This window comes from Melitaea cinxia, chromosome 22 (assembly GCF_905220565.1).
Source record: "Melitaea cinxia chromosome 22, ilMelCinx1.1, whole genome shotgun sequence".
Taxonomy (NCBI): Eukaryota; Metazoa; Arthropoda; class Insecta; order Lepidoptera; family Nymphalidae; genus Melitaea; species Melitaea cinxia.
This window is the reverse complement of record NC_059415.1, coordinates 5,128,811-5,200,899: the sequence shown is the minus strand read 5'-3', so window position 1 is coordinate 5,200,899 and position 72,089 is coordinate 5,128,811.

The following is a 72,089-nucleotide window of genomic DNA, read 5'->3' as shown; positions in this document are numbered from 1 at the left end:
TCAACCTACTGATCACTGGGACACGTTAATTATACATTTGGTTTCATCTAAACTCGATACGCAAACACTTGTTAAATGGGAAGAGCAACGCAACAGTTTAGGTGAAATTCCAAATTTAACTGAATTCAATAAATTTTTGATTGATAGGGCTTATGTTCTTGAATGTACACGTCACAATAAGAATGATCAAGGTTCTAGTTTTCATAATAACATTTCAACAAATAATAATAGCAAAATGCAACATTCAAGGCCTGTCAATTATCATTATAATCATCATATTAAGCGTGATCGACCAATTTCAAATTCATTTATTGCTACAAATCAAAACGACAATAGCATTTCGTCTAGGTGTGTTGTCTGCAATCAAAATCATAGGATTTATGATTGCCAAATATTTATATCTAAATCCAGAGAGGATAAATTAAACGATATTTCCAAGCACAAATTATGTATTAATTGTTTAAGGCAGGGTCACTCTTTAGTCGAATGTCGATTAGGGCCATGCAAGATATGCAAGAAACAACATAATACTTTATTACATCCACTTGACACGCCAAAGGTCAACAGTGCCTCTAGTGAGGTCTCTGAAACTATAACAAATTTTGCAAACAAAAATTCAAATAAAGTTTTATTGACTACTGCCCAAGTATACATTTCGAATCCAATCACTAAAGAGCCTCTTAAGGTACGGGCCTTGTTGGATTCAGGCAGTCAGTCATCCTTCATTTCAAAATCTCTTCAACAGAAACTTGCAATTCATTCAAATCCAATTTCTACTAATGTTATTGGTATCGGTCACTCAGATAACCAAACAAAGGAAAGCTGTGTGATCCAATTAAAATCCATTCACAATAATTATAAGACTAAATTAAATTGTCTTGTGCTTGATAGGCTGATTGGGAATCTGCCTAAGGCACCTATAAATATACAACAATTAAACATACCATCGCACTTGCATTTAGCTGACCCCGATTTCAATCAGCCAGCTCCTATTGATATACTAATAGGAGCCGATCTTTTCTGGCAACTCTTAAAAAACGAACGTATTTCTTTAGGTGCAAACAAGCCTACATTACAATATTCCAGTTTCGGTTGGTTGATTGGTGGTCCTATTTCATATCAAGCTAAACAAGTAATTTGCAATCATTCACTTATCAATGATAACCTCCCAAAGAAAAACAAAATTAACAATTTAATAACAAAATTTAGGAAGCTAGAAAAGCTTCACCATAAAACAATTCAAAGCGAAAAGGAATTAGCCTGTGAGAACCACTTTCGGTCTCACACTTCACGGCTTCCTTCTGGCAGGTCTAGTGTCAGACTTCCATTACGCAATTCACCTGATTGTCTAGGTGAAACATATAACTTAGCAAAAAGGCGATTATTCAATTTAGAAAAACGTTTCAAAAAATATATTTCATTAAAATCTCAATACATACAGTTCATGAGAGAATATCAAAGTTTAGGCCAGCAGAGATCTATTCCGGTAGCAAACGCAATTTTGTAGGAGCGGCAAGAGAGCTCAGTAAATTCACCGATATACAAAACATCGCGTTAACTGAATTTACAGCTCAGCAAAGCATCAAAATTTAAATTCATTCTGTCTTACGCTCCTCACTTCGGCGACATATGGGAGGCCGGTGTGACCGGTAAAACATCATATCAATAATACATCACACAAACAAACATATATATAATATACAAACGAGTCATGGGGAGTTCTCATTTAATTTTTGAAGAAATTTTAACTTTTAAAGCAATTTTAACTTTGTTTGCACGAGTGGAGGCTATTTTGAATAGTCGTCCCTTGTGCCCATTATCCATGTTCCCTTGACGATTCCCTTTTCCTTTCCCCAGGGCACTTCTTAATCGGAAGACTACTAAATGAGCTGCCGGCTCGCGCCTTGGAGAGTGAAAGGGAGCCACAATTAAAACGCTACGCACGTCTCAAGCAAATCATACAACAAAATGAAGACAAGACTAAGCTTAAGGTTGGAGACTTGGTGCTCCTCAGCGAAGACTCACTGCCGCCTTTATATTGGTGTACTGGATGCCAGTAGCCAGACTATATCCGGGGCCAGACGGGAGCTCTCGCGATCGGCCCACTACAGGCTGTTATCGCCGCCCTCTGGTTCGCCACCCCCCCTTACTCAACGATGAAGACACAGAGTTGAAGAATCTGGATTCTTCAACGGGGGGAGTATGTTAAGGAACGTCTCACATTTTCATTGCGGTGCAACTCTATAACGATTCACATCGTGTGGTCCATACTTAATTATCGGTCATCGGTGTGAAGTATTTATATAAACTGTGAGTACAATAGACAATCAGTGATGTGACAGAACGTTGTGTATATAAGACAGTGATTTGACATTAAAACTCTCTTTCCCATACTTCTTCTCGTCGTACGAAGTGTTTGCATAATAATGTAATTTTGTAATACAGCAATCTATTCTCTTCCATCTTTCATTTTCTCCATTTCAACAAACAACAATGCAATAAATACAAGCAACAAAACAATACAACGAAACAATTACATTTAAGCTAAACATTAATTATTTACAATCCTTAATTAGACATCTGTAGTGGGTATATTTTGGCATAATCATCGAAACCGTCTACAATACAATACTATTTAGAGATTGATCAAAGCTTGAAGGCCGTGAAAGAATCAATTATAGGAGAGAAAGGAAGGAGAAAAGATAGAGAAGTATCATTTTATCTACATGGTTGTACAGAGATTACATGATGGCAGACAAAAATGCTAAGCTGTATACTATATTATTAAGTAACTAATCTTTTAAAATGTACGCCTCTTCTTATATACAATAAACAGTTGTATCGCTAACCGGTGTTCGTTTCAAGTGACTAAAGTAAACAATGCTCATAAAGTAAAATGAAAATGGTGTGCAGACATTCAAAATATAAGATTTAAAACAAGACACATGAGACAGCTTAATTAAGAAATAGTGTGAAGAAATTAATAAACATTTCTTTTAGTGTACAACGCACTTTATTCGTTATATTTATGTGTTTATATTACTTCTATTGTGTAGAAGAGTAGTACTTATAACATCAAACCTTTTTTTAAACCAAACTTTTTATGTGTACAAAATGAAATGAATAAAAACGAATGCTTCTAGCACTCACGACACTTTTTTTCTTAAATTATTTTTGTAAATTGTGGACATAATTAAGTATTAAATAGAATGTATTTAAATTACAAAAATAAGAATATTCGTATTCCCTATTCGTTTCGTCTTGGTACACTACTTTTTTACACTGCAGCAACGTCCATATTTAAAGAGTACTCCTGCTTCTTGAATAAAATAACAAGAGACTGAACTCAAGCGTTATTTACGTGTTTTAGGAATTAGAATTTAGATAATTCTAGAAGGCGATGTTTATATACATAGAGTATATATTTGTGTAAGGCTAAATAAAAACAATTATTTTACATATGATTTCTAAGCAGTATACAAAAGCCGTTCAAGTAGAAGTAGGTAATATAGGCATAATAGGCTTTGATGTGAATTTAGAATACTGCTTCTATTTAGCTCATTGTATTATAAAATGAGCTATTTTAATATTTAATACTAAACAATATTTGCAAATATATAATTTCGAAGTATATTATTAGTATGTTTTTTTGGGCATGCATAATGACCTAAAGATAACGCTGCTTACTTTGCAGTAAAGATCATAAGTCTGCCTATATCATCCCGCTGCTGGTCATAGGCCTCATTCCTCATGTAGTAGAAGGATTGAAGCTTAATCCACGCTTCTCTTTTGCAGGTTTGCGAATATATTCCCTACAAGCAGTAACTATCGCTATCGGGTATTTATAATAACATTCAGGATCGATAGCTTAACGTGCTATCTGAGGCACGATGGGGAGGAACACGGATATATAAATATTTGTGAATACAAATATTCCATATCGATCGAGAATTAACCAGTAAATCACCGGTGTGTAGGTACCGACAGCGCACACACGACAACACCAGAGCAGTTGTTTTTATATAATATCAAATATATTTATTAATATTTTATTAAAAATTCAATTATATATTTCAAAATAAGTAAGCAAAGTAACAGACATTTAACAAAAATCACAAGAATTACATAATTATGACAAAGAAATCCTATTTTTAATAATATTTATCGCACAAAAAGGTATGTAATTAATCCGGATAAAACCGGTTCATTAATAATTGAGACTAGCCCGTATATAGAACACAAAGGTTGAAACATAACTTAATACCTACAAATAGCTACTGCACATTATGTTATGAGCTTGAAATAGATAATCGTGTGGGAGAGGAATTGGACTAAAGCGATGCAACATAATTTACCGTATGTCATGGCGCTGTGTCGCACTAACATTAATTTAGCCAAACGTGCTTAATGATATAAATAGCAGCTTTGTATGTAATATTTGGCATAATATCTTGCTTTGTAGTGAAACTCAACGTACCTTATACAAATTACATATAACGAATCTATACTGTATACAAATAAATGAAATTTGAGTGTCTGTTTGTAATATTAAAATAGCTACTTTTTACTGAATGCATATGGATGTTCGGTACATATACCTAAATACATATATGTAATTATTAAAAATTTATATTAAAAAATATTTTTAAAAATAGAATTAAAAGAAATACTATATTTACGATAAATATACTTCTATAGTATTTCACTGCTATCTCAATATACCTATAAATAAGGATGATTATCCTTTGATCCTAAAAAAACTAGGTTCACATATATTTTCTAGACTACCTTCCGTTAGTGATGGGTATATTTACGATATTCCCAAGAGATCCTTCCTATACAGACGTAAACTGAGATTGCAAACATGATTCATTTGAATAGAATAAATTCATATATATCTCTATTTTATAATGTCAAGCGAAGTATTATTATTCATATATTTATTCTATCTAATTATTTTTATAAACAGATAGCATGTTTGCTATCATATCAGTTACTTTTTGACATTAAAATTAATTCACCAGCTGCTTCTATTGAGCAGTCAAACACATTGACATATTCTAATAGTATCTTTAGTACTACTTTTAGTAATAATAATCTTATAAATAAAAATGAATCGCAAAATGTGTTGCTAAGCGCAAAACTCGAGAACGGTTGGACCGATTTCGCTAATTCTTTTTTTAAAATGTTCCTTGAAGTACGAGGATGGTTCTTACGGAGAGAAAAATTCTAAAAAAAAAAATTTTAAATTTCCTGAAAAAGTCTAAAAACAACACTTTTCTATACTCCCCTACAAAAGATTTGTGATAATACTTAAAAGTCAATTTGAACTTTAATACCATACGATAAAGTTTGTGTTAGGCGATACGAAGTTCGCCGGGTCAGCTAGTTTAAAATAAAAAAGAGGACAACAGAGGCAAAAGTCTCTTGCTATCAATTAAATGTAAAGAGTCACATATTAAGCGATCAATATTTATGTAATAAGCATTGTTTAAACTTGGTGCATCAAAACATACAGGACCTTTTGGGTAAGGAACTTGAATTAGAAAACATTAAACATTTTATTTATATTACTATTAATTTTAAACTTTATGAAATTTTCATAATTTCACATAAATACTACAAGAACTTGTTTTTTAAATATAGTTTGGAGTACACTCAAATTAATTAACTTAATATGCTATAAAAAATTGTATGACAAAATATCAATGTATGTATAATTTGAAAACAAACGCAAAGTTTTTTTTTTTAACCTTACAATGCTTAAATATTTCACGTAGTTTAATTCTTGTTATAAATTAAATTCAAACTAACTAAAGAACAAAATAATTAGAAAAAACACATAAAATGCCGTAAAGAAGGAAAAACTCTTATTTATTATCACGATACGGCGTTTTTTATTTACTTTTGAAGCAATAAAGTATATTGTTTATCTTGTTTTTTGGTACAGCAATTATTTAAAGGGCTCGAGATCGTACTTACGCGGGTAGCCCATTTGTTAGATTCACTTTAATTTTTGTTCAAAGAAAAGCGAATACCTCAGAATAGTCTAGTCAACAAGTTCAAATCGCGTTAAATAGAGAAAAGCTCGTAAAAATATGAGCTATAGCTCATTCGTCAAAAAAAAAATGTTGGAAGGATTTTTGCACGAGTTCTTAACAAATTAAGTAGCAAAAAGGGAATTTCGTTTTTTGTTAACAGCTCCCAAGAAATACATTTATTATGTTATTTGAATGTAAATTAATTTTCTTAGTAAAGTTTAAAAGTGATTTTTCGATTGATTTTTTTTTTGTGGTAAGGGCAAGCGATTGGATGGTACCTTAATTTATTATACTCGTATTTGATGTTTAATAGCTACCGTCACCCATGGACATCTACAACATTAGAGGAGTTGCAAGTACGCTGTTTGCCTGTTAGCCCTTGCCCTTTGCCCTAAAGATAATTATAATAATAAATATCTATAACATACAAAGCAACTTAATGTTTGTATTATAAGTAACAGCCAACTGATATAAATATATATTTTTTAGATATATACACATAAGTAATACATATATATAAATAAAATGAGACTTACATACCCAGACTATAGTCTAGAAACGAACCTGTAAAAGGAAAGAAAGGTCACTGGAAATTGCGCTAACGGATTAGTCTGTGCAAGTAAAGCCTGAAAAAATACAGGAGATATAATAAAAAATAAAATATTATATTATAACAATATTATATCACCCAACCACCCCACCCCGTCGTAGACTGTTATCTATAACACAAGTTGCCTACCTTAGGAACAGATGACTGGCAGTCGGCAGTATGTATTTTGAAGATATTTAGTACATATATTTTATGAATCCTATACCATTTCTACTTAATACTTGTTCACTACTCTCACCCTGCAGGAATTCTGTAACATAGGGAATTTATGGAGGTTCGACAAAATCCGAGCAAACGTTTACCGAACGTTAGCTGATAATGGCCTAATCTATCTTTTGAAATCTGTGCGCTTTTGTTTTACAAGTCATTGTTTCTTTTACAAATCGAACCAAATTTAGAGCACATATAAAAGGATTAAAAACTGTAAGAATGGGTTCTTAATTTATGAATGAGTGGAATACGCATTCCAATCACTTTTTTCGTGAACTAGAAATCGAGAAGTAATCTAAAATAGATGGAACTTTCAATTTTATTTATTTATCTATACTAATATTACAAAGAGGTAAAGTTTATAACTTTGTTTGTATGTAGGGGGTAATCTTCGCAAATACTGATCTGATCATGAAAATTCTTTCACTAACAGAAAGATACACTATTCAGGAGTGCTATAGACTATTTTTATTGTAATTGAACAAAAAATTCAGTAAATAAGAAAAAGATTAAAATATAATATCAAAATGGTAAATAAACTAGCGCCATCTATTAAAAACAATTTATTAGTCTTTCGACGTTATTAATTTAGTCTTATTTTAGTCTATCGACAATGTTTTCTCGATTTTTGATAGATGGCGTTGGAGCAACATATTATTTAGTTAAGTGCTTTAAAATTTGTTCTTTAAAGTATGTTATTTGGTTCTGTAATTTAAAATAATAAATACACGGGAGCAACATATTATTTATTTAAGTGCTATAAAATTTGTTCTTTAAAGTATGTTATTTGGTTCTGTAATTTAAAATAATAAATACACGATATTATTACGATTTTATTCATCGCTTGTAGGCGCTCGCTGCCGTAACTCGTAAGCCGCTGTTGCACGTGGGGACAATTGGAATCCCACCAAAAACATTTTCATGTAAAATGTTGCCAAGACGAGATCGTATGGCTCGCACTGTCAAAAAGTTATCAGATCTCATGTAGAGCCAAGCTTCTAACTCTACACGCCCTAACTCTACAAGCCCTAACTTCACAAGCTCTACACCTTAGTCAAAATATGTGGCTTGGCCGTTTCGTTACTACCGGCCGATGTTGTACTGCTGCTACTGGCGATACTGCTCCCTGCCTCTTCATTTTGGCCCCGTCGCGGGACAGCATGGCTGGTAAGTTGGTAACGGCCAAGCCACATATTTTGACTAAGGTGTAGACTTTGTGAAGTTAGGGCTTGTAGAGTTAGGGCGTGTAGAGTTAGAAGCTTGGCTCTACATGAGATCTGATAACTTTTTGACAGTGCGAGCCATACGATCTCGTCTTGGCAACATTTTACATGAAAATGTTTTTGGTGGGATTTCACTTCTTTTTGTAAGTTGCTTATGACAATATTATAGATGCATTTTACCTCCGAGACATTTTATACCATAAATATCATAAAATTTTCACCATATTCGGTTTAAGCACGCTTTTTTTTGATTTTATGTTGAACTGATATGCAAACGGTGATCTCCGCCAAAACTTAAATACCAAAATTACAAAATGTAAATTTTCGACCTAAACTAATAACCGATTTTTATTTTTTATGTATTTTATTATTATTATTTATAACAAGGAGTAACAAGGAGTCCCTATATAAATTTTCAGACCTCTAGCATCAAAATTTGCGAAAGTCTCATACAAACTTCCATCCCTTAGTTTCCATCCCCTAGGGGTTGGGGGGTAAAAGTTCCAAGTTTTAGAATTTTTTTGTTGTTTGTGTACTAATACTAGCTTACGTACCAAATTTCAGCGTTCTGGGACTTCAGGAAGTACTCTTAGAATTTTGATGATCATCAGTGAGTGACGAAATCGGGGTTTTTTAGATATCAATAAAATCTAAAGTATAAGAGCTATGAAATTGAAACTTTATACGTTTAGTAAGTTCACTATTGACATCATATCCCCAGAATTTTGTTTATCTGGTATAATCCAAACCCAAGTTATGAGGGTTCAAAAAAATGACGAAGCACTTCGAAAAAAGATAGGTAGTGCTTTTCGTTTTTTTTTTTTTTTTGGCTCGTCTTGGCGGGGGCACTACCGTGCCCCCAGAACTGCGCATCATGTACCGTGCATTGTATGACCGCAGACGTCGACGAATTGAAACACAATGTAATTACATCACAAAGATAATAATTAACGCCCAACGAAGTGGGCACGGGTCGGCTAGTAACTTAAATTTTTTACTTTTTTCCGTCCAGACATTGACACGATTAAATTAGCTTCGTGATTAACAATCGATTTTGATGTAAAATGTGAAAAGGTAATAGGTATTGAAATTGCTTTTGGCGAGTTGGCCAAAAAAGTGTTGGCGTTGTGTACGAAAATAACAACAAAATCACCGCTGATTGAATCGCAAGGCAAGAAAATCAAAGATCAGCAGCGGGTGTTGATAATTATTCAAGCATCATTACCGAACAACAAGGATATATAAGTTATTAAATATAAGAACCGATTTCTTTGCGCAATTTTTATAGAAATCCGAAGGGACAGTCAGAATGTATTATTTCTCATGTGTCGGTGGTCCAGAAATAAACAGTACACAAGTAATAAGTACCCCGACCGCGACAAATCTCTCTTTGGCTAATACAAAATGTTTATCATGAGCGGGTATCGAATCTGCAACTGAAAACGCAACTGTCAGTTTCATAGCCACTGCGCTAACGCGTCGTCAATATAATGCTCCAACTTTGCAATTATGTAACAAAATCTACTATCATTAAAAGCGTTTACTTTTATTTTAATTTTAGTGAGAACTGTAATAAATTAGAATTAAATTTACTATTATTTTTATAGTTTAATGGAATAATGAATATTCCATTCTCTCGGTCAGCTATAAGAATGACTAATACTTCAGACTAAAAGCATTCAACTCATTCATTACCTAAAATCTGCTTCAATTGGAAGTCGGTAACATTTTTCACTTGTACAAGCTACTTACATAAGTTTCATACGTTTTTTTTTTGTTTTACATTATTCATAGCAATGTTAAAATGCGCAAAATTAAAAATCAAGTATTTAAAAGGAGAGCTTTTATGCTATTTTTTTAACAAGTTAACAATTTATAATTTACGTTATTATAAGAAATTAGCTGTACCCTGCGCTTGTTGCTACACATATAAAAGATCATGACATGATCAAATGCACAGTTTACGATTCTATAAAGGACATACAGACGAACATATATATATATATGTTCGTCTATGTATATATATATATATGGCTAATGATGTATATTCAAATGATTTTCTAGTTTTCGTAATATACAAGAATATCGCTAGTGACTATTAACATAGTCGGAACTGCAAAATTGCATTTTTTTGTTTATTTCATAAAACGTTCCCAAATGACCAAGTCTATCATCAGCTGAAGAGAAAATTTTTATTTTATGCATAGTTTTTGAATTACTTAATTTAAAAATGTCGGATATTACCTGGCTAGCTCGCTAACAATGTCAGATGATAACTACCAACGTTGTTAGCGGTGCGCAGGAGCGGATGAGTGCGCACGATCTCCCACTTCAGACTATGTTAGCGGGACTAACTGATGTTGCTATGACACTTGTTTTTTTAGGACATTTTATTGTTAATCCTTTACTTTATAACACCGTTCATAATGTCTAGTAGATAAGCACGTTTAATCAAACTAGCTACTGGACGTGGTAAACAAAAACATAGTAATAGAAGTAAAAATGCCGATGAAAACATTTTGAGCAATGCAAAACCTAGTGAGAAACAGGTATTAATTTTTACTTATTATATTACTTTTACGATTTCTAACAACAAAGTTCATAGTTTAATACTTTTGCAAATTTAATAATAGATAATAGAAATTACACGAGACATTTACAGTAAGTAATTTAAAATTGTAGGATGTACCTCATCCAACTTTGTTAACCGGTTTTTGAAAGGAGTTAAATGTCGATAGTACCATATCCGACGTTGTTAATCGGTTTTCAATATGATTTAAATGTCATTAGTACCACATCTGACGTTGTTTATCGGTTTATCAAATGGATTCAATGTCGGTAGTACCATATCCGACGTTTTCAACGTTTTTTTTTTAATTAATTAAATGTCGGATATATTACATTTAAAGTTCTTTGAGGTTATGCAGATGACTTAAAATGTCTTTAGTACCAAATATAACACCCAAACATACAAAATAGTTAATTTTGCCTTTTTTTTTTTTATTATTTCCTATTGAGTTTCTAATACCGAGAACTTTTCAAGATGAGTGAACTCAATTTTTTTTATATATAACTAGATCACCCAACAAGCGTAAGGCTCACTTGGTGGTAAGCGATTACCGTAGCTTAAAGACGCCTGCAACCTACTCACTAACAGGAACAAAAAACTGCTTGAAAGCAGCGTTATTTAGCTTTGATCTTCTGTAAGGTCGAGGTACTACCCCAGTCAGACTGCTCCATATTTTGAGCAGGATATTTCTTGCTGTGCCCTACCTCAATAACTACTAAGTATGGTCATAAAATTTTATTATTTCCATCCAGACCATAAAAAGTTATAGTATGTAATGTTCTTAACTACAATATCTGCAGGTAAGCGCATCATCTCACTACATAATGGAAAAAATTTGAGGAACGAATTTCAGTTTTAGTAGATCAACGTGGCAAATATTAGCACAAGAACTGAATTATAGATAAAGAGATGACGAGAAGTGTGTGTGATGATGTCAAATCGTTTTCATTGATTGTATCATATTGTGTCAGCAAAAATTCAAAGAAACTATATTTAGAAGGTGTGGATAGTGCTTCTCAAATGTATAGCATATACACGGAATGATTTGATTCTAAAAAAATATAGTGACAAAGCAAATAAATAGGAATATATTTAACGCAAATTTTAATATTGGCTATCATAAGCCTAAAAAAAGATCTCTATGATACTTGTCACACATATACGAAAGTAAAGAATTACCTACAAATGAAAAGTAATCAGTAGATAAAGATGAAGCTAAGTCGAATGAAGAAGTATTAGCAGCCACTTTTGATTTTGAAAAAGTTTTGATAACACCACATATATATGTAAGCGTGTTTTACTACAAAATGAAATTGTCTACCTTAAAATTTACGTTCTATTATTTGTCTAACAAAATAGCTACATGTTTTATGTGCCACGAAGCTATTGCAAAACGTTGTGCAAATGAAGTTTCAGGTTGACTTTATCAATATATATATAAGAAAACGCATATAGTCTAGGCAGAAATTTTGGTCCGACTATAGCCCAGGTCAGAACAGGAACGGAAGGAAGGTTTTTTCTCTATACTTGCTTGCAGTAAAAGAATTTGGAGTCACGATTACTCACTGTTTCATGGAGAAGGATCATACTCAAAATGAAGGGGATAGTGTGCATTCAATCATCGAGCGCATAGTGAACGCAAGATGCTATATTATATACCAGAGGAATGGTGCTGTCTCGTTCGCTGGGCCAAAGCTGAAGGTGAACCTAATGAAGTTAAAGTGATAACAACTCCAGAAATATTGGATTTTAAATCCTTGCTTTGAATTATATTAATTACACTGGACACATATGAAATATGTAACAGTTATGATACAGTTTTGACAGAATTTAATATAAATATAATTTTTAGGACGCATTTAAGTGAGTAATCCCCAAAAGATATCACAATTTTTATTAGAATTCTATAATGTATCGGAAGGAATCTTCTTGGATGAAGAAGACTGATTTTCATTGATTAATCTAAAACATATTAATATAAGTCTTAGATTTAACCAAATCTTTGATTACTACCCAAGTGTCTTATTAAATCTAGATAATTATTATAGAAGATTTTGTGTTTTGTTTAGTGGATTTTAGTTATGCCACCAATTGTTGATTGTCAATAAGAAGATTGATTTGATTTAGTTAATCTGAATATTACTTTAAAAAAAAAAAACAAAAGCTGTAAGTATTTGTTGAGTTATTTCATCATCTCAGCCATCGATCACAGTCCATTGCTGGCGTGAACTCGTGTGTTTTGCCCATAGTCACCACGCTGGGCAGGGAGTTGGTGACCGCAGGGTTGGCTTTGTCGCACCGAAGACGCTGCTGCCCGTCTTCGGCCTGTGTATTTCAAAGCCAGCAGTTGGATGGTTATCCCGCCATCGGTCGGCTTTGTTAGTTCCAAGGTAGTAGTGGAACTGTGTTATCCCTTAGTCGCCTCTTACGACACCCCCGGGAAGAGGGCTAGGGTGAGAGGATGGTTGAGTTATTTAAGTCAAAAGAAATATTTTGTATTTATTTTGACGATTTCCTTTATTCAACAAACTTTTCTTTGTTATTTCTAAATAAATATATTCACTTTTTTAAATTTTTGGTGTTTGTTTTTTAGTAATATTTACATACGACATACATTTGTTATAAATACTAACAATGAACAATGACGTAAATGGAACTTCCGACAAGCAATCATCAATTTCGTACAAGCAACAATGTCGGTTGTGGTACTTCTGACAAATCAGTATTAGTCTTAACCCGTTAAAAATTTAACAAGTGACTTTTCTCATATTTACACATTAAATACCGGCTAGTAATAATATTATCCAAAATATAAATAGCCTGTACAGCATTACTCTAAAATTTCATGATCCTGCTTAAAATGAGTAAAAAGATACACGCGATTTACACTTTGAATCGCTCTCCTGTAAAGTTGCTGTTTTTCACATCCGACGTTTTTAATAGTCATGGGCGATATATAATATAGATATCTTATCTATTCCTCTACACGAAGAGGCTACTACTATATGAAACTAAATCGCTATGAGAATTCTCTGGAAAAAAAAAACAGTATAATAATTCGTCACCTGTTCTAAATCACACTTTTGTGCCGTTTACAGGAAACACTTAGACCTTGAAGTAGCAGTGCTAAAATTTTATTAAAAGAGATTAATCCATGCCTTATTACCTCCACTAGTGACAAGAGGGCTGGTACATTTTTTGCCCAGAGAATCGCGATTCAACGGGAAAATGCTGCCAGCATTCTTGACACCATTCCACGTGGGCATGATTTGTACCATAACTATCTGTAAATATTTAGTTCTTAATAAAAATTCAAAATATAAACTTCACTAAGTAAGATTGATAAATCAAATGAGAACCAAAAAAAAAATAACGAAAATAATACAAAATAATAACATTAACGCAGAACTTATATTAATTTAATGAAAGATTTATGACTCCAACGTCGCGCATGTTAAATTAAATTTAAATTCACTTAATTTATTTTATGCATGGTGTAACAAACCGTAAATATCACACTGCAGTAGACAAAGTCCTCATTTCGTGTTTGTGCATAAAATTGATTATTATTTTATAATTGTGACAATAACTAGAAAAGGTCTGACAAGTAACTGGACCGTGAACCGTAACCGGACTGGGAAAGTAACTTTATGTTCTTGAGGTGAGTCATGTAGTCATTCCTGAGAAGGGTCGGATTAAGGGTCAGCAATGATTTTGCAATGCTCCTTGTATTGCAGGCCCCTAAGGCTATGGAACCGCTCACCATCGAACCAGGTGAACCGTACGCTTGTTTACTACCTTTGTAGAATACATAAAGAGAACATTGTTTACTTAATCAGAATCTTTCTAGTCATTGATATACATGTTTACAAACAAATAAAATTGGAATGTCTGTTTGTAATATTAAAATAACCGCTTTTTACTAAATGCATATGGATGTTTACACGATACCAAAATAACATTTTTTACAATTTTTGTCTGTCTGTCTGTCTGTGAAAAGGCTGGACCGATTTTGACGGAACTTTCATTGGCAGATAGCTGATAAGGGGTAACTTTAGGCTACTTTTATTTTAGAAATTTATTTATTTTATAACTCTGCGAACGGAACAATAACTTTTTTGTTAAATTCCGGACGACGTCTCATTAAATAGTAAAATGAAACTTATAGAATAGTCAGCTAACGAAAACGTCAGTTTAATTATACGTCAGAAAACTTGTCAAAACTTATGGAAATTGTTTGAGTTTGTTCCGTGGCCAACTGGAAAGTCGGTTGACTATTTTCATTTCGCTTCTCGATCTGTATTAGTGTAATACAAAAGTTTTTATTTCTTTCTATAAATAGGTAAAGTCTGTGATTTTTTCGTAGGTTTGCAAGGGCTTATCTCTGGAAAGATTGAGACACATTTGACAATTTTTACAGCAGTAAAACCTATATAATTCTTCATTGTCATGAGTGATATTTAATCTGTAACAATTAACTAACGCATTGAGTTTACTGTAATGTTAGCTTTAAGTTTTTATGCATAAATAAATAAATAAAAAAGATAAAAAAATAAATTAATTAGTTTTCAGTAACATAAATTAAATTTGTAAAACAAGTTGAAACAAAAGTAAGTACTGTGTTTTTTTATCTAATTGCGCTGATGTTACGGTAAATAATACCTTAATACAGTTTACTACAAAAATGTTCAATCGGCCGTTTGATTTAGCCTGTATCATCCTATTATTGCTGGCCCTAGGTCTCTCTCCATGTAGAATGTCAAAGAAAAGATACCTAATATATTTATTAATTTAAATGACCTACTTGACATGGGGTTCATTTAACCATAGGAAAAAAGGGAAAAAATCTATCTTCCATGATTTCATGGTGTTACTTAATACTAGCGCCTTTTGAAGGCAAAGTAACAATTTTTTTTATTTGATTGACTCATTCGCAGGTTATAATTATTATTGACAACGGATTTAGTAAAATAATTCTCACTGTTACCATAGATTAACAACTACCATAATATGAAAGTCATCTAAATAATTAAACTTTTTTTTTAATTTAAAAATTGACATCCACGGGCTCAAAATGGCCCATGGCTTTTGTTAAACATGCATTATATATTAATAACACAGGCGATTTATTATAACTACAAATCGACAGTTCTGTGACTGCCTAGTAAAACGAGGACGTGGTCCGACGCTGACGGATTTTTTAACTATTTATTTTGGACGAAACACATCTATATTTTTTTCTACACACACATCTACATCTATATTTTATCATTGAAATTAGCGCTTTTTTAATTATTTAATTATGAACATTACACTTTTTTACTAACAAAGTAAATTGATATCTACACGTAAACTGGACTATGTAGTTATAAAAGAGCCTCTGGCACTCTGTTAACTTTAAAAGCTGTTAACATTTTGCTCTTGTACGTTGATATGGAACTTACATATTTTTTCTTCTAAGCTATTTAAAATGAATTTCAGTTATATCCTAACGAATAGATAATTAAATAATCTAAATGTATGCGCGATCGAATTTTTTTTATTAAACAATATTTACCAAAAAATACGTAGATATTGATATGAGCTAAACATGAATTTAGTCAGAAATCTTTTTAAATTAAAGCTAAATGGCATTGTTAGCTATGATTTAATATATAGGATGGAACAAAAAAATTGCAAATAGAAACCCTCTACCCTGATTCGATTTTTCAAAAATCGTTATTGGAACTTAACAGGTGACGTAGTGTATTATTTATTGTGTATTTGTGGGTCGCTTAATGAAATTTGTATCACAACACGGTACTTCAAAAACGATCAGCGTGTTTGTTGTGTACAGTATTCTTACGTTACTATACCTATTCAGAATTGAATACGGATTACGTCGATTCGGTTACGTGTAAGAGAGATCTTACACCTTGCGTTTTTTCTCGTAGAAATATCTGAAAAAATCGAAGTTTTATATATAGAGATATAATTTTCGGTCGGAGTATCGGTCGGTTTAACTACAATATCTAAATTAAATGAAAACATTTACAAGGTGGCGGCCGCGATCCCTAACAACGTGTGACAGCGAGTTTTCCGAGTCCGAATCGTTCGTTCGAGTTTTCCGAGAATTTGCGTAGTCGATGCAAGGGTGCTAACGGTGAAACGGAGCACTTTTAAGTGATATAATATTTAAAAAGTAAATTACAATAAAGACTTATTACTTTAAATACCTATATCATCTCCAAAAACATTTTTGATTTATTTCTATTCACGTTTCAAAATTGCAAAAGTTTATGGCCCATCCTTTACTTAAACTTATTCATCAATAAGTATCATCTATAATAATTACCGCAATCAAACTCTATGTTGCTCTAAGTTAAGAATTAATCATAAAAGACATAAAATACCTACTCTTATCGCGGTATTCAAAATTCTATTGAGATTGCAATCTCGACCACATCGATCAAACTCATTCCTGTCTTCTCTATCATACGTAATAATAGTGAAATTCAAAAATATATATTTATCATGGAGAACGGAACGGCTACATACATATGAGTCCTTTAAATTAATTCATATATTATGTACAGTTGCATGTATATTTTATGTGTACAAATGTTGTGTATTCAACGAAATCCTTTGTAGCTCGTCTAGCGCAGACCCAATAAGCATGTTTGTTAGAGGAACAACTATTTGGGTCACTTGTTAAAATTTTGTCAGTGAAATGACTTGTTTACGAAATTCTCTTATTTCACGAGATTAAACGAAAACATCCACATCATGTGGATGGAAGAGAAACTATGCAAACTTTTTATTGTCTACGAAATGTAAATGTAGAAATTAAAATTATTGATTTTATTAGTAGACTAAACAAAAAGAAAAAAACGTAACAGGATTTCGTCTGTTTTTGCTTAATTCATAACTAATGTAACCAGTTATATAGTATTTTTGTGAGAATATTAACCTATTTATTAACTTTTTAACTAATTAACTTTATTAACTTGTGCTGTGTGGCTACGGCACCAATGAATATAGCCACCCCCTCTCTTCCCGTGGGTGTCGTAAGAGGCGACTAAGGGATAACAAGGTTCCACTACCACCTTGGAACTTAAGAAGCCGACCGATGGCGGGATAACCATCCAACTGCTGGCTTTCAAACACATAGACCGAAGACGGGCAGCAGCGTATTCGGTGCGAGAAAGCCAGCCCTGCGGTCACCAACCCGCCTGCCCAGCGTGGTGACTATGGGCAAAACACATGAGTTCGCGCATTTTTGGCGCGAACTTCTGAAGCCTACGTCCAGCAGTGGACTGCAATAGGCTGGAATGATGATGATGATGATGGTATTAACTTTTCTCTCAAATATTGTAGCTGCTTGACTCGGGTTAGGTATCCAAGATATCTAAAACGTTACCTATCTATTTGATTAATTTACTGATTTAGTAAAGAGACTAGGGAGACGGAATGAAATTCGAATTACTAAGAATTATACTTACGGGGGGGTGGGTAATTACGGGGGGGGGGTCATCCTAAGGGTGTCTCCTAGCGAGATCGCACCTCGGCTTAGAACATCGTCGAAATGGAGGAGAATGCGGAGCGCTGTGAGAAGTTGTCGATGGTCGAGGCGCAGACGAACTAGTGCTGATTGGGTGTGAGGTCCTTTTATAGTCCCTGTCGTTCTTCAGGATAGTGTCCAGTGTGGTGGGAGATCAGGTGATCCTCGTAAACACTGTCCACTGTGACGTCACTCGCTTGAGTAGGGGTGCGAGACAATAGCGCGAACATGGCGGCGGGGCGTAGAACAAAGGGCGCAGGCGCATCCATCTTGCTTGAAGGCGGAGTAACGTTGGTCGCACGTGTTCGCTATGCGCAGGTGTTACTATCTTATGATCATCGTATGATTGGCGTGCTTGGCCCAATATCATAAACGGCAGCGGTAGTGAATGGGGACACTACAATATCTTTCGGACAATGTTTAGGGGACCGAAAATTGTACATTACCAATATAAAATTGGACATAGTCACGTTAGAGCATAGCTATATATAATTTAATATAGCATGATAGGCTTTATATAATTATAATCGCTTCAGCCTGTAATATCCAACTACTGGGCATAGGCCTCTTTCCCCATGTAGGAGAAGTATCAGAGCTTAATCTACCACGCTGCTCTAATGCGGGTTGGCGGATATATTCTCTACTAAAGAGTAACGATCGCTAGCAGGTGTACACGATAACAGCTGGGACCGACGGCCTAACGTGCTCTCCGAGGCACGGTGGGGAGACCCACAAGGACTGCACAAACACCCAGACCACTGCAAACACCTGTATGGCCAATACAAATGTTTGTCATGTGCGGGGATCGAACCCGTAACCGCCTGCGCAACAGGCAGTCCATGGCTGTGACTGTTGCGCCAACGCGGCGCCATAATTATAATAACTGAACAAAAATAGTCTTAAAATTGCTAACGTAGTCACCCTTTTTTTAGCCGACCTAAATAATTTGTAGTTCTATTTCAGTAGCTTATGGTCGGAAATGGTCCTTTATGAATGATAAATAGACCATCATTATGTAATATTAAGTTGAGCAATTTTTATAAACAAGCGCTTTTATAAAATTTATCAGTTAAAATATTTCGTGATTCATATTTTTTTTAAATTGTATATTTCGTAAATTTTCAAGTTAACAGTTATTATTGTCCGCATGTGATATAGTCCGTGAAATTAAGTATTGTAGGTAGGACCTTAATTTGCGGCGCATGCTACAACAAGCGTCATAAAGTTTGCATGCAATAACGCATGTGCGACGTTGCCGTTCCGTTAACAAAAACTAACAGAGTATTTGCTTATTTGTACACTTAAAAAAAGGCAATCAAAGTTTCAATAGAAGTCACTCTAACTTTATATTTTTGAACGAACTCCATAAGCTTATGACGACTATTGAGACTAATTTAACTCATTTTAAAGCAAGTTTATTCTATGAAAATATTTAAATACGATATTAAGTTTGTTTTTACTTCAATTAGGCATTTCTTTTTTTATCTTTTACATTTTTGTCCAAATCTTGTCGTAGCCGAAGATGTGGAAAAATGAATATAACTATTTTTTAAAGTGTCCGTCCCTGGTTCCAGAATAATAACGTGATTATATTATGTCTACTACATAGTTTTATGGTAGAAGTTATTGTAAATATCTGTTACAAATAAACCATCAAAAGGATAGGTACTTACGTCTTAAAGTGTCAAAGGACGTAGCATAAAACAATAGTAGTTACCTCAATACTAAGACCCAAAAATAAACAAATATATCAGAACAGACTCCACGTTCAAACATAACTTCTTTCATTACAAAAAATAGGATACACAAATAAGTTACAAGTGAAGTTAATTTGTAGGATTTTTAAATAGAAAGTTAGCCTACTTAGCCTTTAAGGCTGTATGGCTATAATAAAGAATAAAAAAAAAAAATAGAAAGTTTTAGGTTTCATTTATAATAAAACGCTTTGTGGTGTCTCCTGAATAACCTGTAACTCCTCGGCTTTAATGGAATTATTGAGTCATCGTCTCTGAGGTAGGCTAACGCTCAGTTTGAAAATATCAAATATACAGACGCAGAACATAGCATATAAACTTGCCACGAATAAGTACATAAAATCATGTCGATTTTAACGATATGTTTGAATTTACGTCGTTACGCCCCGAGCAAATACAACCCTCAAAACTTTTAAAGTTCAATATAACTGGAACCTCAAACTCATGTTGACATAACCTTTTCGAAATACATGAATAATTTACATTTTACTGTGACATACATTTGACTTTCTGTTTATAAGCAAACTAAATGACCCCCACTAGGCAAGTAACTTAAGAAAAAAAAAGGTAACAACCGAGGAATGATAATAAGCTGTAAAATCATATACATACACCTTCATTTTTTTTTCAGGATTAACTGCGGAGTTTTTTCTTCCTAGACTTGCCGATTCCTTTCTGCACAATCTGTATTTCGAGTAATTTTAAATTGTGAACTTACTATTCAAAAGTAATTTTGAAGACTTCTTGAATAAAGTAATTTTTGATTTCAATTTTATTTGAGTAGTCTAAAAGCTGTCTGAAATTCTCATAATAATAATACTCTCATATCCCGTGTCTGCTTCTTTAAATCAATCAAAGTCGAATGCGAGATAAATCAGTTTTTACGGTTCTTTCGGTTTTGACTAAAAAGTTTAACAATAAAGACGTATTTGCAAAATCGTTAAACAATTGGGGAAATAATTTTTGGGTTAAATTAAAAAGTTTTAGCATTTGCATATTTTTTTTTTAATGGGACCAGACTGTAGAATAATGTGACAAGGGAGCGAGTTACAAAAAAAAAAAATACGAATTCACTCACTCTTTTAATTTCGATGCTTTATACGTATCTGAGTATCTTAATGCCTTTATCCAATAGCGTTTATGTAATTTAAAAAAGTATAAAACATTTTGTTCTTTAACTACACTTATTAAGTACGCGAGGAAGATTTCTTCAATCGCATGAAAATCGGTCAAAGATAAATATTACGTATTATTTCAAAAGGCAAAAGTTTCCAAACGTCTTTTGCTCTTACTTTTCTTTAAGAATATCCGCAGTTAAGTTAATCTTTCTATTGTTTCATGTTTTCATTACATTAGCCAATTAACTAACGGACAAGGCACATCCTAGACAGACTTATAAAACCTAAATAATGATATTTAAAAAAATCATAGCACATTGTTACTTCGTTCACACTGATACTCGTCTTAACTGACTTCACAATAAACGAAATCGTTTAAGGAATAATTGTATTTGCTTGCAAAACAAGAAAAAAAAAAAATTTGTTCATGTAAATTGAAGTCGGTTTTTTTTTCGTTTGTGTGCAAACACAATTATTATATTAGTGAGAATATCTAACCAAATTCGACTCGGTCGCTAGTTAAATGTAAATTTGAATTTTTTATTTTTTCTTAGAAAAAATGATATAGAAAAATATTCTAAACAGCGCTTACCTGAGGAAACTCGGCACTAACATTGCCGATAATAAAATCAATAGCTGTAAGCCTCAGAGCGATAAGACGTGACGTACACGCGAGTACAGCAACAAATTTATTATTTAGAACTTCACCTAAAGTAAATATTTAATGTTTACTAGTGTATTAGACATAATAGTATATATTACTGTTAACAGCAAAGAATGCCAGTTCTTTGACTGGAATAAATACATTGATTACGTTTTTGTAATTATTTTAACTTCAGATAATATTTACAAAAAGTAAGTTAAAGTCCGTATACTACTGATTATTGCTTGTAAATCTTAATATATATAAATCTCGTGTCACAATGTTTGTCCTCAATGGACTCCTAAACTACTTAACCGATTTTAGTCAAATTTGCACACCGTGTGCAGTTTGATCCAACTTAAAAGATAGGCTATATTTTATTTTGATATATTATGTTATTATTATATTTCAGAAAAAAATAAGGTGATACGAAGTTCGCCAGGTCAGCTAGTTATATTATATAATTATTTGACTAGCCCGTTTGCGCAGTTTGTAGTGGCCCTGCTTTCTGCTCCGGAGGTGTTGAGTTTGATTCCCGCCTGAGTCTGGGTGTAATATTTGTATTTATTTATATAAATTATTTCTATGCATATTTATCAAAACAATATGTTTAGGTGTAACAGTCGGCTGTTATATATAACTAGCATTAAGTTGCTTACCGAAGGAACAGACGACCGTGTGCTATAAGATATTTATTTATTTATATTGAAAATTTTAATAAAAACACGCAAACGTAACTATGAAAAATAATACCTTATAGTTATATCTTAAGCGGAAACTTAGTGAACTAGTTTTATTTGCTGTTTCTATGTCTTACTATACAGTATATTTCTTTGTACATTAGTTAATTTTTTTTGTTAAGATTACTTTCTAATATCGCTAGAATGATTGTTAAGGTTACAGAGTTTTTACAATTTCATTATACGTTTAGATTAATATGTATTCTATTTAATGCTTTCGATTCCTCTCAAGAATTTCCCCATCGTCGAACCATCAATAATTTGCTTAATTAAATCGTCGGGAGGACTGAATTTACTCCAAAGGAGCAATGATTGAATTTATCGACGTTCTTTGACTAGTCTGTATTATAGTATTGAGAGAAGTGGATATTTAAGTCAGTTTGATTATTTTTATTAATTCAAATGATGAAGTAGATATGGAGTATTCAGTAGGTACACCTATTTAGTGTGTCTGTAAATAAGTACTTTGTTCAAATATGAAGTAGGCCGTACACGGACTTAGAATTCTCAGTATTTTTTATTTTATTTCATTTATTAAAATCCTATCTTTCTATTTTTTTCTCTATCAAGGTTTAGGGAAGCGATGCTACTTTAAAAACACTTCCCTTGTAAATAGCTCTGGTAATAATGAAATAATTGTTCTATACTTACAGGATTTTTAGTGTGCGTACTTGTGAGTAAATCTTATATATTTGACCTCCTTTCTTACTCAAAATTGTCTATAAACAGATTGTTTTGGTTTGTACTGTTGGCCATTGTGATTTTTTGTTAGAAGTTAACTCTTAATTCAGTCAATATGTCATAGTCAAACTTGGAACATTATAATTATGAAACTGTTAAACACATAATGAAACTGTTAAACAATATTTAATGTATCGACTGCTGGCCATTTGGGAAATCCCTCGTCATAAGTTAACCATGTCATTACGAAGGTTAAAATGGGCTTTCGTAGTTAATTTTATATATAATTTTGAATGAAAATTTTAGCGGAGAAACACTTTTCTTGAGATCCAATCCTAGTGAAATCAGAAAATTAGTTTTAAACACATTTATATATATATATATATATTTTTTTTTTTCTAGATTACATGACCTCAATATTTTGTATGCTTGAATAAGGAAATAAAAATAGTAACGATACATTATTAATTACAAATCAGAAGGGCCGTTCTAGAACAGACAAGTAAATGACAAGATAAATATAGGTATTACACGCCGCTACACGACGTTTCTACCTTCTAAAAATAGTCACTAGCCGATAGTATATAATAGCAATAATCGCAATACACCGTCAGAATATCTAATATATAAAATTCTCGTATCGCGGTGTTTGTAGTTAAACTCCTCCGAAAGGGCTTAACCGATTCTCATGAAATTTTGTGTGAATCGAACAACATCTATTTTTCATATCCCTAAGTTATAGAGGGGGGGGAATAAACGGGGCTAAAAACATATATAGCAAAACAACGTTTGCGGGGTCAGCTAGTATATATATATAAATTAACAAAATTGTGCTGAAAATTAGAAAATGTAAGAATACTTAAACACCACATAAAGTTGTTTCTAATCTAACCTTAGCGCTTTGGACAATACATATAAACTTTTCTAATGTCACCTTATGATGTTTCACGCAGAATTTTCAGAATATCTATAATATATATAAAAGCGAAAGGTCACTCACTCATCACGAAATCTCCGAAACTGTAACACCTACAAAGTTGAAATTTGGCAAGTAGGCTCCTTATAGAATATAGACATCCGCTAAGAACGGATTTTACGAAACTCGACCCTTAAAGGGGTAAAACGGGGGTTGCAAGTTTGTATGAAAGTCCTATGTTTTTGAAGTAAGAGACTTGAAATTTAAAATGTACGCTCTGTAGATGGTGAGAAGGTGTCCAAATAATGTACCTTTAGAAATCAACTCCCTTTTGGGGTTAATCGTGGGATGGTAGATTGACTCACTCATAACGAAATCTCCAAAACTATAACAGCTATAAACTTGAAATTTGGCAGGTAGATTCCTTATAGGACGTAGACATCCATTAGGAAAGGATTTTACGAAACTCAACACACAGAATAGAATAGAACAGAACAGAACAGAATAGAATAGAACAGAATAAGGAAAGAACAGAATAGAACAGAACAGAATAGAAAAGAATAGAACAAAACAGAACAGAATAGAAAAGAATAGAACAAAACAGAACATAAAATAGAACAGAATAGAATAGAATAGAACAGAATAGAACAGAATAGAACAGAATAGAACAGAATAAGAACAGAATAGAACAGAATAGAAAAGAAATGATCAGAACAGAATAGAATAGAAGAGAATTTATTATTACATATTATACACAGATAACATATATATACATCTATATATATATATAAAAGCGAAAGGACACTCATCACGAAATCTCCGAAACTATAACACAAACTTGGAATTTGGCAGGTAGGTTTGGGGGTTGGAAGTTTGTATGAATGTCCTATGTTTTTGAAGTAATAGACTTGAAATTTAAAATATAAGCTCTATAGATGTCCAAATAATGTATATTCAGAAATCAACTCCCTTTTGGGGTTAAAACGGGGGATGGTAGGTTGACTCACTCATCACGAAATCTCCGAAACTATAACAGCTACAAACTTGGTAAGGAGGTGTCCAAATAATGCATCGTAATCTATATATATATATATATAAGAGAAAAGTTACTGACTCACTCATCACGAGAACTCAAAAACCGCTGGATGGTCGATCCATCAAGGATGGACAAAGATGAAATTTGGCAAGGAGGTAGATTATTGTTAGTAGACGTCCGCTAAGAGCGGATTTTGCGATATTGTGATTGTTGTGTTTTTGCGAGTTTGTATGAAACATATGCAGTAGCTATATGTTCACCTGATAGGTTATTTATACTGCAGCCGGAAAATAAAACTAAAAATGTGGTGTATAGAGAGGTTTTATAAAAACAACTTTTAAATTATACTAAATTGTGCCTTTTAAAAAGTTACTCAGTCTGATAAGCATTTCAAGTGACTGAAATAAAAAAGTAATTTGCGTTAAACATCTTAATAGAAACGCATATCTTTATAACCACGCGGACGTAGTCGCGGGCAACAGTTAGTGTATAATAAAACAAAGAAAGTGTATGTAATCGATTCCCTCAAAATCTACTGAACGGATTTTCATGTGGTTTCACCAATAGAGAGAGGGCGTCAAGAGGAAGGTTTACGGAGCGGCTAAGCCGATTTTGATGAGAGTTTCACTGAAAGTTTGCCGGGAATTTTTTGTGACACACTGATTTCAACGCGGGCGAAGCCGCGGGCACAGCTAGTTGGTTATAAAACTTATTTGTTAAATATATTTTTTATTAATTACTAGCGACCTGCCCCTGCTTCGCACGGTTGCAATAAATATCAGTGTTCCTCTACTATATTATGGATGTATTATACATATAAACCTTCCTCTGTAACCATTTTATTTACTAAAGAAAACCACATCAAAATCCATTGCGCAGTTTTAAAGATCTAGGCATACAGACACCGGGAAGCGTCTTTGTTTTATACTATGTAATGATATCAATTCGAATTGAATATTCATAGCTAAGACAGGACAGCGTCTGTCGGGTCAGCAAGTAATTGATATTATACATAATTTATACATTCATTGAAAAGTGTGTTAGTGTGTGTGTTAAGATTATTTGTTATTACTTCAAAACATGCTCACGTAGGTGTATCTAATATGATAATAACTTGAACATAAATACACTGGAGGGATCGCATGTTTTATCAACATTTAAGTCTGCGGGGAACTAACTTATTTCAGACCAACTCATAACATTATTTGATGTATACGAATATGTGAAAATTAACTGTTTCTTGTAACTTTCGAAATTTGATCTACACTACTCCCAAAGGGGTTTCAAATACAGATATACATCTATATTATTACTACTGAGATCAAATTTTGATCTGTTTATAGATAAAAAAAGGTAAAAAGAGTTTATACGTATATTCCACTACTAGGCCTCTTTATCCATATAAGAGAAAAATTGGAGATTAATACACCATGCTGCTCTCTAAAATTTCACTTTTCTTTTTAGCGTATAGTAAAATAAACTTGCATTGTATTGTAAAGATTTAGAACTTCATTTACAATAATTCTATTTTCTCGTAAACGAAAAAAACCGACTTCAATTATATCGACAAGTAATACAACGTAAGTAGACGAAAAAAAATAACAAACGCAATAGTCGTCGCTACGATTTTCGAGGATTTCCATCGATTTCTCTGGGACCATCAAATCCTGGTTTTCTTCTGGTATCATGGTACCGCACTTGGGATATCTCCTTTCCAACAAAAAAGAATTATCAAAATCGGTCATAAACGACGAAGTTATCCCCGAACATACATTAAAAAAAATATATGTACGTTCGAATTGAGTTACCTCCTCTTTTTTTGAAGTCGGTCAAAAAAGACTTTCCAAGCAAATGCCTGTTTTTCAAGAGACTGAACGCAATGCTCCAAGATACTCCGCTGAGACATAAGTATAACATCGATGTATTAAGATTTCTCTTGGGAGTTGCAGATTTTCTTTTCTTCCGCTGTTCATGAGATTTTCTAAAACAATAATATTGTTTGGTTAGGACATCTAGATATTGAGATTTATTATACGAATTATGTAATCCTTGATAGATATATTACTATAGATATATTCCTGTGTTCATTTCAACAGCAAGATTTTATAGTTCAGTTTTCTCACTTATCTCTTTTTTAAGAATACAAATTAAAAATAAACAAAAGAATGATTATATAGAAATGGAATATTGCCTAAATACTCTTTAATTTCTGTCAATATTTTTATTTTCCTTCGTATTTAAATATGAGTTCGAGCGGTTTTTTCTGTACGAAATTCCTTGTTACAGAAGATATATCTTAATATATTGCATGCTATTTACTTTGAAAATTCAATCGAAAAATAGAAGAGTTCGAAATATAAACCTCAGGAAAGGTACTGTCTTATCGTTGAAGAAATAAATTAAAGCTGTATTGTACTGTTCATAATAAAGGAACTTTGAAAATAACCGCCCACAGAACGCTGCATCACTTTGTAAGAAAACTCGAGCAGCAATGGTGAATTATAGACAAATATCTTTCTATTTTAAAATGTAAACTGATTCGAAACTATCTGCAATTGTTACCTTTGTCTAACTTTTTGGAAAGTTTAAAATAACTGAATAGTAAGCGCTCGCGAATATTAAAGTATTACTAAACGTTTGAACTGAAATGGCAGGTAAAAGTTATAAATTTCTTAATAATGAAGACTAAAATGTTTCAATTGTAAATAAAATTATACTCGAAGGTATGGCTATTTATGGTTCTTAATGAACGATTCTTGTACACATAATAAATGAGATAAATGAAAAAATATATAAAAAAATGAATATTTATTTCACTACCAAAGAGTTATTATTATAATACACAGTGAGTGACTCCTTTAATTAGGTGCAGAAAGCGCCTGAGTTGGATGGAGTAACGAAATGTATGCACGGACTTAGCTTCTGATCGACTGCACCATATTGGCTAATACTATTTTGATATGTTCGTTAAATCTATTTTGATATGTGGTAAGACAATATACATATAAAATATAGTTTATATAAAAATCCATACATCAGTAGCAGTAGTAGATAGGGTCAGACTGTTTATTAAATATTTACGTATCTTCATACTATGACTGAGGTAGTAACTAAGGTAGGGCACAGCAGGAAATTTCCTGCTCAAAATATGGAGCAGCCCGACTGGCGTAGTAAATCGACCTTACAGAAGATCACAGTTAAATAACACTGTTTTCAAGCAGTGCTGTGTTCCTGTTGGTGAGTAAGGTGACCAGAGCTCCTGGGGAGAACCGGGGATGGGGTCGGCAACACGCTTGTGATTCTGGTGTTGCAGACTTCTTTAAGCTACGGTAATTGCTTACCACCAGGTGAGCCGTACGCTTCTTTGCCGATCTAGTTACAGAGAAAAAGAAAGAATGAAATGATGAGAAAATATGATTATCTTGTCGACACTACTAACGAACTATTTTAGATAGAAATATTTTTCAGAATTTGGGATAAAAGTTTCTATAACTCTCGAAGTCGATTGCTATTATCGTTAAAAAAGGTCATTTTTAGAACATAAGAAAAGTTTGATGTTTTAGCGTTTTCTAGTAAAAATAAACCATCCTTTATCCGCTATTCTGTGGAAAAGTCTTTTGTTAACGACCTAGAGACAAATATGTGTGTATGTGTCTGCAGGTGTTTATGTATGTGCATGTGTGTTTGTGTGTATGTGTTTGACTGAGTGTGTGTGTGGATGTGTGTATATCTACTAAGTTAGTGTTAAATTAACTAATTTTTGGAGTACTGATACCTTTTAAAATGTTATTCTTACGATACAATTTTGCTCATTATAGCGTAAATTTCACAAACGACACACTACAATACAGTAAAAAAAATACACATTCTTCGAAATACGCAGATTTCCATACAAAAGAGAAAATATAAAAAAATGTTTGTAAGAACACATACTCGTATATATCATATAAGACTGACAAGGGTCATCAGAAATTTGGAACGTGTTTTTTTTTTTAATACCCTTATTTCTTTTAAACTTACTTTCAAATCTAAAAGACAACCTTATTGCGATATAACGTGCTCAAATTGACTATTCAACCATATTTACTTTCATACCTATTGCTGTAATTTTCCTCTGAAGGGTTAAAAAACATTAATACGTTACGACTTTCAGCATTTCAGTCATAAATAAAATCAACGTATGACTTTTATTTCCACACGCTGCCTTCGCTCACGTATCGTCGAGACTTGTGGCTATTGATTTTATTTATAACACACGTGTCGTCGTGTTTCCTCAGGAAAGACATTGTGTGTATTTATTTTTAATACTTTAAAGATAAAGAGAAAAATGGTTAACAAAGTTTCAGCCCTGCTTGTTATTATTTCTTTACGCACGCTTGACTTGGGTAATTAACTGGTGAATGCGTGACGAGAGCGTTACGAAAAGTGTGATCGAGTGAGGCGAACGGAGCAAGATAGAGAGGTGCGAGCATATATTTTCCTTCTCTCTTTCTCTCATAGCCAGTTACGTTTAGTATATTTAAGTTAAGTATATTTAAATTAAGTTTTATTTCAGTCGTGTGGTCTAAAGCATACTCGTTTTTTATATGCCCTTAAAAATTTAATGGTAAGTTTTAGGTTGAAGAGAGTGTTGTACTTTTATCATCATCATTATAATAGTCAGGAGTCGCAGTTATAATAATAATAATAATAATAATAATAATAATATTCTTTATTGCACATCATCAAAAGATACAAACATAATTGTGTTTGCTCGCAAACGAAAAAAAAACCGACTTTCAATTACATCGACGAGTAATACAACGTAGATGGACGAAAAAATAGTCAAGTAACTACGCGTTATTAAAGATTACTCAAAAAGCAGTTATCAGATCTCGATAAAATTTATATGTGACCACATGATAAACATCAGCTTTCAGTTAAATTTAAAATTATTAAAATCGGTACACCCAGTAAAAAGTTATTGCGGATTTTCGAGAGTTTCCCTCGAATTCTCTGGGATTCCATCATCAGATCCTGGTTTCCTTATCATGGTATCAAACTGGGGATATCCCCTTTTCAACAAAAAAAGAATTATCAAAATCGGTACATCCAGTAAAAAGTTATGCGGTATAATACAACGTAGGTAGACGAAAAAAGTGTCAAGTAAAACGTATTATTAGATATAACTCGATAATTGTGTTTGCTCGCAAACGAAAAAAAAAAACCGACTTCAATTACATTGACGAGTAATACAACGTAGACCGACGAAAAAATAGTCAAGTAACAACGCGTTATCAAAGATTACTCAAAAAGTAGTTATCAGATCTCGATAAAATTTATATGTGACCAAATGATAAACATCAGTTTTCGATTAAATTAAAAATTATCGAAATCGGTACACCCAGTAAAAAGTTATTACGAATTTTCCTTATCATGGTACCAAACTAGGGATATCCCCTTTCCAACAAAAAAAGAATTATCAAAATCGGTACAGTAGAAAGTTATGCGGTATAATACAACGTAGGTCGACAAAAAAAGCGTCAAGTAAAAACGCATTATTAGATATAACTCGAAAAGTAGTTGTTAGATCTCATATAAATTTAAATGGGACCAATTGACACACACCACCTTTCGATTAAAATTTTTTTGTCGAAATCGATCCACCCGGTCAAAAGTTCTGATGTAACATACATTTAAAAAAAATATAGTCGAATTGAGAACCTCCTCCTTTTTTGGAAGTCGGTTAAAAAGTAGTATAATTAGAGGAAGATCTACGAAGGCGGTCTTATCGCTAAAAGAGCGATTTCTTCCAGACAACCTTTGGGTATAGGACAGAGCATAAAAAGCGGTTAGGAAGTGTACAAATAATTTTTATAGAAATTAGAATACATCATAATAGATTATAAAATTATACATATATATATATACACACATAGATATGCTTACACACTTACATTCACATATACACATATACTCATATATAAATATAAACAATTCATACATATTTATGTCATCCAAAGGTAAAAAGACAATCATGGCGAATTTAGTGACAAATAGTGAGCCTTAAGATACTTTTTGAAGCTAAAGACTGATTGAGCTTATTAGTTATTTGTTATATTTTTATGTGGCAAAATTTGAACACTATAATATGAAAAAAAAAAAATTAATTACAGACCCTGACACACGGACATAAAACTTTTCTGAAATATATCCCTATTATATTTATCTTTTTTTAGGTACCCACAGCTGTACCGATCGGTTTTTCACTGATAATACTTTCACTTGGTACCGTCGTTAAATTTTTTGATATAAAAAGTTGGTCATCTTATAAAAAGAGTTATCAAAACCCCCTATTAATAGTTGAGACCAACAAAAATACAAGATATACATAATTAATTTTAACATAATTGTGACTAAGCATATTGTGGAAATTGTAGGAAGGATCGGGGGAAGATGGAATAATAAAAATATCGCTTTGGTAATTTCGATCCTGAGATTCAACAAAATTACCTAAAGGCCTAATTTATTGCTGAGACGAGTAGATATAATTTTATCAAGCCGGTCACATCTGTCTGAATACAAAAAGATAGTATAGTATGACAGACAAGTAACTACTACGGCCAGTAAAATTCCGTCTTTATTGATTTTAGTAGTTGCCTCAAATAATATTTGCCGAATAGTCACGATATTGCTCTATCATATCATTACAATGTCAAAGCGAATTAAAACGCAAAGGATCCCTACTATAATAATTATGTATAACTGGCTTTTTAACCGACTTCTAAAAAATGAGGAGGTTCTCAATTTGATTGTATTTTCCTATGTGTAACATACAGAACTTTTGACTGGAAGGAACGATTTCAGTGGGTTTTTTTAATCGAAAAGTGTTGTTTCACGTGGTCCTATTTAATTTTAATTGAAATCTAAACTTTTCAAGCTATATCTAATAATGCGTATTTACTTGATTACTTTTTTTACTGGGTGTACCGATTTTGATGATTCTTATTTAAATCAAAAGCTCATTACTGTCACGTGGTCCCATTTAAATTTGATCTATATCTGATTAGTACTTTTTGGGTAATCTTTGATAATGCGTATTTACTTAACTATTTTTTTGTTTACTTACGTTATATTACTTGTCGATGTAATTGAAATCGTTTTTTTTTTCGTTCGCGAGCAAATACAATTATATTGCGAATTGTCCGCGAAGGTCAAGATTTCGGTCCACCCAGTCAAAAGTTCTGGGGCAATATACATTAAAAAAACGAATAGAGAACCTCTTCCTATTTTTGGAAGTCAGTTAAAAAACAAACAAATTCACATTGACAGGTCACTATAATAAATAAATAAATATCTACACAAAACACAAACGGTCGTCTGTTCGTAAGGTACGCAACTTAATACTTGTGTTAATAATAATTTATATGAATATATGTATATATGTGTGTATGTATGTTTTATATATCGACGGGTGCAAAGTAAAAAGAGTTATATACAAAACAGCAACTTTTCAGGAGAGCGCAAAATAGGAAAAAGTGCTCCCATTTTATCAATTTCAAACCAAATTTGTTGAAATTTTCATCACTGCTATATTTTTTAGAAAGACAAACAATTGTATATTTCATTTCTTCTAATTATGTTTAATTTACGAGATATTGCAGTTGTCTGCCTCTACACTGTGCTTAAAAATATGACAACTGAGTTAACTACCACTTGGTCGTTTCTACATAGGAATTAATAAATCTGGCTTTAATAAAGATTTTTCATATATTTATAAGTATGACTTTTCCAATTCAAAAAATTTCCAAAAACGTCTTTCCATGTCTATTGTGATGTATTAAAATGGTTTATTATTATGATAACACTTTCAACAAACCATAATACGTAAAAAGCCAAAACAAACTAACATTGTTGCCGGCCGGCGAAGCACATGACATCTGACTGATGACACAATAGGAATGAACGTGGGTCCCACGCGCGGACTGCGTAAAAGCGGCCAGGCGGTAGTTGAACGCATGTACGTCGTGTAATTTTACAAAACAGCAGTAGTTGTCTTCTTTTACTTGACAAAAGTACAAGAAATGAGGCGATATTTGTATTTTTTATTTTGCCATGTTGTAGAATATAAAGTTTTTAGTTAGTTACTGCAATAAAAAAAAAATCTCAAAATTGTAGTTAACTTTTTTTACTTTGCACCCGTCGATATTATACACTAAAATATTTACTAATTTATTAAATATAAGTTTTTTTATATTTATGTAAGTCTATCATATCGTAGTTTATATCTACGTATGTCTGATAATGCCTCGTATTTTTAGTTAGTTTCTTTATTGTCTAACCGCTGCTACTGTATCATGTCCAGTACCCAAAGGTTATCTGGAAGAAATCGCTATTTAGCGATAAGATCGCCTTTGTACATCTTGTATTGTATCTTTCTTTATATGTGTCTGTATTTTGGTGTAAGTTAGGAATAAATAAATAAATAAATAATAACAATACTCTTTATTGTATACCATTAAAAAAAAAAAACAAAAAAAAACATAAAATAAAAGATGTATAAAGGCGGTCTTATCGCTGAAAGAGCGATCTCTTCCAGACAACCTTTGGGTAAAGGACGCGAAATAGAAAGTGCAGTTAGGAAGTAAACAAATAATCGGTGTGCGAATTAGAATATTTGAATAAAGTACAAATATATAACATATAATAATAAACATACATAATACTAATATATATAAAATACATACATATTGTTACGTGCTAGGGTTCGAATGATTTGGAGAGAAAGACCTGCTGACTCTTTTCAAGACTTTATGCACTAGCACTAGGTCCAACACAAAGCACTAGGTTCAAACACTAAGCACTAAGTTCAAACACTAAGCACTCACGATGTCCTCAGTCGTAGCCAATGTCGTAGGTTTCGCTGGTACCACTCTTGATCACTAGTTTTCACTCTTGAAGTCGCCTCGAAGATCGCTCAAACTGAACTGCACTCGCTCGCCTCCCTGCGGCTATTTATATCGGCCGACACGAGGCCCAGACCATTCTGGAAAGTTCGCGCATGTACCCGGTTTTCGAGACTATACTTCTACAAAGTTCCACAGTAGTTCCCCTAACGCCATCTAGTATTGAGTAGAGAGTTTCATGCTATCGCTGTCTTTGTGTGGTTTCAATGGTTGCCGCTAGATGGCGCTAGTTTCTTTGTGTCCGTAACACTACTCCCCTCTTAGAGATGCTCGTCCCGAGCATCGTTGTTACTGCCATGGTAACGCGCCAGACGGTCTATGTGTACCACTTTGAATGTTCCTCTTGGTTGCTTTTGAATCCTGTAAGTCACATCATTCAGTCGAGTAACCACTTTGTATGGACCATCCCACTTGGTCTGCAACTTTGGAGATTTCCCTTTACGGCGGGTTGGGTTATGCAGCCACACCAGTGACCCTTCCTTGAAGCCGCTCGTGTTCGATTTCCGGTCGTATCTGGTTTTCATGTTCTCACTTGACTGTAAACCATTTTCCCGAACCAAGGCGTGTATATAGCGCATTTTTTTCCTTAAATCGCTGACATAGTCTTGTACGGTATTTGGTTCCTCCGGTGACCCTCCAGTTAATAGGTCTACTGGTATTCGTAATTCTCTACCGTAATTGACATACGCCGGGGTAGCTTTTATGCTCTCATGCTCGGCGGTTCGGTACGACAGAAGGAAGAGCGGTATATACTTGTCCCAATCTTTTTGTTTGTCGTCTACCAATTTCGCTAAATGCCTCTCAAGGGTCTGGTTAAATCTCTCAACCATTCCATCAGACTGTGGACGGTACGCGGTGGTCCTCGTCTTATGCATGCCCAAAATTCTGCACACTTCCTGGAATACTTGCGATTCGAAGTTCCTGCCCTGATCAGAATGGATTTCTAGAGGCACACCAAAACGACATATCACTTCTTCGACTAACTTAGAAGCGACTGTTGTAGCTTCTTGGTTTGGTATGGCGAAGACTTCGGGCCATTTGGTGAAGTAGTCCATGACAACCATAAAATACTTGTTTCCCGATTCCGTTACAGGAAATGGCCCCGCTACGTCAACTGCAATTCGTTCCCACGGTGCACCGACGTTATACAACCGCAGATTCCCACGGCTCCTGGTCTGTGGTCCTTTTACAGCAGCGCAAGTAGTACATTTGCGGCACCAATCCTGTACATCATCTCGACAATGCAACCAGTAGAATCGTTCTCGCACTTTTGTTAACGTCCTCTTGACACCCAGATGACCTCCTGATACGCCATCATGTATTTCACGGAGAATATCTGGTACTCTCGTTCTCGGGACAATTATCTGAAGGTGGAACTCTCTGCCGTTAGTCTTCTCCCATTTCCGGTAGAGTATTCCGTTTTGAAGTATCAGACTGTCCCATTGAGCCCAGTACGCCTTAGTGACAGCGCCAGTGGGTGCAACCTCATTCCAGATTGGTTTTACGTCACCCCGTTTCTTCCATGTGATGATGTGCCGAAGGTCGTCATCTCTTTCTTGAGCTTCCCTCATAGCATCACTCTCCCAGATACCCAAAGGACTTGATCTTGTGAGCTTTAATGTTACTTCATTAGATTCTTGCTTAACACAATGTTTGCAGTCTTCCGGAAACTGCCTTCGTGAGAGTGCGTCGGCATTCCCATGCACCTTTCCGCTGCGGTGTTTCGTCTTGGAGTCATACTCCTGATCCCGGGCAAGGGGCGAAGCCCCTTGCTTCTTCAGCTCCTCTATTTGTTCCTCGATCCTTTCCATCCTTGCTATCTGGGTCTTCTTCTGCGGACAGTTGAGCTGAAGATGGCCCCTCTCGCCGCACTTGTAGCACATTACTCCATAGCTTTTCTTCGTGGGAGCCTTCGCCTCTTTGACTTCCTCAGAAACCTCGCGGATCTTATGTGTCTGCCGTATGTCATGGCGAACAGCCTCGACCTCCAAAGCATGCGCCAATGCTTCCTTTATCGAGGTATGATGACGAAGCCTCACTGCAGCCCTGACCTCCAGGTCTTTGATTCCGTCGACAAATGCTTGAACAATATTCGTGTTTACCATCTTGGTGTCGGCTCCTGGGTATGACTTCCTGACGAGTTTTTCGATTTCCAACGCCCATTGTTGTAGTCCTTCTCCTGAGCGTTGGACTCTGTCACGCAGTTGGGCACGGAACACGTGTTCCAGGTGTCGCTCTCCGTATCGGGATTCAAGTGCCTCCATCAAGCCGTGGAACCCGTTTCCTGTCTGTGGCAGTGCTTCCAGAACCGACAAAGCTTGCCCTCTGAGCGCAACAGTGAGAGCGGTCAGGCATTGCTCTTCCGTCCATCCGTTGGCAGTAGCAACAGTCTGGAATTGTCGACGATAAGCGTTCCACGAAGTAGTGCCGTCGTATGGCGGCACTTTCACTTTTGGTCCTTGCGCCACTCCGGTAGTTCCACTAGACATCGCAATTCCTATGGTTTCAAGGCGTACTACTCTCTTCTTTAGTTCAGTGAGGCCGGTTTTCACATTTTCAACATCCAATCCTAACCCGGTAACTCGTTCTTCCACTACGTCGACATCTTTTCGAAGCTTAGTCACCGCGTCACTAACATCTTTTACAGCCCAAAGCGTTTTCTCTTGGAGCTCTTTTTGTTGCTCTTGTAATTCTTGCAATTTTAAACTTGTTTGCTCCTGTAATTCTTGCAACGCACCACGAATTTCAGCCTTTTGTTGCTCTTGTGATTCTTGCAATTTGAAACTTGTTTGCTCTTGTAGTTCTTGCAAAGCACTACGAATTTCAGCCTTTTGTTGCTCTTGTGATTCTTGCAATTTGAAACTTGGTTGCTCTTGTGATTCTTGCAAAGCACGAATTTCAGCCCTTTGCAGCTCCATTAATTTAATTAAACTTCCTAATTGAAGAGCCACTTGAGAGTCTGTAGAAGCTACGGTGTCGCTGGTGGGCGTGGTAAGGTGGGCGGGTCCGGTGGGCGGGGCTTGAGACAAAGTGGCCGGGGCCTGAGCCTGAGTAGGCGGGGGCTGAGCCCGAGTGGGCGGGGCCTGACTCTGAGTGGGTGGGGCCTGAGCCCGATTGGGCGGGGCCTGGTCGGCGTGGTCAGTGGGCGGGGCATGATAGGCGGGGTCAGTGGGCGGGGCTTGGTCCACGGTGGGCGGAGCTTGGTCCCCAGTAGGTGTGGCCTCCGCAGCTCGTTGTGCCCTTGTCCTGACGCCCTTGGAGTCCTTGAAGTCTTCTCTCGGAGTCAATGGCATCTCCAAATCTCACTTCCGACACCAGTTGTTACGTGCTAGGGTTCGAATGATTTGGAGAGAAAGACCTGCTGACTCTTTTCAAGACTTTATGCACTAGCACTAGGTCCAACACAAAGCACTAGGTTCAAACACTAAGCACTAAGTTCAAACACTAAGCACTCACGATGTCCTCAGTCGTAGCCAATGTCGTAGGTTTCGCTGGTACCACTCTTGATCACTAGTTTTCACTCTTGAAGTCGCCTCGAAGATCGCTCAAACTGAACTGCACTCGCTCGCCTCCCTGCGGCTATTTATATCGGCCGACACGAGGCCCAGACCATTCTGGAAAGTTCGCGCATGTACCCGGTTTTCGAGACTATACTTCTACAAAGTTCCACAGTAGTTCCCCTAACGCCATCTAGTATTGAGTAGAGAGTTTCATGCTATCGCTGTCTTTGTGTGGTTTCAATGGTTGCCGCTAGATGGCGCTAGTTTCTTTGTGTCCGTAACAATATCTAAATACATAATAAATATATATTATATCATACAAAAACGATATAGGTGATCATGACGTGTTTAGTGACAACTAGTGTAGTTTAAGGTATTTTTAAGTAAAGTAATAATATATAAAGTAAGCAACTTAATACTTGTGTTATAGGTAACAGCCGACTGTTATAGCTACATAGTTTTTTTTTTTTCGATAAATATACTTAGAAATAATACTTATATAAATATATACATAAATATTTACATATATTACACCCAAACTCGGAGTTTAATTTGATATATTAACATCATTCTACTACTTATTTTACGTCAGTTCAATAACGGCGGCGATACACGACAACAATATTCCAATTCCAATTATCTTAAAACTATTAAACAATAAATTACCTTTCTTTGTATATATTAAAGTGAAATAAAGGCAACTATTATCAATAAAGACGATTCTTTTAACAATCATTGTATTTCAATGCTTTGTCCTTGATGAGATTATTTCGCTAATCTCAGTTGAAATCGTAAGATCTTTGACTCTAAGTTCATCGTTTTTTCGCTAACCCTCGGGAACTACGCATTTTTTCGAGATAAAAGGTAGCCTATGTTTTTTTCAGGTTCCTAAGCTAGGTGCATGCTAAATTTCGTGGTGATCGGTTAAGCCGTTGAGCTGTGAAAGTGTAACCAACAAACAAACATCATTTTCATATTTATAATATTAGTATAAATTGCTACAATTATTTTACCTTTCCGCAGATACATTAATGTAAAAATTATTTATGACAGCAAAGTATTTGGGTCACGAAGCGGTGTTTTTGAAACGTGTTAAAAAATGCACATGACGCTTGTATGGAAAGTTGCTCGTACAGTATCTTGAAGGGAATATATGAATTTTGAACGCAATATTGGCGGACTAACGTTGGCAGGAATTAATGAAGAGTAGGTCATTGGATTGATATGTTCTAAATACATATTTCGTGATTTATTTTATGCAAAACTATTTTATCGTAACTTCGTTCATGTATCGCCTAAATCTACACAAACACTAGCATATTATGTTTACTTAAAAAATTGAAGAGATTAATTTTAAAGCAATAGTTCTGATCCCGCTGTTCACTCTCTTAGAAAGAAAAAAAAAACATAAAAAGTTGAATTCCTGTTTGCCTTGGTCACACCTTAACTTGATGAGTTACAGATTTCATTTCTTTTTTTATGTTTTGTAATTATCAATAGAAGTTTTTTTACGAAATGAAAAATAAAGAAAATTATGCGTGAAATATGATAATTTCAATAATCACCTAAAAACTAATTTAGCTTCACGAGTTAGTTTGAAAGAAAAAAAATAATCTTTGTTAAATCAAGTAGTAAGCAGTGAAAAAATATATATTGTAAAAAAAAATCTAAGCAGTCAAAAGGTACGATGGTCAAGCAACTCCTTTATAAACATAGATTTGAAGAAATTTTAATTAAATTCTTTGCTCAATAGCTTCAAATTGTGCCAAGAAAATAATTGTGGACAGGGTATTGGTTGTAATTATTGGAAAATTACCAATTTCGGTTGGAATTTTAAATTAAATTCGGTTATCATAAATACTGGAAATTCTTATCAAGTTATTAATACATTTTTGGCATTTACGGTTGGCGAGCAAGTATTAATTTTTTTGATTTCATCATCCATCAATCAACTAATTTACACAAAACCTTAACCTTCCAAACTACCCAAAAAAAAATTTCGTTAAGTGTTTTGCTCTTACTATAATATTTTAGATATAGTAACCGCCTTTCCTTAGGGAGATCATTTTGGTCACCTTTTACATATATCCCGAAAAGACATGATGTGATGGACAGAAATGTGGTGCGGAACTTTATTTTATCAAAAGATGTTAAAATAATTTCAATTGATTTAGAACAATGTAACGCTTCACTTTTCGCTTTAGCCTGCAATATCCCACTGCTGGGCATAGGCCTCTTTCCCCACGTAGGAGAAGAATCAGAGCTTAATCCACTACGCTGCTCCAATGCGGGTTGACGGAATTCCCTACTATTAGAACGATGTACCGAAAACTTTAAAAATGTCTAACAATTAAAATAATACTTGTACCAATAACAACTTGTACAAATACAAACTGTTATTTATTTAAATAATTGTTGACAGCACATAACAAAAATCATCAAATAGTATACTTTCATTTGTTTCATGAATAATTGCTGCTCTAATTATAAGCAACACTGCATTCGTTGATACAACGACTAATAAAAACTTGAAAATTAATATTTGTATTCGCTTGCAAACGAAAAAAAAAAACTGATTTCAATTACATTTACCAGTAATGAAAACACATGAGTTCACTCCATTTTTGCCGCGAACTTGTGGAGGCCTATGTCCAGCAGTGGACTGTATTAGGCTAAAGTGAGTGAGTGACCAGTAATACAACGTAGGTAAATGAAAAAAATAGTCAAGTTAATATACTTTCTTAGAAATAACACAAAAAGTGCTCGTCAGACCTCAGCCAAATTTAAATGTGATCATGTGACAAGCGTTTGGTTAAAAAATGAATGATTAAAGAAGACACGTAAAAAAATACACTCAAATTGATAACCTCATCCTTTTTTTTTTAAATCGGTTAAAGACAGCAACAATAGCAATAACAATTTAAATAGCTAAAAATTAACTAAAATAATTTGAATTTTATTAAATAAAAACCAGTTTATAATACAATATTCCAAACACGTATAATCCTCAACTAAAAGTTACGAATGTTGAAATAAATGTCAAGTTACAACTTAACAAGTCAACTCGCGCACTTGAAAAATTGTACTGATTGTAACATGGAACATGTAGTCGGGCAATAAGTTAGTGAAACAATGCTTTTACTCTGCGGCTAGATTGAGGTCGTGCTACCGGCATGGAGATTTATTATTTAATTTATCAGAAACAGGTAAAATGGAATTTGCTTGATTCTTTGATATTTTCGCTGGACTGAGATTTCCGATGGGACGTTATTTGAAATATTCTTTACAATATTTGTGAAAAGTTGTATTTTGACTCACTTATATGCTCTATATACACAGTAGATTCTGGAAACTTATGGTTACAACTTACAACTGTATTGTATATGGTTGGCTAGCTGGAAAGAGACATTATTACGTTTTCATAATATGGTAAGTGACCAATATTCCAGTAGTCACTTTTTTCACAATCTTGATCTTCTCCTTTCTATTTTTAACCCTTTCACGCTGGCAACACCGTCGGTAACTCCTACATACTGATGGCTAAACTAAAACAAAATAAATGCCTAAAGGCGGATTTATATTTGACTGACGTGTCGTGTCGTGTCGCATCAGAACAGAATCGGTTTCATACATTTTATATGACAACGTTTACATTTATGTGTTGTGTCATGTCTTGATGGCTTCTGATGTGTCGCATCAGAACCGATCTCGATTCGTGTCAGATAAGCGGGTTGCGGGGGGTGCTGAAAATGTTCATATTAATCTGACGTGTCGTGATGGCGCCGTCATCACGTCACATCACGTCAGTCAAATATAAATCCGCCTTCACTCAACTGCCATTAGTACGATGTGAATCCTGTAGATTGTCCAGAAATATAAACAATACGCAAACGACGACTAGACCACTTGTGACTATTACAATTTTTTATTAAGTACGGTGACCGCGCGACCAGTAACCGTCGACAACAATTCCAGTTCAAAAATCACGATAGTTACAGCGTTTGGTAAACCTAGGTTTGAAGTATGATGTTTTATTTTTATATCTCAAGTTTCTTGTAACAAACTTCCGGGCATCGTTAAAGTGGAAAATATATTAATCTCAAGCTTCTAGGTATTGTTGTATAGCAAGATTTCCATGAAGTTTTTACTCTGTCCTTCGGCTGATTTCTAACGGAAATTCCTTTATATCTTTACCATCAGTTTGTTTATCAAACGAAAATTACATAATCGAAATTGAATCATAATAACTACATTGGCTTTGATAATTAAGCAACTACACAACGCCTAATGTTAAAGAGAAAATAATAATAAATGCTAAGATTAAAAAAATTAAAAACTAATGAGAACCATACTACATATTATAAAACATTGGCATTTTAATGAAACAGCTAGTTGTATCAACAGCGTCGCCTTTTGATTGTAACGCCCAAAATGAAATAAAAATTGAAATTTCAATAATTTGACACAAATTGAGGCATTTCGATAAAAAAAGATTAAATGCTACATCTGCATAACTATACTGTGCCTTTGAGCGTAAGGTTAGAATGACAACACGGAGCGCTAGGTGGGTATATCACACCTGCTGACAACTTCAATTCTTTCCACACAGTTCACCAGGTCGCCATCGACTGAAACGATGGCAATCGATGCTTCCTTACCTTCCTTCACGTAGCAACTCCGACGCACATAGCATAATAACAATTCGGTATTAAAATATTGATATATTTATCTTTCTGTATAGTTTACAATACCTTAATGTTTGTAGACCTCTTAATTTTTTGCACTAAAAAAAAATAGACTTAAATATACAATATTTTAATGTGGATGTGTGTTATGTTATTTCATTGTATAAATTAATCATATAGTAAGTTGTATGTAATACTTAGAACTACAATAATACTCTTAGTATACACTAGTTATTAAATAGTTTTCTATTTCATCAAATCATCGTACTTTTTCCTAATACCTACTAATAATAAAAGAAAAAATATAATAAATTGATTATGACGAAAACCTACGTCAACATAACTTGAATACAACATATATTAAGAAATACTTCATTAGTAAATTGAGCCTTAAATAATATTAGACATAAAATGTAATTCTATACTAATGGGATTTCGCCCCTGGACTTTCGCCTGGACTTTTGCCTGCGTAGATTACACGATTTTGGTTGTTTCGTTTTCTTCAAATAAAATATAGTCTATGGTACAAATTTTAAAATATGTCCGTTACTTTTTGAGCTTATTTATAACAGATAAACGAAATACCGAAATATTCCCTCTTTTTAAAAATTAGAAAATAAATCAGAAGAGTGCGTTCATCTCTACGCGTATCAGTTTCAAAGTTATTGAGTTATAAAAATTACTCAAAAATTTCACTTGTAAAACCACTCAATTTTAAACGGTTTTATTTAGCTCACCCCGTTTGTTTTATTTTTTATTTATTATTTATTCTTGGGTCAAATTTAGTAATTCAAATTTCACCCTCTTCCTGTCAACCGATTAATCTGAAATTTTGTATACACTTTGGATTTTGGTGACAATACAATTATGTTTATTCATTATCATTATAAATTCAAGATGGCCGCCGCTACAAAATGGCGGATAATTTATGTTTTATTAATCCCATCAATATGGGTATCAAATGAAAGGGCTCAACAAGCAGAATACAATATACTATAAAAAATTGAAATCCAAGATGGCGGCCGCTACAAAATGGCGGATAACGTAGGTTTTATCAATCCCATCAATATGGGTATCAAATGAAAGGGCTCAACAAGCAGAATACAATATACTATAAAAAATTGAAATACAAGATCGCGGCCGCTACAAAATGGCGGATAACGTAGGTTTTATCGATCCCATCAATATGGGTATCAAATGAAAGTGCTCAACCAGTATAATCAATGTACTATATAAAATTAAAATCCAAGATGGCGGCCTCTACAAAATGGCGGATAACTTAGGTTTTATCAATCCCATCAACATGGGTATCAAATGAAAGGTCTCAACAAGTAGAATATAATTTACTATGCAAAATTGAAATCTAAGCTGACCGCCGCTACCAAATGTCTGATAACAATTTTTTATCAATCCCACCAATATGGGTATCAAATAAAAGGGCTTGACAAGAAGAATACAGTGCACTATACAACCTCAATATTTAAGATGGGCCTTACAATAATGAAGCACTAAATGAATTAAACAGAATGCGAAATAAAAACTAAAAACTGGAAAATAAAAATAGGTAAAAAAACTTTTTAAGTTAAACGGTTTTATGTTAAACATACATTGCAATGTTTAAGATAAATGTACTAAAAACCAAAAAATAATAAAATAGATACAGTCGTGGGAATTATAAACATATGCATAGACTAGACTAAAATAAAACCGTGGGGCACGTCAATTGTCTACAAATTATCGACTTAATGTGCGATAGAAGAATCGTTTAATTCGTCGTTAAAATAGGCAGTTGGCCCGCAGACGGTGAGGAAATTACTTACTATTTTCTTGCTCATGGAAATTCCAATAGTTATACACTCCATGTAAATAAAAGAGATGTTTCAACTAGTTTATCGTTGGACATTCACACTGCTGGCTGGCGAGGAATCGTTATAAAAGTACTACTCGCTCACCACTATGAAACCCTAAAACTCGCTTTTAATCGAGCTTGCTAGCTTGTTTCCACATTCTAGCCCTAATTATCACACGTCCATCTTTGTCGGTTGAACAACTGCCTAATTATAGTGTAACATTACAAAACAAACATTTTAATCAACGATTGTAGACAATTGACGTGCCCCACGGTTTTATTTTAGTCTAGTCTATGCATATGTTTATAATTCCCACGACTGTATCTATTTTATTATTTTTTGGTTTTTAGTACATTTATCTTAAACATTGCAATGTATGTTTAACATAAAACCGTTTAACTTAAAAAGTTTTTTTACCTATTTTTATAATAATTAAAAATAAAATAAATTTATTATTTATTTTTGTGTCACCCCAAAATGAGGGAATTCTAAAAATTTTTTAATATCATATCAAAAATCGACGGGATCGAATCTGCCTGCATCTCTGCATCCTGCAGTCTAGCTAAAAAAAAAATTAAAAAAAAAAGTTCATAATAAACTTGTTCTTGTAAACTACGAGACAATTACAACTTCGTTTAACAGGACACTACGAGAGTTTTATAAAAATTCTTTCGATATTTTAAGGATAAACTTGATTAAACGAAAGCAACGAAACTCGGAAGATAGATTAGCCCATTTTCAGCAAACGTTTCGTAAACATTTGCTCGGATTTCGCCGAGCGTCCAGAAATTTGTAATGCCATGGAAAGGGTGCAAAATTGTAAAGAGAAGAAAAAAAATACTAAAACTAACAAATGGTCGCTTTCGTGAGCACAATTTAGTGCCTTTGAATAATTGTCGTTTGGATAATGATAGATGTTTATTGTGATGTATGACAGTTGACTATCGTATTACAAAACGTATACATACAAAATATAGTTTTAAGAATATTACACATAACAATAAAAGTTTAATTATTTAAAGTGAATATTAGATATATATACATATTCATTAGTTAAAACACAAGTTTTAATTAATGGCTTGAAATATATTTTGGGTTGAAAGATATGTAATTACTTCCATTCAATTTTCTTTGAACCAATCAAGTTTCGTTACTATTTCTTCATGATAATTCATAACAGAAATTTCAAATACTAATCCAGTCAGTTCGTTAAATCTGCACGATAAATGTTTAAATTACATCGCAACATTATTCCGAACTAGTACTTAAACTATGTATAGTAAATAAAATTTAAAAAACGAAAAATTTAAATGACAACGGCAATAAAACATCCTTATCAATTTATAACACACGCCGGAATCCAGAGTAGATTACTAGTATCGTAGGAAGCGAACTCTAACCTGTTGCTAAAAGGCTTTGGGACAATATATGTGCCACAAAGCCTCCACGTTGACGTATTTATTGCTACCGATTGACGTGCCCGGATGAAGGATTGCTTTTGAAACGAAGGGGAAATTTGTACACATTTTGTTATAAGCGGGGAAGACAATAAAGCTTAAAAAAGTTTGTATCAGTTCCGAAACGTGACTGGAGTTGACTCCTTAAAAATGATTAACGTTACATTTAAAAATTTAAAATTTTCTATTAAAAAATAAAAATATAATTAGCTAAAACAATAAAACTCTAAAATCAAAATATAAATTATAATATTATCATCCGTCAATCCGCAGTGGAGCAGTGAGATTAAGCCTTGACCCTTTTACACGGAGAAATGAGCTATACTCAGCAGTGGAATATTACAAGTTGAACCGTAATACCATAAATTCTAAACGTATCGTGTGATTGAGGTGAAAACATATTTGTATGGTATCCGATAGAATCCTTACGTCATATTATTGGATTATGAGAATATTCCTATATAATATCCCGACTAGAAAAAGGTCAGGCTCAACCAGATTATGTATCTGGATCGGACTAGGATAGAATGAGGCATGCCAGATCCGGTGAGGTCTATCAGGACCAGGTCTGGTCCAGACAAGGATAGCCTGATGTAAAATATAATCAAGTATGGTAAGGCATACTGAATCAGGACCCTGTCCGGTTCAGATCAGGATAGCCTGAAGTAAAATATAATCAAGTATGGTAAGGCATACTGGATCAGGACCCGGTTCGGTCCAGATCAGGGTAGCCTGATGTAAAATATAATCAAGTATGGTAAGGCATACTGGATCAGGACCTGGTCCGGTCCAGATCAGGATAGTCTGAAAGAAATTACGCGAACTGAGCCTGAATCGCGCTATTAATGTTTTTAAGCGCACTTAGTATATATACAGTTATCAGGACAGTCTAGCAGGGAGTCCATTTCACCAAAGTGGAGCAGTCGTAAGTAATAGGATATAGTTAATTAGAAGTTAATAAATTAAATTTAATTAATAATAATAATTAATTAATAACATAAAAATAAATAAAAATAATTAATATTTAAATTAAAAACATAAATAAATAATACATTGGAAAAAATAAACGGAAATAAATATCATAATAATTATGTTAAGTAACATATTTATAATATCAATTGGCTTTTTTTTGTTAAATATTTTTTTTTCAAGAATATATATACATTCGTATTTTTAAAAGGATCGTACCGAACCGGCTGATCAGGATGAGATGAGATTTCCTGATCTGGACCGGACCCAGACCAATCATCTGCGTTACATACCTTATCTAGTCCTGATCAGCCATGCCTGGTCCGGTCCTTCTAAAGAAGACGAAAAAATTTCTACTCGGGATATATCGATACTATAAATGTTCTGTCGGTCCACTTGTATGAGTATTTGAAGGTGGCAAATATTTGTTACAAGTCTAAGTATGTCTTTGTAGGTCTCTTTCACTTTGCTTTTCTTAAGTAAAAGGTTATCAGTAAGAAATCGCTCTTTAGCGATAAGAACGTGTTTGTAAATCATGTATTGTATCTTTTTTTATATGTGTCTGTATTGCGGTGTACATTAAGAATAAATAAATAAATAAAATCGCTTGCCATCAGGTGAGCCGTACGCTTGTATGCTGACCTAGTTATATAAAATAAAAAAAAAATAAAATAAAAAATTGACAGATCAACGTAACTAAAAAGTAAAGTTATTATTATAGTAGTATCTATCTATCTAACTTAATTGACCTATTTTGACGGAATTATTGTGGTGGCTGTAATTGCTTGGGCTAACAATAGACCGTTCAATATTTCATTGATTAGGTCACAAACATTTTGCTATAGTTTGTACACGGTAACGCGGCCGTATATTTTCATTCAATAATAAAAGTAAAAGCACATAGACGAACCAGTTTTTTTTCTGTCCTAATCACAATTCTAAAAAAAATATTATGAGTCTGAATACATTTGGTCAAAGTTACCTTTTTTTTTTTTTTTTTTTTTTTTTTTTATAATGAGAATGGGGGCAAACGAGCATACGAAGCCATCTGATGTTAAACAGCTACCGTCGCCCATGGACATCTGCAACATAAGAGGAGTTGCAGGTGCGTTGCCGGCCTTTAGGAAAAAGATGCTTATACACTCGACGCTTGAAAACCCCCAAATTATAGCGCTCAGGGAAAACCTCAGGAGGAAGGTCATTCCACAGTTTGCAGGTGCGCGGAAAGAATGCGCGTGAAGCTCGCACATTGGACGCAAACCATGCATCCAAATGGTGTGGATGGAACTTAGTCCTTCGGCGAAGGGTACGGTGGTAAAATCGTGACGGCGGTACCATATCAAAAAGTTCGTCAGAACACTCACCGTTGTACAGACGATAAAAAACACACAGAGAGCCAACGTCTCTCCTTATGCTTAGAGGTTCTAAATCGTCCGTGAGTTTGGGATCGTCGACAATGCGAATTGCCCGGCGTTGGATGGAGTCAAATGGGTGAAGTTGGTATTGAGGGGCACCTGCCCAAAGGTGCGAGCAATACTCCACATGGGGACGGACCTGAGCTTTATAGAGCAGTAATCGATGTCCCGATGTGAAGTACCGGCCCGCCTTGTTCAGAACCCCGAGCTTTTTTGCAGCCAGTTTAGCTTTGCTCTCCAAATGACCCCGGAATTGGACCTCGTTCGTAATGTCAACCCCAAGGATCCCAATACTTTTAGTGATATTTAGGGATGTGTTCTGAAAAAAAGGCGCTACGGAAAAGGGGGTCTTCTTAGCGGTGAACGCGCAAACTTGTGTCTTCGAGGGATTAAATTGGACGAGGTTGCGTCTACCCCATTCGGAGACTTGCTCCAAGGAAGTCTCGATTTCAGACACAAGTTGTAATCTCCTCTCTTCCACTTCCGCCCGAGGGATATTAGCTCGGCCAGTGTAGAAAGTATCACACGTACTGTCATCTGCATAGCAACGAGTATTGCTGGTTTGCAACATATCGTTAATATGCAGAATAAACAGCGTGGGTGAGAGCACTGAGCCTTGAGGAACTCCAGCGTTAATGGGCATGGTTTCCGAGCATGTTCCGTCAACAACGACCTTGATGCTACGCCCATTAAGAAAACTGGTTATCCAATTGCATAATCCCTCGGGGAGACCGTATGATGGTAGCTTCGCTAAAAGAGCTTTATGCCAGACCCGATCAAAGGCCTTTGCGATATCCAGGCTGACTGCTATAGCTTCCCCCTTGCTCTCAATGGCGGTTGCCCAGCGGTGTGTTAGGTACACTAGAAGGTCACCAGCACTGCGACCATGACGAAATCCGTATTGTCGATCGCTTATTAGCTGGCAATCTTCCAGGTAACCAAGGAGCTGATTGTTTATAACCCGTTCCATCACCTTAGACAGCAAGGAGGTAATCGCAATTGGCCGGTAGTTGGAGGGATCTGTACGGTCACCCTTTTTGGGGATAGGGTGCACAATTGCTACTTTCCACGAAGACGGTACTATACCAGTGGTGTAAGAAAGTGAGAATAAACGCGTTAGAACCGAAGTCAATTCAGGAGCACACGTCTTAAGTACGAGGGCCGGAATACCATCAGGACCACTGGACTTCTTGACGTCGAGGGAATGCAGAACACGACGAACGGCACTTTGCTCAAAGCGTACATCACGCATCGTGTGCTCGCACCTAGAGATGCTCGGTGGTGCCATCCCCCTATCGTCAAGAGTTGAGTTCGACGCGAAAAGAGTGCAGAGAAGTTTCGCTTTCTCTCTTGCGGAATGTGCCAGGGTGCCTTCAGGTTCGCGCAATGATGGGAGTGAAGACTGACAAAAGTTGCCTTCGACAGCTTTGGCAAGAGACCAAAAGGCACAGGTTCCGGTTGGAAAGCCCAATAGTCTCTCGCCAATTCTGCGAATGTGTTTAAGCTTTGCCCTAGCGATTTGCCTCCTGCAAGATCTGGAGGCAGCGTTGAATATCTTCTTTAGGTTATGAACCTGCGAATTGCCCGCATCTGTTGCTGTAACCCAAGTCCGAAAGCTCTCCAGCTTGGAGCGACAAGCCCTTTTGCAAGAGGCATCAAACCAGGGCCGCGACCTCCCACCGACACGAACAACTCTGCTGGGAATGTAACATTCCATTCCCTGCAAAATGGTATCCGTGACGGCTTCTGCGCTGATCGGTGGATCCCCTGAAGAGAAACAAAGCCACCCCCATGGGTAGGATGCGTAAAATTCGCGTAAACCATCCCAATCTGCTGACTTGTAGTGCCATACTCGGCGACTTCCAGGTGGTCGGGAGTGGCCGGTACGCACAACAGGTACCTCGGAGTGCACCAGGCAATGGTCGGATGAACCCAACGGCGCGCCAACGGTTAATCGATAACCCTCGGGGTGGGTGGTCAGCAAAAGATCCAGCAGGGAAGGAGCATGATCTTCTCTATCAGGAATTCTGGTAATACCTGTCACAAGTTGAGAGAAACCATACGCGTGGGCAAAGCTGTATATGGCTCTCCCTGCGCGGTCTGTGGTGCGTGAGCCTAGCCAGTCACCATGGTGGGCATTAAAATCACCCAGAATCACCACTTCCGCGCAGGGGTACCGATTTAATACATATTCTGTAGTCTTCTCGACGTGCCCGAAGAGACGATCGACTTCAGCATCACCGCTATGAGATCTGTATAGGCACGCGTAGATACGTGTGATGCCACCAAAGTCTACGCGCACCCATAAAATCGACAGGTCTCCAACTCCAGCGGTCAAGTTGTCGAGCCGTTGACAACAGACATCACTCCTGACGTACATACACACGCCGGCCTTGGGTAAAAAGGCGTGCTCAAGATTGTATCCCGGATAGCACAGGTACGAAGTATCGTCAGGAGTAGATATTTGTGTCTCGGCAAGAAAGAGTAAGGCCGGCTTCGCCGTCTCAAGGTGGTAGTGGACGGCATTTAGGTTACTGTGAAGACCCCTTATGTTGCAGAAGTCCACATCGAATGTGGAAAGGGGAGCCGCTGTAGAGCCGTTATAAACTATTCCGCTTTGAGTCATATGGGCGAGTGTACAGAAAGAGAAGGATAAGGAAGGATCGCGAGGCAACCCCGGCAATCCCATGGGCAATGAGTACACCAGGCACCAGACAGTTTCGACGACAGAGAGTAGTGTGTCGCTGGCACGGGGGACGGAAGGGCCCCCAATCCGACCCGTTAGCCGATCACCGAGTTCCACACCGGTCTCCCACTCCGGCACGGTGATCAGCTAACGGGCTTTTTTCGGTGGCGGCGGGACGGCCTCCCAAGCTGGGATGGCCTGGGTTCGGGTCCCCTACGGACCACCGGGCGGCCAGCGGTAACCGTTTCATTGGGTCTCCCTGGACCCCATGACAGCGCAACACGCTCCACCGCACGAAATGCCGCGCTATTGGTGCAGGACCAAAGACTGACGGGGATGCCACACGCAAAAGGAGAGGATAGGGTGGGATAAAAGGGAACTGGCTTACATGCCATCGAACCGGAACACATCCGAAGATATTTGGCGGTTCGGCTTTGACATGATAGTGGTCGCGAGCCAGGCGGGGGAATCCATATCCACCCCCTACCACCTTAAAAACCTTTTTTATGAACAGAAACTTTTTTTGAAACCTTAGAATTACCGTCATTTCTTATAAACGTCAAATGATTGACTGAATACTCAAGGTCATAAAACTTACAAATCATCATCGTTAAGCTACATAATGCTATTATAAAGTAAGTGATACTCATAACTATTCGACTTTGTCATCAAAAAAGTTTTTATTTGCAACTTGAATATACTAATATGATGTAATATTTATAACTTTCGTGAGATTACTGCCTTGCCCATATTTTCCAACATGAGGGTTACACAATCTGTTAAAAGAACTTACCAACAGATAAACGTAGCACATTTCGTTATATCATGTTCGTGTTACTTATGAAAAAGGTATTCGAAATTGGCTCTTAAGGTCATATAGATAGGGTTCTATGGTTTTCGTATAATGGTTTCATGTACGTCATATACAATTTTATAGTATCCCTTGGAGCCTCCAGAATATTTCGGATAATCGGAGATGAGTGTTCGTAGTTCGTGCTACACTTTTCTAAGGAATTATTGTTCGATGTCTTTTATCGTAAAGCGTGTATAGAAACGATTTTTTTATGAACTTATTGTTAGTAGCATCAAAAAATATGTTTTATGGTCATTTGGATTTGATTGAAAGCCTGCCCGAACCCGGGTTAGCCTAACTGATTTATTTGTATCTCATAATGATTTGTGACATTTGCAGTCGTCATATGCATCCTTAGGCTTACGATGAACCAAATCGTTAGAGGCCAAGCAGAGGGATGCTTGTAAGCTATTCTAATATCTTTTTTATTACAAATCTGGCAAAATGCGTCTATTCTACTTGACGATAAGTGGTTACCGTAGGCTATAATTGTAACAGTGCGTTGCTAACCCTACTCCCGCTTAGCTTACAACAGGAACACTGCTTGAAAGTCATACTTTTGGCAGTGTTCTTCCGTAAAGATTAGATACCTCTTTAGTTTGGTTGCTCCAAAATTTAACTAAAATATTTCACGCTGTGCCCTTCCTCGATAAATAATGCTATATTACTAAATAGTAGCCATGTTTATTTTCGTAAATTTATTAGAGACCATTCAGAGCTCTTAAAGTCTGCATAACTAACTTTTATACAAATAATAGAACTTACAACATGACCTAAGCTTAAGCTTTTAATTCGATAATAGAAATATACCCCCCTACAGTTTTAGCTAGTTTATATTTAAACTATTGTGTTAGTTCTAATCGTAAATAAATCTTTGCATCTTGCACCAATCACTACACACTTAGCTAATTCCTGTCCTACTTAACTATTTATTCTTCGCTCTTCCTCATTATTTATTCTATTTAAACTCGTTGATTTTTTAGTGTTATAGACAAAAAATCACAAATTTTAAGTTCATAAAATGTGGCTATTTAACTGTTATTTTTTCGTTGTTAATATGATATATTTTGTACATCAGATTGTAATGTACGATAAATAATTATATATATATACAAAATATAATAACTAAAAAATATTATTAAAAGGAGTCCCTTTAGGCAGGGTTCCGAAGATACTGGCAGCGTTCCCCATTTCAATAGCTAGACTAATTCTTTGTCCGAAGTAGCTGCCAGCTCTTCGGTCTCCTGTGATGTCTTTTTGCTATTTCCTTAAAAAGCGTTATAGCACTAGGACCCTACGAACCAAAGGTCTCGACACCGAATGGGACAAAATCATATTCGGAGCCTAGACCCCTAAATATGTATATATATATATATATATATATATATACTTAAGGTTTTTTAGTTTAATGTAATTTATCTAATTATTATTATTATATTATAAGTTGCTAACATAGATCAAGTAAAAAAAAGTAGATAATGCGTGGCCTTTGTTGTTACTGAAGCCACAAAACTCGGCTCCTTCAAGTAAACACACGCGCTCACGCACACATATGCATCAAACTACGCTCATTTTCGTTAGTATCTCACGGGGCCTCGTACAGTAACTTTGCCTTCAAAATGCCGTTCTTATGTAATTAAATGGTGCAAAAACAATACCAAAGTGAATAAAAATTCTGAAGAAATATCGTTTCACACGTAAGTACATACAAAACTTTATATTTCTTGTTATTCCAAAATAATATTGAGGTTATTCGGAACTTATAATTTCGATGTCCCGAAATGACGTACCGAGGGAGTGTGACCAGTAATTTTTATTTTCATTAGCCCAAAATGCGGGTAAGTAAATTGTAGGCAATCATAGAAAAATAATTAAGTAGAAAATGGACTGTTGTCTTATTGTTTTTTTATTTTATCGTGTGATTTTTATGTTTTTCCTAAATTGAAGTCAAGTTAAATATGAATTTTTAACTCGTTTGTTTCTGTTTAAATTTGTGAATTAACTACTCATATTTTACTACTAAATATCATGGTTTTAGGTTTCCAACGAATATTTTAATAGGAGATGAATGGGTAGCTGCTTTACGACTGAGCCGAAATGAACTACAACGACAGCCACCCTCATCTAGTTGGTTTGTTTAAACCATTTTGATAAAGCTGACATGTACAGTACAAAACGTGGACTTCGCAGAGTACCATCAAGTTCATACTGCTACTTACTACTACGTATTTTAATGTTATATTTTTTGTTCTAGGACCTACCGGATGTGTCTAAATCAGTCGTTAACCAAGATTCAATCTTTGATACACCTAGAAAACATAAACTAAGAGAAAGGTTAAAAAACAGGAACTTAATTTTTAAAAAAAATGTAAAAATAAAATCAATTTATTACAGCAAAGAGTTAGACGTCTTAAAAGCAGGAACTTGCCCCTCAGAGGAATCATCAATTACTTAAAAACGCAAGTTTTCATTGACACAGATTTATATAATTAAATAAATCAAAACACGGCTACAATAGATTTATGTAACAATTTGAATCGAAAAAAGGAGTAAATATATTTAAAACTAATAAACAGGTTTTTATTTCCACTTACCCATTTTACCTATATTAAATTAATTGTTTAATAAAAATTTTAGGGACTTTTTTTAAAAAGTGTCAACACTTCACTCACTCACACATCTTTAAAAAAGTGGCTTCACTTTTCTGTTCTAGGTGCGTTATCTATTTTTTTTTACTTTATCTATGGTTGCTAATAAATGTTACTCCCTTTTTGATACGTAATCAAAATAATCTACTTAGGTAATAAATAATTTAAGTAAGTAAAGTGTAAGTTAGTTATTATACGTGTGATAACTTAGAAGATATAAATTGCGTAGGAAATGTAAGTGATTTCCTGAACACGGGTTTCTAGATTGGATTCAAGCCCACCCACATTACCAAAAAGTTTGAGTCTATAAATGTCCAATAGTAATAGTAACCATAACCTAATTTAAACTAAAAACTTAGTAGTTTTTTAATATACTGTATACTGTTGATTGCATACGAATAAATGTGTATTAAATTTATTTAATGTTTTTGTTATATTTTAGGCTTTCGTGTAGATTCATCGTTTTGTAAAATGTTAATTACCAATTATTTTATTTTATAAAATTCCGTGGGGTTTAAAAAAATAGTCAATTATTTAGGTACAATTATCTCCAAGAAGAAGTCCCATTACTGCTCTATTTACCTTTTCAGACCCGCTCTTTGTTAGTACATTTCCTTAGGGAAAGGGACAATTTGAAACTTGCACTAATGGTCACTTAACCGCTAAAGTACGATTGTGATACTAAAAGTACTGTTAGACCCGAATAAAAGGTCACGGGTATCTCACAAATTGGTATAAAATATGAAGCATAGTTTTCAAATTTAAGATTCGGTAAATACGAAGTGATCGGTCTCCTATATGGAGAAAAGGCCTATGCCCAGTAATGGAATTTTACAGGCTGAAGTGAATATGTAGTGACATAAAGTACAATATTGTATTGCAAACTTATTGCGGTTTTTTCTCGTAAAATCTGTATTCCAACGATAACACTAGATTAATTAATGATACTCATAGTAAAAATAATATATTTAATCAAGGACTGATTCTGTACATAAAAAGTATTATATAATTTTTGAGGGTATTCTGTAATCGATGGTAAAGTTAAAAATGTATTTTTTATTGGCCATTTATTGCACGAAAACTAAAATATAAACTTGAAAATGGGCATGATTTGAATCCGTAGTATCGACTACACATTACACACTTTAAAAATTCATTACCGTTCCTTGCGACCTTTAAATTTTGTTTTCTATAATGAGGAAATAACTTTTACATCATTTATTTCTCCTTACATAGCGTATTAAAAGATAGAGTAAAACTTTTAGCAAACATCCTTACCTAAAAATTTTTTAAAACAAGTCGAACAACTTTTTACATCAGCGTGGTTGAGAAAATTCCAAATTTCTCTCTATGGCAAAAAAAAAGTCCTGCAAAAAAAATTAAACCGACTTAAATTGACATCCGCAAGTAGGCGGAGGTAGTTAAAAAAAAGTTAAACATATTTATTGACTAGCCCGTTGACGCAGTTTGTAGTGACCCTGGTTTCTGCTCCGGGGGTTGTGGCTTCGATTCCCACCCCCAGTCTGGGTATAATATATATTTATGTATTTATATATATTTATTTATGTATTTATATATGTATTATTTATAACTATGTTTATCGCAAAAAATATGTAGCTATACCAGTCGGCTGTTAGCTATAACATAAGCATTAAGTTGCTTACTTTAGGAACAGACGGCCGTGTGTGTATTGTGTAGATATTTATTTATTTATTATTTATTGTAAAATTATAATCGTGTTGCTAAAATTATAACACCAAAAATATACAATTTCTATCAAATATAGAAGACCAAGAGAAGAGAAATTTTTTGTTTCCAGGCAAAAAAAAAGTATAGCAGAAAAGAACAACACCATAGATACATACTACTTATGACATTCATCAGAAGTAATAACAAAATTAATAAGTATTTCGTATATTTTGTCATAATAAAACTATTTTAAGAATAATGTTACAAAGTATTAACGTAATTATATAGACCAATTTTAGCCTCAGTTTTTTTTTCTTTAAACATAAACGTCGCGTTCATTAGGAAGCAGTCCTTATCACTGAGGGTAATTTCCATTATTTATTACTCTGCCGCGGTCACTGATCGAACTTGATAGTGTCACCTTAGTTATTTAATGTTAAGGGTAGGGTTTTACCAGCTATGCCAAGATAGACCTACAGCAAAATTGAAACTGACTGAACTTATGTTTATAATTATTTGAACACAAAAAAATGTAATGTATACTTAGTCAAAGAACCTATGCAGAATTAGTCAATAATTTAAACACTACTTGCTGAAATTATTAAAAACAAATACAGCAAATATAACATTTAATTTTAAATATTTACGATCGACAGTTAAATTATAATGAACAAGAAAACAAAATCACACAAAAAAAGGCTATTATCAAATCTTAAACAATCTTAAAATTAGTCTTGTAAAAAATCCTTTTACGTTTAGTCACACTCAAACTTAACTTAACACTCAATCTTAACACTCAAAATTATAGAATATATTATTTATTCAACATAAAACGAACTATTTGAAACGAACAAAGAAAACTGAATTCAATTCTAAAGTTTCATTTTAATGAATATCGCTTACAATTCAACTCAAAGATTTATACAATTTTAGCAGTTGTTAGAATTATATGAGTGATATTTTATTTTAACTTTCATATTTTTGCCTTGAAATTACTAGAAGGAGAGTAAAATTATCATTTATTTGTTGAAGTAAAGCATAGGAAGAAATATTTTGCTCAAAATTTAGAGCAGTCTGACTTAGAATGTACCTCAAACTTGCAGAAGATCACAGCTGAATACTCTCATGTAGTATTGTGTACTTTGGCAAATCACCTGGGGAAAGTTGAGGTTATAGACGACAATACGCTTGTAATTCTGGTATAAGTTACGATATTGCTGTTACGGTATTATACCATCAGATGTCCCGTACTCTTGTTTGCCACGCTGGTACTATCTATACTAAGATTATAAAGAGTATGAGTTTGTTTGTTTGTTTGTTTGATCGCGCTAATCTCAGAAACTACTCCGATTTGAAAAATTCTTTTTGTGTTAGATAGTTTATTTATCGAGGAAGGTTATAGGCTATATATCATCACGCTAAGACCGAAAGGAGCGGAGCACCAATGAAGATTGTTGCAAAATCGGCGGTTCTTTTTTAATTTTGAGAGCTTCCGCTGCGTGCGCTGTGAAAACAGTTAAAGTTTCGCAAAAATCATGTAGGACAGAATTGACCCTCTTTAAAAGTTCTAAATAAAAGTCCGCGACAGCATATATCTATCTTTTAAGGTTGGCTCACTATAACCTTTTTTATGCTAACCAAGTTTATTCTAAAATAATGCAATATTTGCGAAGATGTTTTTATAAACATGCTATTAATCCTTATCTAAATAAATACGTTATTCATCACAAGTATTTAATTTAAAACAAAATAGCCTTTTACATAATTCGATTTCAATGAGTATCTCAGGAGATATCACAGTTTTAAAATAACATCGCAGCAAAATAATGATCAAGTATAGCGCGCACATCTGTTCCACGCGGACGAAGTCGCGCGCAGAAGCTAGTAAAAAATAAAATTACAGCATATCTTTCGCTATCCATTAGAATTGTGTCCTAATTCTAACAATATAGTACCACGGTCGTCTATTATGGTGCGTATATTATGCAAGATCTCTATCGATAGTATTTTTTGGCATTTATGCTTATTAGATATCGTTTCACGGATATTTTGTAAATTGTACTTTACTGAGTGACGTTTTTATTTTTTTAACCGTATTTCCTTCATTTGCGGTCTAAATATAGTGCTAATTATTGAACCTAATTTGTACCCAAAAAAAAAAAACAGATAATTATTAAAAAGTCATAGTATGATTATAAAGACATTATAACCTTTTTTTATAAATAAGAAGCTTTACTACTTCAATCAATAGGTAATCATAATCTGAGAGTATATCGAGGAGGAGTGGTTATCAAATGACGATGATGAAAACTTTATTGACAAATGACGTACGTCGTCAACGTGATTTAGCTAAATTGTCACTCTTGTGGAATTGGTTGAATTTTTTGGGTTAAAGATAAAGAGTATAAATGGAACCCTATTATTAAGATTTTAATATTTCAATCTGTTATATTATTACTTTTTAGCAAAAATAGATTACCGTAACTTTCTTGTGATTTTCTCATTTTTGACTATTTCAAAACACACACACACACGCACACACACAGAGGAGAAGCATGAAATTAAGTGTCAAAAGACCCAATGTTAAAGTCTTACCGATAGGGTTAAACGAGTCACACGATTACTCGGCAATTCCTTGTGTTTTTTAGTTAAAATCCTGTGTGAACAAAAACAAAATCAATCATTCAAAGTTATGAGCTTGTGCTTGTGCATGTTTTAAACTGTTTATCTTCTAGGATAAGTATGAGATCTAACAAAAAAATATGGGTATACATAATTATATCCCTTCTATTCCTTTTTTATTTCAATTTAAGGTTCCATAATAGAACCAATGTTTCCATAGCAATATCGACTCTTCTTCATTTCTTCTAACAATTTTATTCCTACCTAATAAAAAATATAACTACATTACAACTAAAAAATGTAACTTATTTTTTTTAGGTATTTATATATATATTTACGAAGTTTCGATAAACATGAAATTTTTATTACGTAGGTATATCTTATCCGTTTGACCTAAAATCAGCCCTCCATTATACCGTATTTATTTAACGACCTCCAACTTAAATAAATTTGTGTACCCTCTAACATTTTCAGACATATGTATATGGCTGTTACTAGAAGTTCTATTATATCTGTATATTAAATAAAATATAGATAGATATTTTTATATTATTATGATATGAATTTATTAATAATATATAAATTTTTTTTTATTAAAATGTGATTTATTTTTTGGAAATTGAAATGCAACAAAAATTATTTTTAAGCGAAAAAGATTCTAAGGATTTGCTAGTAAAAGTTTTAAATAAAAATGTAATTACAAAAATGATTGAAATTAACAAAAATTTTATCAAGATAATCTTATATCATATTAGTTTGCTGTTACCTATAATAAAAGCATTCTGTTGTATACCTTAGGAAGAGAAGATCATGTATGTTATAGATATATATTTATTTATTGATATAAATAAATTATCACATTACAAATCAAAAATATAATGATCTTTAACTATTCTGGCAAGTGTCAATTAATTAAAGGGCACACAAACATCCTCCCTCATACAAACCGCAAGACACATCTAGCGTAACTAACATACATAAATTCCATTTTGTTCAAGGATACAATATACCAATTTAATAAACTAAATACATTTACGATCTTATGTACCTACAATCAGAATAAATACTTAATGAACATAATGTATCAAAGCATATACAGGCCACAGTGTTTGGCGTGTCGGTTTCAGCTATTAATTATATAGGCAAGGCGTAATATCGTAGTACACGTCACGCGGTGATAGATAGTGCATAATATGTTAATCGATTAAGACACTTATATCACATTGTAATTCAGGAATATTAAGGAACAATTTGGATACAGTATTTATTAACATGATGAAGCTTCATGATCACCTTATATGTAACAATCTACGGTTTTCTTTATTAGGAAAGGGATTCTAAAATGAATTCTAATTTAAGAAAATTAGAGCCTAATTTGTGTTGTCGTTCTTCGTAAATAAAATAGCAAGCGCGGAAATGAATAAATCAGCTTCTAATGTCCTACTATTGGACAAAAGTCTCTTTCTCCATGTTGAAGAAGGGTCGGAGCGTAATTTATCGCGCTGCTAAAGTGCGGGTAGGCGGAGAATTACCCTATCACAAGAAAAAAATCGCTAACAGGTGCCTGTGACAACCACTGACACCGTCAATTTTCCGTGCTCCCCGAGGCACCATCGATCTCCAACAAGGATGACATCTAGACCAGAAACGTGTACCAATATCTCCTCTGAAAGGAAATCGAACTCGTGACCGCTGTCGTTTAGGTGATTATAATAAAGTAAACTATCTATTGCATAATTTTGAAAAATATTTGGTGTAAAGAAACAACTTTTTCGGATTTTATCATTGTTCATTAAGTTTTTTACATGTCCGACGTTTCGGATAATCTACAGAAACCATGGTAACGGGCGGGCGACCCTATAATATTCATAAGTGTTTATATTAGTCAGAAGTTACTTTTGCGTTAGCTATTGAGTGAGTTGAGTTACGTTAACTAGTGAGTATTGACTACAATTAAACTAACCTACAAAAGTTCAGTAAACTTTACATAATTTTTTTCCTTTTCATAGTGTGGTTTTAAGACATTTTGATCATTTGTTTCAGTCATCAGTCAATCTGGGAAGATTGATGACAAGTCTACTCCAACTCACTCTCAACTCAAAATTCACTCCAAATCCAACACACAATTTATACAATTCTTCTCAGAAGCACTACAAATTAACGTGTCAGTTGACGTCACGTTTCGTTTGGACCAATTTTATACAATATTTTTTGACTTTAAATAATAACGAAAAAAAAAACCCTTTTAAAACGATTTCACATGTACAAGTATTTTTTTATTTTTACATTATTCTTCCGTCGGTCGATATTATTATTACAATTTATTTTTGTTTGTATTATTAATAAGAGCGATAAATACATTTTAATATATAGTGATCATTAGCTAAGAAGCCAAGAATACAAGTTTTTGTTTCATAACAGTACGTGACCAGCTGTAATAAAATCTAGGCATGATATTCCATTTATTAAAATATCATTTAAAACAAGCGAATCGCAACCTTATTTTTAATGAACATAAGACAAATACAAACGCAAATTTCTACGTAGCAATATAACAAAGTATTTGATACTAATTTTGCAAAGGATATTACCACTTATCGCGATGAAAATAAAGGATGATTTTCAATGTACGATTTCCGATACCATGGAGCAATGGTACCGAATGTGACGAATGAACTAGAATTGGCTTACAACTTATTTTTTCCGCAATAATGGAGATAGAATGGTTGTTGGCTGAAAAGTGCTGTGTTGATCGTTTCCGCGAAGTACTTTCAATTTAATATTTCGGGCGATGAAGAATCCACCTTATTACATTGGAGCTAAGTCTCGAACTGTAATAGCGTGCTGAATTTTTAAATAGTCATTATTGGAACTTAAACCCTTAATTGAACTTTTTTTCTAGACAAAATTTCATTTTAATCTTGAATAGTCTGAAGTTTTGACGTGACAAATTTGAAGCGGGTAAAAACATTTTTCATGGTCAAATCTCAAATGTAAAGTGCTTATTAGCAGTTTATTCTACCTCAACTTTTATTCGATAGCTATTTATTAAAAGGGCGTAAATTCTAATATTCTATATTAAACAGTAGGGCATTTTCAAGTCTTGCATAGAATATAACACACAGTATCAATTATATCAGGGGTGTTTATTAAGGCTATAAACGGACGCTACGCTCTATTATGAAAATTTATTTGATGACTACTGTAACAATCGTAATCTTGCTGGTTTAATTTGAACAAATGCAAACATTATTTGAAATTGCTCTCACTTTTATTTTAGTATTAAATTTTATTATTTTACTGTTGTACGTGTTACATTTTGTAAGTAATCGATATATGTATAAAGTATATTTTAAACAGATATCGAATAAATTTTTATTTATTTATTTATTTTTGCTAATTATATAACTAGATTATAAATGTTTGCTAATGAAGTAGACGTTAATTTTATGTTTTATTTAATGACGATTGTGAAAACTTAATTCATACGACTATTTTATTTGATATTACAAAATTCGTAGACGTTCGTAGACTTCCTTTTGACTGAAAATTAGGAAAATATTCTCCTGCCCTGTCTCTGCTTATACTTTATATTAAAGAGTGCTCACTGTTTGAAGTTTTTCAAGTTTTTTATTAGATAAATCTTACGTCTAATGAGGGTAAAGTAAACAAAATTGGGGAAGATAGTCTTAAATGAAATTTAAGATGTTGAAAGAATATATTTCTTGTTATATGACTTTGAAAGTTTACTCAATTCAATATTGTTAAGATGTAATTTAAATTTTATACGACAACTATTCCAACCGTATATAAGTGCTAGGGGTTCCTTTCCACTAAGTTGTAGATATTTCTTCTTGTATAAGTATTTGTTTCTGGTCTGAGTGTATGTATGTCATTGTGGGGCTTCAAACTGTGTTTTAGATAGCTTGTAAAGCTGTTAGTCTAGGCTGTTATGATGGATACTTGATGAAGATCGTTGGTTGTTATGGTAGGTTTTGATAGAATGACTCATGGTGAGAAATTTTCCACCAACACGCAGTGCGGCAGCGTGACAGAGTAATCTTCAATGCTTCTCCTGTATGAAAAAAAAATCATGTACCCAACTAAAGGATATGTAGCGATCAATTTAGTTTAGTTCGAAAATTCAGTACCTTAAATAATATAGTCAGATGATTAATCATGCATGTATTGTATACACTTTCCGATTCTGTGATTGTTCAAGTACTTCCGATGTTTTGTATTTTTACTATTGTACGGAATATGATAAATCGTTACTAGTTTGACGAGGGTCTCTCTTACGCGAAAAATCATCAATTACCTGAAACTTCTTAAGGATTTTATCGTTATTTATTTTTTGTAGAATAGTATTTTATATAGTGAAAGATAAAGTAGAATAACTATATTATGTAAAAAAACGAGTGACTTATAATTTTGCTTATTTTTTATAAACCCATATAATTATAATTTTTTCTTTTACTTTGTGCCCTTGTAACTTAAATATCATTTGTTTTATTATTAAATGAAGCGTTTATTTTTAAAATTATAAATTGATAAATTAACTTTTTTGGTATTTCAATTTTGTTAAGAGATAATCAATATTGATAAATAAAAATATTGTAAATATTAGTGGGACATATAAACCTCTAAGAAATATTACATTAATTCGGTTTGTTTGTCGAGATTCTAAAAAATATCGATTATAGCTAAATAACTTTATCAATTATAAAGAATTTGTCTGGTTATTATAGTAATAGTAGTAGTAAAATACAATATGGAGATTTTTGTGTTTGATTTTATCTTAAAAATATATTTGTATATACATATACATCTTAGTTGATATAACAAAAGCATCTTTAAAATTTATTTATTTCAATCACAACTTACAACTATCATTACTACTCATTTCGACAGTGAAGCACACATAATTTAACTTATATAACAAATAACATATAACCCTATAAATATTATATAAGATAATTAACATGTAAAATTTACGATGCATTTTATTTGAAAAAATAATTATTAATGATTCCTAGTGTTCGTAATAGCAATATGACAATCGAGTAATATATAAATTGTCCCTAAAACCATAACGCAACTCAATCATTCTGTCAGGAAGTCATTATTTCATCCTATTTACAATTATATACACACGGCTCATTAAATAATCTTACAATACAAAAGCGTTTTAATTTGAAATATGGAACTGCAATATCTAAATGTTGTGTATGTAATGTGTAGTATCGATACTATATACGATTAATATTCTAAACGTCAAAGTTACAAGGACGAATGGATTTCTATTATTGTCAGATACTAAGGCTAATGAACAATTTTTATTGATATTTAAAACGCATACTTAGTTAAAAATTCGGAATAACACATAAAAGTACATCCCTTTGAAAAGTTGTAAAACTGCTAGCTAATATAAATTATAAATATTGTTATAATATATAGCTGGAAAGCAAACTAGTCCGAAGTCCTTTGTATCTTTAATGGATAGCATATCATACTAAACTTAAATGACTTGCAAAAAAATAGTGATACGAAAATATTTTGTTGACAAATTGGATTTCTAAAGGTCACACAGGTTGTTATGATAGTATTCGTTGTAATCCATCTCGTGATAAATATTTATATTTGCGGTTTTCTTGTACTTTGTATTGATTGATCTGGGTGCTTGACCCGTTTTCCGAAATCCTGTGTCGTGTTACATGATTTTATTCTTATTAGGGGTCTTTAAGTGTGATGTAAAAGTAGTTTAGTTAAATGATGCAAACGAATAGTAGTCCCTGTCGTGGATAAGTTGACCAATAGCTATGACTAATGACCGAGCTTTGTTCGCCATTTTTTTTTTTTTTTTTGGTGAATTGTGTTTTTTTGGATATTATATTTAAATATAAATTACATATTGATGAGATATGATAAATCGATCTCACCGATATAATAATAATAAAATATGAATTTAAATAAAAAATCAAAAAAGGGAAAAAGAAATCGGACTGGAGATATCCGGATCCGAACAAGGGTCTTCTGGTCTCGGGAACGCTCGATTTTCCACCTGAGCTATTAGAACTTTGTAGATTCATTGTCTGAAAATACGGACAAAATGACATTTTCTAAAAATAAATCCTAGCTAGATCGACTTATCACCCCCGAAACCCCCTGCCTGCATACTAAATTTCATGAAAATCATCGGAACCGTTTCCGAGATTGAGATTATATATAATATACAAGAATTGTTCGTTAAGAGGTATTAGATAAATACTGTTTTAATTAACAGAAGAGCAGAGATTTTTATTTTGTGTTATGTGTGTTTCACAGCTGTGTGTCAAATGTAATAATAACAAAAATCCTTTGTATATGAAATAGGTCTGTCGTGACATACCGCTATAAATTTATTTCTGAACACTTTAAGTAACCTCTAATATCAACATTCGTTTTATTTTATTTTTGTGGATTCTAAATAAAAGAAAAATATTAATGTAATCAACTTAAAGCAATAAACAAAATAACCCTATTTTAAAAACTACTCTACGTAGAAATACGGAGATATCGAGCTCATGGAGACAATATACCAGATTAGCTGTCTCGTTAAATTAAATTTAATAATTAATAATAATTAATAATTTTAAATAACGGTAGAACCATTGACCTTAGTTAGGTCAACGGTTTAGCTTTTGCTATCCATAGCATAACTTTAAAATCAACATCAAAATGAAATAAACTCAAGACTTAATAGAGGTATTTACAACAAAGAATTATATTTTTTGTTGGTAGACTTGTAATTTACTTTTAAACTACCGTCACTTAAAAAGAACTAACTAAAAGTATGAAAATGAAATCTCAGACTGCTTAAATTTAACTTTCAATAAAAAATTCGCAAATTACTTTACAATTTAAAATATACGGCAGAAATTGGACAGAGTTTCGAGACAAAGGCTATCTTTTGTTAGCTAATACCAAAAGGAATGTGATCCCTTTACCGATCTAAACGTGCTTCTGTCAACTCGATTTACCGTCATAATACATTGCATGAAGACATTGACATACTACGTTCCTTATGGTCGAGAGCCGGTACACGTATTAGGATTGTTACAATATGAAATTAAATTATTAAATGAATAAATCTAAGCAGAATTGCATAAAATTGACTTCTACAGTTAAAACATTATTTTAATGCAAATTATTCAGAAATTTAAACAGCAAAAGCACTACATAAAAAGAAAAAGCAACCAAACAGGTACTTACTTCAAGAATTACAAAACAGATAATCAAATCGCTAAGTTGCCGTATTAATTAAAAGTATTTAAACATTTATTTAATCTTACCCTAATAAATTACAAATATAATTTTATAATTACAATCAAAGCTTGTATATTGAAGTCCACTTAGCTTCCGCGGCGACAAATTTATAATCAAAATTTTACTATTAGTGTTACAATTGTTTGATTTTTTTTTTATGAAAAAACACACTAATAATATAAATAATATACTAATACTTTTACAATATTTCATTTTTATAATGAAAAATAAATATTGTAATTGGTAAAAAGCTTGTACAAGACAAATTATATAATAATAAAATATATAATAAAAAAAAAACAATATAGTTATAATATTTATTTTTCAATTTGTATTCGTTTAAAACTTCTTTTAATGCTAGAAATCTGCATTAGTTAGAGCTATTGCAGCATACTGTTACTGATGTTTGACATATAAGATCAGTATGACTATCAGACTCCCATGGCATTAGCCATATATCCCGCAGTGGTAACTGCAACAGTAAAATGAATATTTTACTTTCGAGAATATATTTCAATTTGTACCGTCTTAAATATAAAACTGAACGTACTTCGAAATGGTATAGTATCAGCTTAATGTCTATTGGTTCATTTCGAAAACTATTATGGCGTGGCAATAAGCAATGAAAATGTATATCGGCACCGCGTAGCATCAAACAGGCAACTTGGAGTTAGCGTTGCAATTCAATTTCATGGCGAATTTGCTCGGCAGTTTTAGAATGGTGCCCAAGTTGGGACTCAATTTATAGAAGCGTGTCCTATTTCGAATGAATAGTTAGTTATTTTATTCAAACAATATTTTTAAATTTCAGAATATTGTAAGCTGTAGGAAGTTTTTTCGATTGATTTTATGTAATACAATTTCAATATAGTAGAAAATTTGGTAACTTTTTTGAAAATGGAGAAATTTTTGAAGTTGGGACTAAAATAAAAATGGTTGCTTTTTTTATCAACGAATAAATTTACAGTGCAAGACTTTAAAAAATTTTGTTTACAGATAATTATAATATTATATATCATGTTCGTATTAGTCTAAGTTACGAACTAGACGTGATCTTAACCCATCCTATGGATAGCAATCCATTCGTTATTCCAGGAAAATAAAAAACATACCAGCACTTGCATTTTTACAGGCTACATACTATCGGTTGGTATTTTTATTTTCATAGGTACATTTTGAAATATATATTTTTTTTTCAATTTTGAATTAACTATAGGCTATAAGCCTGACCAGGAATTTTTCAGTCAACCATTTCGTGATTTATAATAATAATAATAATAATAATAATACTCTTTATTGTACACCATTAAAAGAAACAACAGAATAATAATATAAAATGAAAGATGTACAAAGGCGGTCTTATCGCTGAAAGAGCGATCTCTTCCAGACAACCTTTGGGTATAGGACCCGAAATAGAAACTGCAGTTAGGAAGTAAACAAACGATTGGTGTGCGAATTAGAATACTCGAACAAAGTACTAATAGACAATATATAATAATAATAAACATACATAACACTTACATATATAAAATACACACATATATATAATAAATATATATTATATCACATACAAAGACGATATAGGCGATCATGACGTGCTTAGTGACAAATAATGTAGTTTAAGGTATTTTTTGAAGGAGAAGAGAGATTGAGCTTGTCTAATAGGAAGACGAAGAGAGTTCCAAAGTTGGACAGCTTTAACAGAGAAGGAGTTAGAGTAATAAGAAGTGGTATGAGACGGAGTTTTAAGGATAAAATTGGTGTCAGATCGAAGGGAACGATCATGGGTGTCGCAAAGAAACTCAAAGCGATCCTTGAGGCAAGAAGGTGAATCAGGACGAAACAACACGCGATATAGCAGGATAGAATATGAGTATTCCTGCGGAAGTGGATTGGGAGCCACTTGAGTTGATTGCGCAAATTGGAGACATGGTCATATTTGCGAAGACCAAATATGAACCGTATGCAGAGATTTTGGAGGCGCTCAAGTTTATTTAATTGCTCCTCCTTAAGGTCAAAAAAGCAAGTATCAGCATAGTCAAGAATTGGTAGAAGCAGTGACTGTGCTAACGCAATTTTGGTGGGCAGTGGAAAGAAATATTATAGTCGACGAAGTGAATTGATTGCAACAAACACCTTACGACTCAACTCGTTCACCTGAGGTGTCCAGGAGAGACAGTTATCAAAAATCACACCGAGATTTTTTATTTTGTCACAGAAGTTAATAGCAGTTTTGTTAAAGATGACAGGTGGAACAAGTGACCAATCTATTCGACAAGCTAGTTTTGGACTGCCAATTACAATTACTGGACATTTTTCAGGATTAACCTTTAGTTCAAATGAGGTACTCCAACTATAGATTTATTGTTCGATATTCTAAAATAAATATAAAAGAAATTTTCATCTTTTAAGCAGGTATATGTAGTTGGTATCAAGTTCGTATCTCCTATTAAACGAAGCCATCGTTGGATTAAAATTCCGACTCTCTAAAGAAAAATAGGTAATTTTATGTATTGAATTTAAACCAAGCAAAAAATGAAATTGAAAATAATATAAAGAAATTGACGAATCTGTTTATCAATATTTGAAATGTATGAAAGTAAAAAGAGTTCTATTTTATTATAACAATTGTAATTATTCAGTAAAGTTACCATAGGGCTAATTAGGAATTATTGACATAATAATTTGTAATATAGTTTCTTCTACACGTATATAAATGTCGAACATCTAAAAAACTTAATAAAGTGCGATTAAATCCGAAAAAGTTGTTTAATTACAATGAGTGACAATTTTCTACATTCGGCCTCTTTTCTTGTTAAAAAAAAGGGTTAGCACAGTTTATGAACTGTGTTGTACCCACTATAAATTGATGGAATGTAATCATAAAATCAAGGTTTCCACGATGGCTTTATGTATTACATATATACGTTTTTAAAACCCTAAGTCATCTCGGTACCTCACTTAGTAATCTAAGCTGACAAACCTGTTATCATAAATGAAGGCGTAGTAAATGATAATTGCCAGATCATAATTACGAATTTGCTTTGAAATTTCAACTTTGTAAATAAATATTTATTTCAGTATTATTTTTTAATGCACAAATTCTACTTTATTTTTTTTAACAAATAACATTAACCTAATTATACAAATAAATAAAATGTTAACAGAAAATTTAACAGAACAAATGTTTGTAATTTAGCACATAAAGCTGTTTTTATTGTTTCATCACGCCATAATAGATCTTATTAACCCAGTTTAAAAGCGACAATCCCGGTTATCTGATTTATTATGTTGTTCAAGCGAGCGAAATCGTCAGTGATCTTTTGTAATTGAATTCAGCAGCAAATTAATGGTCGTTCTAAGTGGGCCGAAACCGCTTGTATTTAACTTGATTTAGTTTAGGATGACTCAATTTCTTAGCGGGCTCTCGGGCTTTATCTTGAAGGCATCTCGGACGTCTTATGGCTAATTAATACTGTATTGTTTAAAATGCTTTTAAAAATACATCGAGTTCCGCTAGCCCTTTTTACTTAATTCAATTTATCTGTCTCTACTCCGTTGACAATAAAACAATTATTTTTTAGTGCATACAAACTTTTAGCTTCTATAAATAGAGAGATAAGTAGATACGCTAGTTTCTAAGTATTTCATTTTATGTATTTAGATTAGATAGGCAGAATTATTCTAAGACTACATCACTAAATAAACTATGACCTACACAGCTACTACTTTGACTTTTCTTGCTCTTTTAAGAACACAATTTACTTAACATTCCCAGCTGCTTCGTATCTCTCGAGTGATATATTTTTGATACAGAAGAAATAAATGCACATTCATGTTCCGAGATCCTTTTACTCGGAGGTGGTAAATGCCAGTCTCCCTTCGGAATAAAGATGCTTGAAGAATTCTATTAAAGTGAAATATTTTTATTTCGCCACATTTAAAGCTAGAATGTACAATGCTATTTTAGTTTCTTTTTAGAACGTGAAAATTGATTCTGAGTTTAAAAACGTCTGATATTTTAACATTTATGTGAGTATCGGTACTTTACTCTAAAAGCCTGCAAGTCCCACAGTTAAGAAAAGTCTATTTCTAGACTAAATGACGAATTGAAGCCTAAGTTATGCCATATCACTGCAAATTGGTGGATTTACACGGTCAATAACTTTTAACGAGAATATATTTTATGTGTTATTAAGGCCAATATTAATTTTTAAACAATAAAGCCACCCACAAATAAATATAAAACTTTAACCAGAGTCTTCCCAATACTAGCACTGCTGGCTTGCTATTGGACTACTCGCCCCATCATTTAAGACCTATTTTAACTTTACCAATCGTTATCAACTACTGTTTTGTTTTACTGTACCAAATTGACACTTATAGGTAATTATAAATTAATTAATTAACAGAAATAATATTGTCTTAATTTCCAAAACTATCGTAAGATTTCTTCGTGATTATTAAGCACCTGCTTATCACAGACGCTCTTCTCAGAAATCTCAAAGTAATAATTTAGGTTCAAGACATACTTTATTTATATGAAGAAAGCTTTATTTTTGAGGTTTTTTGGGCTATTTTTAGTTTATTAAAACAATGTGTATAGTAATGAATTAATTTTTTTTATCAAATATATTTATTCGTAAACTAGCTGACCCGGCGAACTTCGTATCGCCTAACACAAACTTTATCGTATGGTATTAAAGTTCAAATTGACTTTTAAGTATTATCACAAATCTTTTGTATGGGAGTATAGAAAAGTGTTGTTTTTAGACTTTTTCAGGAAATTTTAATTTTTTTTTTTAGAATTTCTCTCTCCGTAAGAACCATCCTCGTACTTCAAGGAATATTTTAAAAAAAGAATTAGCGAAATCGGTCCAACCATTCTCGAGTTTTGCGCTTAGCAACACATTCAGCGACTCATTTTTATATTATAGATTAAAAATTTATAACAGCCAAGACGTGAAATCAAAATATCGTCTTTGATTTTGTATTTCGTTCGGTAAGGGACCTTTGTATGTTCATGAAAGTAACTCTATACTAGTTGTTTTGTCTCCGAATAACGCTTTGAGTCAAATTGGTGTTTGAAGAGTTAGATAGTACACAGACACAAGAGCCAAAACAATTTTTACTAGTTTAATTGGTGACGTATTGAAGTAGTACTGTCTCGTCTATTTACAAACTTAAAGTTTAATCTTCACGTTGACTTTAATAATAATTAATTCAGTAAAAAGTTTTCATGTAACTGAACTCAAATTGAAATAATAGAGTGGCCAAAAACCTTTTCAATTTTAAAAAGCTTTTATTTTAAAAGGTTATAAAAGGCTACGAAAATATTAACGAGGCTTGTAAATCACTCAACATACATCATTTAATACTTAGTGGTAAGGCACGGTGGATTAAATAGCATTATTTTCTACTTTAAAATTGTATGTTTTATTTACTATCAAAATAAGCAAAGGTTTTGAACCATATATCGTAAAAAGGCTTAACTTTAACATAAAATGATAGTTATTTGAAATCAGAACAAATTGATGATGAAACAGATGGCTCCCGCAACTAAAAATTCTCAAATTCTGATATTTATTTGTTGATGTTAAGTGAACTTGAAAGGGAAAGAATATTTTTTCTCAATTATTGATTTCGTTTAAAAATGGTTTCATCAATGTGATTCCCTTTTGATTGAAGAATCGTGTCTCAATCACTTTAACCTTTTAGATAAGACGGGCTTATTACTCGCGTCATTCCTGATCACGCTAACAAATGAATTTTGTTGATAAGGAAAATATATTTTCTTTTGTACAATGACGATTTTTAAACGCAAGGTCGGCCCGTGGCCACAATCTATGCTACTCTAAGGAAAAATTTGACGCTCTAACCTAAATTAATATACTAAATAAGTTTATATTAGAATATCTTCTAATATATACAATTCTCGTGTCATGGTGTTAAACATTGAACTCCTCCGAAACGGCTCGACCGATTTTAATAAAATTTTGTGGGCACATCGGGTAGGTCTGAGAATCGGCCAACATCTATTTTTCATCCCCCTAAGTTATAACGGGTTTGAGGAAGTTACTAACATATATGGCAAAACAACGTTTGCGGGGTCAGCTAGTAATTATATAAAACTTTTTAACGCTTTACATTCAATAACCTTCTATAGAATTAGAAGCCTGTTTGAAAATAAACTGTCAGATCAACTGTCTAAATAGGCACAAAAAAGGCTTACTAGTCTGAAAGGGATTAAAACCATATCAAAATAATGGTAAATAAACGAATCAAATAACGCCATCTATTGGCGATAATACATGAAGTCAAAAATGTATCTGTATGGGAACGATTGGAATGCAATGTTTAAAAACTTATATCCGGGAAGTGACT